The 72,089-nt window shown below is 28.4% G+C and overlaps 3 protein-coding genes and 1 long non-coding RNA gene across 4 annotated transcripts in view; all 4 read right to left on the bottom strand.

The window, feature by feature from the left end:
• Positions 1 to 26,799: 26,799 nt before the first annotated feature.
• LOC132949745 (uncharacterized) lies at positions 26,800 to 28,014 on the bottom strand. Its single transcript, XR_009665128.1, has 3 exons — positions 27,721 to 28,014; positions 27,510 to 27,634; positions 26,800 to 27,447 (listed from the first exon to the last, which is right to left on the bottom strand). It is a non-coding gene; the product is annotated as an uncharacterized LOC132949745 (long non-coding RNA).
• Positions 28,015 to 46,722: 18,708 nt separating this feature from the next.
• Positions 46,723 to 48,736, bottom strand: LOC132949336 (larval cuticle protein LCP-22-like). Its single transcript, XM_061020184.1, has 4 exons — positions 48,580 to 48,736; positions 47,650 to 47,944; positions 47,371 to 47,563; positions 46,723 to 47,220 (listed from the first exon to the last, which is right to left on the bottom strand). The coding sequence occupies exons 1-4, from the start codon at positions 48,589 to 48,591 to the stop codon at positions 46,959 to 46,961; spliced, it is 762 nt and encodes a 253-aa protein (XP_060876167.1). The 5' UTR covers positions 48,592 to 48,736; the 3' UTR covers positions 46,723 to 46,958.
• A 13,582-nt stretch (positions 48,737 to 62,318) lies between these two features.
• On the bottom strand, positions 62,319 to 65,307 carry LOC132948362 (endocuticle structural glycoprotein SgAbd-4-like). The gene is made up of 4 exons (XM_061018792.1): positions 65,226 to 65,307; positions 64,466 to 64,632; positions 64,228 to 64,358; positions 62,319 to 62,880 (listed from the first exon to the last, which is right to left on the bottom strand). The coding sequence occupies exons 1-4, from the start codon at positions 65,305 to 65,307 to the stop codon at positions 62,616 to 62,618; spliced, it is 645 nt and encodes a 214-aa protein (XP_060874775.1). The 3' UTR covers positions 62,319 to 62,615.
• Positions 65,308 to 69,002: 3,695 nt separating this feature from the next.
• The window catches only part of LOC132948832 (mucin-19-like), a 4,091-nt gene continuing 1,004 nt past the window's right edge, over positions 69,003 to 72,089 (bottom strand). The window contains exons 2-3 of the mRNA XM_061019491.1: positions 69,844 to 71,087; positions 69,003 to 69,784 (exon numbers count right to left, since the gene is read on the bottom strand). Of these exons, the coding sequence (XP_060875474.1) occupies positions 69,157 to 69,784; positions 69,844 to 71,087 (1,872 nt within the window). The 3' untranslated portion in view covers positions 69,003 to 69,156. The remainder of the gene's footprint in view (positions 69,785 to 69,843; positions 71,088 to 72,089) is intronic.

Raw genomic sequence — 72,089 nt, 5'->3', positions numbered from 1 at the left:
ATATTGATGTTTTCAATGTATATGTCGTAACCTCTTAATTAAATCGAACTCTTCATGAAAATTTATCTACATATTTCAAGAAATTGCCATTCCAATTTAACATTGTGCCATTTTTTTCATAAATTAGTCATTCACATATTGTGAAACAAAACATTTACGACCCATATAGTCATAATTAATATTTATTTATGTCATATTTATAATACCTTACAAGATTTTTTCTTTATCTAAATTTAAGTTATATTTATATAATGATACTTTAAGTTCTAAACACAGACACAGTATAATATTTATATTTAATTTAATTTAATTTAAAAAAAAAAAATGTTTTTTGAAAAATGCTTATTTTAATATAGGAAAAAATTTTTTATATAAGTAAACGTTGAGTACAGTAGGTAATTTGTTTTTATAGTTTTTATTTATTCAAGCCATTTTAAACATGATATAAAACAAGCATCGAGTTTGGATTGAAATGCACTCTTACACATAGTATATAGTAACCACAAACCTCTCGATAAAACTTTAATCAGTTTAACACAAATCTAAACAACAACTATATTATACATTAGATAAATATACATGAACAAAACCTACACATTTCAGATACCCAGGTTAATGTGGAGATATTATTGAATTATTTAATAACTGATAACTATTTTCGTGAAACTATCCAAGTTGAATCAGGACTCAGGAGATCAGGGGAAATTGTTAATGTAAAATTGCTTTTAAATCTAAAGTATACAATGTAAAAAGTTACATCCGTTGTCATAACTCATGGTCCTACTTAAATAAATAAAAATCTAAGCAAATTCGTGTATACTTATACTAATTAACTTATTTTTTTCCGTTATATTGTAAACAATATTATGTAACTTGACTGATCTTTAAATAAATAGGTACCTATTACTTAATTAGGTTTGTATGAAATCTTGTATAGTATTGAATATTTCATAAACTCATAAATAATTTATTAATAGTCGTGTATACTTTATATCACTAATAATAATAATAATAGTGATTGTGGCGGCAATTCTTTTATTTCACAAAGTGAATGACCATTTTGTGAAAAAATGACATGATGTAAAATTGGATAGATCATTAAACGAAAAATTTATCATTTCGTGAAATATTTTCGTATTTCATACAGTGTGAAAAAGCCGTTTCCACTTCATGCAGAAATGGACAATTTTTCATTGAAAAGATCGATTTTACGAAGTAGTTACGGCCTATGACATAGTATTATATAATCTATGACCAGTTTGACTCGTTTTCTAAGAAATATGAATTCACGTAGGTTCTTCAATGATGGATGAGTTTTGTGCGACGAAGGATTTCTTATTTTTTAACATTAATATTACGGTTTAATTGTATTTCAAAATACAAATATAATTCTGTATGGAAAGACGTATTCTGTTTGGCTCGTTTTTTTATCGTATTAGAAAAATGTTTGCATTGATTAAAAACCAACTCTAACTTTAATTCAGAGGCGTGGCCAGGATCAACATTTGGGACTACTAGAATGCCTAGTGCAATGTTGTGTGTTTCTTAACACGAAAATGTTAAAATCAATTTTAAAACCGTTGGTTTCGAAAACACTCGTGATTTCGTGAATTGCAGCGGTTAAATACATAATAATATTACGTATAATATTATTATATTATCGTACATTAAATATTGACATCCTTCTCGCTAGCACCCACGCCGTGTGACTATCGCACATCGCCGATGTATATAGGTATACGAAGTGTATTCATGGCGCCACATAAACTGCGGTGATTTTAAACCTATCCAAAGACTACTGGTCGCCGTTTATTATACCCAAAACCCATCGCAACGACTATGGCTATCGGGTGGCTGCAATTATTACATTATTATTATTATTACATCGTATAAGGTTATTATAATATGCACTGGGCGGAGCGGTTCCCCATACATAGCCTTGACCTCTCGATTATTATATTATATACACCGGCGGCATCAGAATACACGCATATTTAAGTGTATACACATTTTTTTTTTTTCGTTTCATATATGTAGTATATATACAATTACACTTTCACCCGCGCTTGACTGACGCGCGTCTTCGATGGAATAAGAAGGAACAAAATCGTCTATTGCCTCATTCGTATTATATTGAATTCCGCGCATTTACACACGATTGCAGACGAGACTCGTTTATGTTTTCTGGCGCAGTCACATATAATAATATATGTATAAAACGTAAACAATTTTGAGATTTTTTTTTTTTAATAACAAACGATTAGGGAGCAGAATCGTGTCTTGGCTGTCTGGTTTTAAGGGTTATTAAAGATTTGCTGAAATGCTGAATCGTTTCCGAAACCACTACAGTGCGTAGTCGTGAATAAAAACGATTGATTATATACACACACGTTATATTATGTAGTCATTATAGGGTTTGAACGCCTGAACAAAAAAAGTCATGATTATGCAATGAACATGAGTTTTTAACAGATGAACAATAATAGGTAGGTACATGCTCATGAAACAAAAAAAATGCCGAATACTTCTTTAAATAATATCATTCTCGCATCATATCGTCCATTATAAATCGAAATAAATCTATAAGGTAAACGAGTTTTAACTTGTAGAAAGTATGAAACTATATCAGCTATTTCAAAAGCTCAAAAATGTGTATCTGTTGATTTGACATTAATGTACCTTCTGTAAAATATATTTTCTTAATAATAACGAAACAATAAGAACACCTAAAGCGCAGTTTCTATTTTATTTAATCTTAAGTACCTAATATTATATGTTAGTATTTTGGATTTGAGAATATGTAGATATTATTGTTATATTATGTAGTTTTTAAATTATGTGAAATTAGTTACTATATATATTGTATTTTAATCACTAGTACCAAGTTATTAATACAAATACTATAATTTAATATATATTATATGTTTGATATTATTATGTTTAAACGAATATGACTACTTATATTATAACATAAAGAAATAAGCTTATTATATCATCTTTCATTCCTATTTTAACTCCGAGAACGTTACCTAATAGACCTGACGCATAAACGTAATTTTACTTCATCATGAATATGATTAAAATAATGAATATTTAAAGAAGCTACATGTAGTTGGATATAAGTTACATTACACACGCAATTCCAAACTCATATAATAATAATAATAATAATAATAATAATAATAGATATATTATAGACCGCGACGAAATGCATAAATAACATTATTTCTATACAAGTAGGTATTAAATCTTCTCCAATATATTAATATAATAATATTATAATACAATTGATGAAAAACTATGAAACATTGTTCAGTTACGTCTACCGTTGTAGTCTCTACTGTCGTGTACATAGAATAGAAAATGTATAATGCCGTTTATCCGTTCACGCAGTATAATCTATCACTTTTAATTGAATATAATAACATTATACTTACCTCAGGGGCGCATCGTGTTGTTTGTATTGTATATATTGATGCATTACAATATATCATGTTCTCAACACATGTCGAGCGATTTGCATACAACAGTTTCCAAAGCTATATAGTGTAAACCATTTGTTTAGACAAGTATAATTGCACGCGTTTGATCCATCGACGTTTTGAGGAAATATCGCATCATGACGGTTATAAGTTAGAAGTTATAACCTACGCACGTGGATTGCACTGTCTTAACTCGTTTATTACTCGTAGGTATATTATATCATAACGCAAATAAGCTTATTGCAATTACTTTTGCAGACTGTCTGACTATTTATAATGGAACGCATAAAATGTATCGTGACCATATATAACGTCTTATGGTTTTGAAATATATCCCTTTTAAGTTTAACATCTGAACATCGTAGCTGTCCTTATAACATAATATAATGTCTAACATTAAACTATCTAAGTTACCGAGAATTGTTCATTAATCATTATAGTCACGTTTACAAATTTTTAGTCGTTTCTATCGGCGGGTAGTTAAAAAATATGTAAAACACATAAATTCAACTAAGTTATTTTTATTAAATGCTAAATATTATTGAAATACAACTTTATGGTTTTTAGTTTTATATTAATCTCAGGCGGTTAAAATTGTAAAACAAGATTTATGGAAGAATTATATATACCCTCAGGGCTGTTGTATATTTCTCTCAAAACTTATCTAATAATTCACATATTATGTTAACCGTTTTATATTATTATCGCGTGTACCTACTCATATTATTGTTTTCAAGATTTTCTAAAGTTATTTTAAAAATATGACATACCTATTTGTTTTTTGGTGTTTTATTATTCAAAATCAATAAATATACACGCAATACATATTTAAAGAAAACTACACTTACTATTCTATAATACTGTAATAATTACCCACCTATTATATGCTATAAAAAATACAACTGGGTAACTATGGGTTATTTATGATACTGCAGAGGTTCTCAAAGTTAATGATAATGAAGTGTTTTTGTAGATAATGTTATGCATATTGTTATTTATCAATTATTTGGTTGAATAAACTTATACCTATCTTTCAAGAACTGATATTTTCTACAATAAAATCGTGATATTAATTTTGGAAGAAATCACTATTATATTAAATACCCAATATGAGGCTTGATGATAAAACTCAACAAATATCAATATTGTATTATATTAATCACTATTTTTTTTTAAATATTTAAATATCATCTTAATTGTAGATTGTATTTATTTACGTCTTACATTATTTTCTTTAAAGTTATTATCATAATTTTCTCTATAATATCTACTATATTATTACAAAGAATACTTTTATAGCCAAAATATACCTTTTAGAGGCATAATGTACTAAATCTGTGATCGTAAAATTGTTTTTAACGTTGTTGCAATTATTGTTGTTTACTAAATACAAACAATAAAATATATTATAACATATTCAAGGACATCCAATTGTAAGTGCACTACACAATAACTATACGTTTACGAACATAAACGAGCTTATACCTGGAAAAGATTTTCAAGCATAATAATAGTCATAAAATAATAACGAATTCTAGACCATCAAAACTCCAGAAACGTTGAATCTCCTGATCTATTATCTTGAGGTTAGTGCACCATATTATTTAAATACACTATTGATATATCTTGCTTTTTAAACTATGTTTCATGTGATTGGCCTGTTCTACACTTTTTATGGTACTTGTCCGTATTAAAACGTTAACGATATTTATTATGTTATACACTTATACGGCATAATATATTCCTTTTATCAACAAGCTTTTATACGAACAATGTAACTAATTTTTAATGGATTATTCAAAGATTACAATATTTTGTATTTAACGAAATAAATATTGACATAGATAGGTAGGTCACGAGGGGAACAATAAATTGCAGAGTGTCAATGACTGTTAAAAACACATAGTCTCTGAATGCATATGAATAAATAAAAATCAAGAACAAATACTTAAACAAACCTATACGAATCCATAGGGACCCGACAAATCGAGTGACCTTATCTCCTTCCTCAAAGAGATCGGGACAAGAAATTTAACAATTAATATTCTTTCAATGTATATATTATCTATAAATATATTTAAAAAAAATAATGAAATGTAATGTAATGTTATAGACGTTGTATATGAGGAAAAACTAATAAATTAACTACAATTAAAGTATTAAATGCTTAATTTCTTCGAAATTTCAAAAAAAAAAAAAAAATAACGTATATATGAAATTTTTATATTATGGTTAAGTGTTTTATATTATTTTATATTAGGTATACAAAAAATACGTTGTCATTGAATTTCTAAATAGTTTCTACTGATTGTTTATTGGGTTAAGTATTTATTATTTTTCTTAAAAAAGTCCCTTGTTCGTCATCGAAGTATCGAAGTATTATGTTACATTTAATGAACCTATGCAAGTGATTTGAAAAACGTATAAGAAATATCTTATCAGTTGTTAATACAATTTATTATGTTATTATTCATAAGCATGGCGCCGTAAAGTCAAAGAATATATTCTACTAAATATACATACCAGTAAATATTTTTCATCTCTTAATATTAATATTTTGTTCTTTTCTCAATATTCAAATTAATGGTTTAATGATTTAATCTAAAAATATATATCAAATAATCTAACCTAACCTAACCTAACCTTTAATCACTTCAATAATCATGATTACTTTAGATTTATAAATATTTAATTTCATATAATTTTAGCAACGATAATAAAAAAATATTTAATCGTATCAAAATTGTATAAATTACCTACCCATAAAATATCTTCCATTATCAACTATCTTCTTGGTATTTGATGTATTTTAGGGTTGAGGTCACTTCATAATGTATGCAATATTTTAGAATATACTTTTAGACCTTATCATTACCAACATTTTGTACAGTCACTTTTCGTTGAGTAAATGTTATCGTTTGCCATGAAAGCTATTTATAAAACCAAACCAATTTTCTCCAAAAATATAATTTAAAACATAAAAAAAAAATAATATGCAAATATGATATGACATAATATATTGAAATTTATGATACGTGAGAAATTTCATATTTATCATAAACCATAATATATTGTACATATATGATAATTATAAAATGAACAAATACATAATTTTGTTAACATCATTTAACAATATAGGTATGCTAATCATACTGCCATGGATAAAAATATTAAATTCTATATACGTTATATTCAATAACATAATTAACGCTACTATTGCTACTGTTTTTAAATTATATCTGTAATCATTCGATACGATGAGAACACTAGAACATTAATATGTATCGTCCTCAACTTAATGTAATAACTACTAATAATTTATAACAGTAATAATTAATAAATGATTAATTCTGTGAACGCCAAGCGGATTGATAATAATTCTTTTTACTTTTAATTCAATCTTTTTATCGATAAAATATGTCTGTGTACTAACAGTAATATGTTATTCTATACCACTTTATTATACCTACTTTGCAGTCGTTTTGGATCTTTTGACTTCATCGCCGTACAGCTTATACCCTCCAAGTCCTCGCAACCTATAAATAATGTTGCGAGGACATTATAATGATATGTAAAGTAATACTATTTTACAATATTATAATATTATACGCGAATTGATCGTTTTTTTCGATCTACATAATATCAGAATCAAAGAAGTATCTTATTTTATCTTATATCGCGGACGTGATGCGACGCTCGCGAAAAAATGTCTACCGTCTCGGTGGCACGTCGTCACACGACATGAATTATATATTTTATTTTACCGACGACGGTCACGGTACAACGACAATATTGCAAGTCGTCGTGTGTATTAGGGCTGCATGTTCGTCTCGCCCGCCGTCCGACGGCGAACTGAAGCCGCGAACATTGCGTGGGTGTACGCGTGAGTGTGACACGCCGTGACGAAGTCGTATTGTGCGGTGTCCCGACGCGTCCGTGTGCACGGGCCGACACACAATCGCGGCCGTTTCTGCACACTTGTTCGTCTTTCAACACACGAACGTGTGTTTCTAGTGTGTTTCGACACGGTTATACTTTTAGTCCGCACTACCGGTTACCAGGGTACCATGATGTGAATCGGAGAGTATAACATAAGTGTGGGTATAAGTGTCGTTCCTCGTAGTGTCATATTAATATTATATTCATTGGGTCTATGATATTGCATATAGCGTGTGTATTATGTAGGTACATAATAGGTACCCACCCAGGTAGACATTGTTTGTTTAATAATATTATTATAACATTATACTAATATTGTTCGTGATTATAATATTATCATTACAAAATGCTACTAGGGTGCATGTATTATTATAATTCATGATATATGATAATAATATGATATATTATTTTTTTTTTTTTTTTTAAATTGTCCGGTCTTGAGGCAACGACATATTTTGAACTTACGTATTATCAAGAACTAGTCAGTGGTAAATGGGAATATTTTTATTTACCACAGCAGGTAGGTAGGTATATTGTTTTTATGATTTATTTTTCCGGGCAGAAATAAAGTATAAAATATTCATTGCATATTTCTTAAAGCCGTTGCATTATAGTTTCGGTTATAAACAATAATTTTACGTGGGTAGCGAGGGCGGTAGTATCGGGTTTTACTACAACTGTATATTATAGCAGTTTTCTCAATTACCTAAGTCAATCAAAACAACACGTTTGACGTTATTGTACCATTGGTTTATTTATTTAATTTTAAAAACTTGTTTGTATTTTGTAAGATACACATTTCACATACACGGATAAAGTTAGTACAAAATATGTTAGTGTTATAGACGTAAAATAGATTAGATAACTTATAGATGGTACTTAATAATACGCACAACACTTTACTGTTGAAATAAAGCGATGCTCTGCACGCTGTAGAATATTCTGTAAAACCACTTACACAGCAGTTCTAAACATTTCAAACAGAACGTGTTAACCACAGCACTACTCTTTGCAATCCTGGTATAAATAATTACATTTCTTAATGCTAATTAAATTTATTTGTTACAATGTGTTATTCAAATAATCGGCGAACGTACCTACTTAATTATTGTAGACGATATTTTATTTTACATACAATCAAAGTCCAAATGCGGGTACACAACAGCATTTGCATGTATGATATAAATAGGTACCTAATGTTGAATCAGTGAATCAATACATCAATATCAGATTTATTTTTTATCATAACTTATAATTTATTTTAGTTGTTAATGCGTTTATACTAGGTGATTATCGTTGTAGACTGTACATAGTTTCTATTAGTTACGTACATAAAATAATTCGCTTGTTATCATACAATTATTTATAAAAAAATAATCAGACATAATAAAAATACATATTTTATTTAAATCTTAAATAGGATTGAACTTATTTTAATACAATGCTAAATCGATTAAAAATCTATATATATATATATATATATATAAACTGAAATATTAATTTGCTAATTTAAAAACCTACATAATTGTTAATTGTTCATACGCTGATTGATATTATGATCACTGTCGATAAGTACTGTGTGCACGATGGTCGTATAGAAACTGTACGGAGTTCGTTATACCTATATAATATTATGATTATGCATTTATGCCAATATTGACAAATAAAACAATATATTATGAACATATTTTAATACTTGAGACACTTTTAGTACCTACGGGCTACGTTATATAATTATATGTTACCATATACGTTTCATTATGTAAAAATATTAATAATATTATGTACTTACTATAGGTACTTACTAGGTACTTATAATTTGTAACTTTTATTATGGCCAGTGTACGCTCGAAAACCGATTTCTTGCTGTATGAGTCGGCATAATAATTATATTCTGTTAAGTCTAAACTTATGTATATAGTAACTTCAGTCTTACGCAAGATAAAATCGGTTATGATTCAAAAATGTGACAAAAATAATAATAAGTGGGTAAACTTAAAAATGTACCTATAGTTCCAAAAAACAATCATAATAATTTTTTTCGCACTATTTACCATGGTAAATTGTCAGTGCATTTTTCTTTATTTTAATTTTTAAGTGTCTATAACAAATATGATAACTTTGATAGTAAACTATAAACTATAAAGTACCTAACTATTAATTTTATTGAGTACCTATTAAATATTAATTACATAGGTAAACTACTCAATAGCGCTATTATATTAATTTATTTTAACAACATATTGAGTTGTAATAAATGGTGTGCCTAAAAAACCATGTTCCACGTTACCTATGATTTACGTATTTACGTGTTTAATGTATTTTATTCAATTTAGGCGTAAGTAATAACTAATTAATAACTCTCGGGAAGAACTCGCTATCATGAATATTCGTCGAAATAAAATCACGCAGCTCAACTTATCAAGTGCAAGTATTTAACACAATATACACAATATTGAATATAGGTACCTATCGTATAATTGATACTTTGATGTTATGTTTTATTTGCGCTATTATCTCTAAGCTTCTATCTTTGATAAATCTAATCGTTTGTAAACAAAACAAATTGTGACGAGTATAAACAATAATATTATATAGGTAATATAATTATTAATTCATAACCACTGTATAGTTGGTTGGTTCTTCTAGGTTAGGACTTTTAAGTATGCCACTAACCGGATTATGATGGTGATTTTAAAATATGTTTTTTTTTTTATTTACGTTTGGATAACCGACGACCGACAATTGTATAATATTATATATATGTATTTTTTTTGTAGTCTTTCTCGGTTTATAATTGATGTAAGCATCCGAAAAGGACACCGCGCATGGTCGTCAATCTCGATTTTCGACAATTGCACAAAAATATAGGTGAATTGCAGAATTTTGAACTATTTTTAAACACGATTATAGATAGTTATATAAATATTGGATATACAGAATCTGATGATAGAAGTAGTGGATCGACATTTTGCGTGTTACCCCGCTATGCCTTTTAACTCCACTCGAAACCAAACTATTATAGACATTGAATATATTAATTAAGTTACAACTAATTAAAACAACAACTCGTTTAAAATTCGATAATACATCGAAATCCTTAGAAAACTATTCTGCTTCAGAATATGAAATTAAAAATATTGGCTGTCGTCCGAAAAATTAAAAAAACTTAAAATTGAGTAAAAATATATTTTTTCAAAAATTTTGATTATATACTTAAAATTATTTTACCAAAAAAAAGATTTTAAAAACGTTGGTTATTTTCGAAAAAATGATTGTTTTACCTTAAAAACGATCACCTTTCCTAAAATACATATAGGTACTTACAACCTATTACATTATAATATATTATAGTTATTATACACATAAAACAGTTAACTGGTTTCGAGAACATTCTTTTTTTAGTGTTCGTCTCCCATTTACATGGACTATCCGATATAGTGACTATCGTAATAAACCGTTTGTGATATAATACGTATTACAATAATAATAATATGCTGTATAACATTATTATTATTATTATTAACAAATGTGGCAATGTCGTCATTACGACATATTATTATAAAATATTATATTGTTGCCATCTAAACAACTGTTCGGAGTGGCGAGCAAACGTCTCCGGACGGTCGCGTCGTGCTCGATTGGTGCATGAGGCCCTGGTAGGTAAACTTGTACGGTCCCGTGAAATTGTGGTTCGATGATGTTTGTTCTCACGGTCGCCGCCGCCGAAATTCCTCCCGCGGTGCCGTCACGTACGCTTGGGGGGTCGTGACCTGCCGACCAGCGCCGTCCGACGTCGGGCGCGGCTGCGGGCCTGGTACAGTTGGGGCTACGATTTATCCTGCGTCATCCTCTAGCCGTCGATTAACAGCCGCAACAGCCGTCAGCCGAGAGCCTCCCCCTGCCGGCCCCTGCCGTGCTGTCCCGGTCCACCGCCACCACCCCGCTATAGATCCGTTATACCGCATTGGCATATTTGAGTGACCACCTACGTGGTTGGTTTCTTCTTTATTTATCTAAAATCTAAATAATATCTAAATAATTTCTCGAGACGGATAAAATAGCGCGGACAAACAGACAAGATTCGAAGTTAAAACCTTTAAAAAATGTAAGAATCAATGAGACTAAGACAATGACTATGACACATGAACTATGTCGTATGACGCTTTAGCTAAAAAGCTATTTCACGACGATCATAAACTCTATCATGAACCCCAAACACAAAAAAAATGGTAAAAACGTATATTTGATGTTTATGTTAAGTAGTTTATTCTTAATTATAATTCAATATAATATTATATTATAAGTGTGTCGTTTTATTATACATCGGGTCTCGTGAACTTAGTCTTAATTAAAAATTGAATAACACTTTTTTTAAATTTTAAATTTGAAGATGCTAGAATTTTTTCAAAGCCAAAAAAGCAATAAATTACTTATATTAAATGGACGATATTGATTAAAATATGCAGTTGTTTAAGGTTACGATAAAACAATCGAAATAAATAATATATAAAATCAATTACGCATAATTGAGGGTTGGAAATCCAAAACGTACTATTGCCAAAATTGACAAAATCGATTCTTATGGAAAAAATATCGATACATCGATTGGCGTCGTCAAAATAGACCAAAACGTAATATTTCCAGGTCAAATCTGCGAGTTAGTTAATATTTTTCAACTGTTATTAGAAAGATATATCAGAAGCCTTATATTAAATTTTCACGCTTTTTTACCCAACAAATACAATTTAATTGACATTTCCTCCTCACGACTACGACTACCAACCAGTTAAGCATAAACTCGGTGTTGTCTCTTTAGCCGAGAGTTTAGGCTAACTTACTTGAGGCTAACTTACTCTTATTACACAAATTAATAGATGGATGTATTGATGCTCCTACCCTACTCTCTCAAGTTAGTTTTAAAGTTCCATCCCGTCAAACTGGGTAGTCCGCTCCCTTCGCTATTACTTCTCGCATTACCAATTACGTCAGAAACCAGCCAATTGATAGGATGATGCGCCTTGGCAATAAGCACCCACTGCTAGTTTTTGTATTGCTAATATTATTCTTACGTATGGCGTTTATTATAATAAATAAAATACTGTGATTCTCGGGGCTGATCAACGAAACGGGCTTAAACATTTTACCTAAACGGTAACCTGCACCCATTATTTAATATTATGTTAATTCCGTTGTTTTGTTGTTGACGTATTTACATACAGAGATCTTTTTCAAGTAGGCCAAATGGCGAATTCAGAACTCAACTGTGAAAACGTCCCACGGGCCACGGTGTCGTATTGTAAAGATTATTTGGTTATTAGGTACCATATGCCGCTGCCGATGCGCAGTTATTATTTAATAGCTGACAGTTAATGATAATTCGGTTGCGTTTATAGTATATGCGAGTGCGGGCACGTGTGTGTAGGTATTAGTTGTTTGTATAATATGCAATTATTGCCCCGATTTTCTATCAGGTAGGTATATTATTATGCTGTTTCGAGATTTTTTTGTCGTCGACATAATGCTACAATATGAATGGCGAACTACGCCTCTTCCGTCGGCCTGTTATAGTCTGTTAGAGCAGGACTTGGTCAGTGTCTAAGTCTTTTCGTTGACACACATCGGCCATCGGTGCTACGCGTGACACACCGCGGCTGAGAATCGCAGTGTTATACTTTAGTCGTCTTCAGCTAAATTCGAAGTCTGCTTTTCGACGGTTTTAAATCTACATAATGTACGATTAGGTAATACAAAAATATACACAATAATGACAAGAGGCGCTGACATTTTACTATTTTTACAATTATTTTTAGATTCTGAGTGGAACGATGAATGTATTGATTTTACAATGATGTGTGTTTTAGATTCTGAGCGAAGCGATGAATGTATTGATTTTACGATGATGTGTGTTTTTTTTTTTATTTTTTGTTTTATTTTTTATTTTTGTGTCTGTCATCACCTTTTAGGACAGTAAAAGTGCTTGGATTTTCTTCAACAGTAACTTTTCTGATAGGAAAGTGAATTTAGTTGGTACTTTGGGAGGTCAAAAGTAAAAATTTCCCAGTAATTTTCAAAAGCGACATGAAAAACAAAAGAAAAATTAAGGAAAAACGGGAATTTTTTACGCAAAATCTGTTTTTGAGAAAATCGATTTTGGTTTTTGGTGTAACTTTAAAACAAATGACCGTAGGGACATGAAATTTTGACTGAATGTTTATAATTGCATTTCCTATACACCATAAAATTTTCCAAATATTTTGACACTTTTTGAGCTGTTTACGGACATTGTCTGTTTTCAATTTTTTTAGTTCTTTTTTCTATAAATATCATAAAAATTTTATTTGAAGCGTGAACATTTAATGCAAGGCTCCTGATATATTGTTACAATAGCAGTTGAAAAATATTGAAAATATATATGCACAATTTTTTTTATAAGCATTTAAAGTTCAAATTTTGACAAAATGTATTAAATTTAAAATGTAATAATTATTTAGTAGTTAAAAATGTATAAAATGTTCAACTTTTGTAGCTAAGGATTAAAAATTTAAAACAAGGTTCCACGTAAATAGGTTATATATAAATTACTTTATTCACAATAATATCATCAAATATACTTGGTAATATCATAGGCTGACGGACCGTTTTCGCTCAGAATCGTTTTTCTTATACAATGATATTATATCATTGAATTCAAATTTAACACCATCCATTACAGTGACCCACTTGTAACATACTGTACAGCAGAGCGACATCCACTTACCCACCTTTTTTTTAAATTATTCTATAATATTATGCTACACCCGGATATAATATTATAATATAATATAATATGTTATGTATTTGTCTGCAGCGAACCAATATAGACAATATAGTTGTTATATACTTACAAAATCATAATTATTATTAAATAGCTGTTATATAGAAGCAGGTAGCACACACGTGCAGTCGTCGATTTATCGTCTATTTTTTTTTCCATAGAAAAGTGGATACAAACTTCAGCGGTGGGTCGTCATGATGAACCGTTTACACGTACATTAGCCTTCGCTAAATATATTCCGCCCAAGTGCCTTGCCACCGCCGCGCCGTGGCAATTTACACTGGAATTGGCTACCTTTCAATTTTCGTGTATTTTATACCCAATAGTTGATTTTATTTCACGTACATAATAATGTATATTTGAAATAAAAACCACATTATCATCCGTATTTCATTCGCATAATCCGAGTATTTGACTAAGACATTATGTAATAGGAATAATACATAATTATTATATATTAGTGTAGATATTATAATATTATATTTTTCACGCGAGACGAAAGCGTGCCACGTGTGGTTGTGAGTATAGTGTCATAGGAATATTATAGGGTTGTCATATTATACGTCCCGGTTTTGATATACCGTTCCAGAAAGTGTTTCGGGACGGCTAATTGTCTCGAAATTAAACTTCAATAATTAATTTTAATTGTTTGTCTTTTACTACGTTTACTAAAATTTTATTTAGAAGAAAAAAGAATATTGATTATTGATAAAATAAACAATTGATTAATTGATTGACTGACAAATTCTATTTTAAAATTTGGCAATGACATAAATTATGATTGACGAATACGTTCATTTGGGAGGATGTAAGCTCGGCCCACGGTTATCTTATTTTTGGAAACTCGGCCTGATGATTTTTACCGATAAAATATAATATAGACAACACAACTTAATGCATTTTAATTCTAGTATTAACTCTTACTACCCAAATGAAATAACCAAATTAACAGAAACATAAACTCAAACTTATATTAAAATAAACAGTATATACATTTATCAATGAACCATTTAAATTTCAAAATTACTTAATTAAAAAAAAAAAAATTAACTGTAAGAAATCGCGCTTCAAAAGTATAAAAATAAAGAAATATTAGTATATGAATACCTGCATCAAATAAGTACATAGCTGTTTACTTCAAAAATTAGTTTTGTACGTTTAAATTTATATAGTTTATATACTGTTATAATTAATTTTTTAATTTTTTATTAATATCAAAATTAAAATGAAATAGTTTTTGGAGAATAATAAGAATCGAATCCTCGTGATATCCTCTGGATAATGCTTAATGGTTCTACAAAATGTATAAGGTAAATACTAATTATATATGAAAAGATCAAGGTATGTTTTTTTAGTCGAGCCCCGTGTTTACAATCGCCCGCGAACATTGTTTTCACGTTCCCTCTGCACGACCATTTTTGTTATCACTAACTAATTGTTATTTTTGTCGGTTCCTCATCTGATTTTTAACCACGATTTAAGATATATCTTAAATCGTGTTTGTATCATTGTCGTCATTACTGACCATTGTGTCTGGTACCTATTCCAGTTACTGAAAAATAGGATGTTGAAACTAGTGGTTGAGGTTGATTATAAATATTATATAAAATAAGATTGTCCGAGTTATATGGCAGTATAACAATATTGTAGACAGTCGTCAATATAATTGTATAATATATATTATGTTGTACTCGGGGAATAATATATATTAGCAATTCATAGTGATTAAAATAGGTCAGATCAGTGAAGCAATAATACCTATATGTGCTGAAGTCAAAAATATTATATCATTTAACAACGCCGCACGCACTGGAACGAGCTGTCTCCCGCAGCTGTCGTGAAACTCGGTAAGAGCGTAGGTGTGACGGTCGTACGCGAGCAAGCGACGACTGTAAAGGTACACAGACTTAGTGTATTTTTGTATGTTTGTATTTTTAAACCGATACAATTATTGTTTCCGACCAAAAAACGTGTTAAATAATACATTGTTGCAATCATTTGACGTTCTACCTTTACGACTTTACAGCACAGTATATTATCTTTGAGTATTATAATTATACCTAGGTACCTTATAAATGCCGAGTATGCGTAGGATTCAATAAATTTAAAATGCTATTAATTGCATTATTATTAATACGCCGTATCTACACACGTACTTATATAGATTCGAAATTACCAAATATCACCGTTGTCGTGTTAAGAAGACATTATTTGCAGGACAACGTGCCGGACGTTTCAACCGCCTTGAAATGACGATAGAGACGAGTCAATTGTGTTGGTTATAAAATATACTTGCCGGCGGCATGCACTCGACGACCACTATATTATAAACCTTCTTATGCCAACATTTATTATAGAGCGGTATATAGTTACGTATTATGTACACGTACTTTGCCTACGTAGGTACATTGTTGAAAGTGATCGGAAATCGTATATAACCAGAAAACCTTCTCCTCTCACTTTTAGATTCAGAGAGGAGAAGCAATATGATTTTATTGGTTCTACAATGATGTATTTTTAACTGAAGTCACCATAATGAGCGATAAAAATGCTTCAATCTTAATGTTGAGTATATTTTCTGGTAGGTAGCAAATTGGATCTAGTCGGTGCTTGGTCAAAAGTAAAAATACGCAGTTTCTACTTTTCAAAATAAGCGCGAAAACCAAATCCTGGAAAATCTCACTACTGTCTAATTTTGTCTAAGACAGACACAGAATAGATTTCCAAATAGTTCAATAAATATAATAATGTTGTATAATAAATCATAGATGTATATTTTTAATCACTATCTATTTGATACAGTAAAAAAACACTAATGTACCTAATAAGAAATAAGAATTGATTAATAATATTTAAAACAAATTAAGTAAAAATAAAACTTTAAAAATTATAAAAACTACAATTTTTTTAAATAAAATATAACTATAATAATTGATAACGAAAAATTGCTAGATATTCCGACATACCTACTATTTAAAAAAAAAACAACCATTACAAATAAAACAACATTTTCATTTTCAAATAATTTTTTTAAAAATGTAGAGGGAATATTTCTATTTTAAAATAGATATTAGGTGAAAATGTCCTATTGTACTGAGAATAGTCGTGAGGAAATTTTTCATTTTTACCAAAAACATGAATTTTGAATAGGTAAATCAGTTTATACATGGTTGTTTTTTTTGTAATTCAAAAATGAATAATGGTGCAGGCTTGAATTTTCACTAAATAATTAATTAGCTATGGTTTGTGACTTTGTGAGTAAAAAGCTTGAATATTTCATACAAATATAAAATTACAATATAATAAAATATAACATTGGTTTTTTTTTACCGGAGTTTTAAAAAAAAATGTAAGTACTTAACGTTATGCCACAAATTTTTTTTTAAGAATGATTGAAGTTTAAATTTTTACAATATTTGATATTCATACGTAGGTATTATAACGATTTATGTTATATTGTTATTGATCAAACAATTTAATCGTAGGAACTTGAAACATTCAATATTATTACTCAAATTATAATTTTTCTGATTTTTCAATAACAATTGCTTCACCGATTTAATTAAATAATTTGAGTCTAGCTTCAACACTGTCCCTATTCACGCATACTGTCTATAATTTTTACATGTCGAGATATTATTGATATATTATATTATTTTGTTTAAGTGATTACTTGGTTTTTATAGTTTTCTTTTATAACTTGTATATTATATGCTTAGGCTGTTAAATACTTATATAAATATTAATACTAATAAATTATGTATTCGTTGAAAATATTTAACACTTATAGTTTCGGTGGATTTTACATGATATATTTTTTTTTACATAATTTTTTCTTTGATATTAAAATAATATTAATAGCATGGTTTTATTTTTTAGTCGAGGTTTTAAGAAGATGACAAAACAAGTAAAACCAGTTATGTTGAACATCTTTAATTATTAGTTCTATCACCGAAATCTACTCTCGTTTAGTTCGGATTTTATTTTGTTAATTATTAGGTTTAGGTAGGTAGGTACCTAATTCATTAACTAGGTAATTATTCATATAGACTTATTTTTAATTTAAAAATGTTTGTACGACACTTGTATCAGGAGCATACGTGAACCTTTGATTATTTAAAGTTTTTAATTTCCATTTAAATTGATTTAATTATTTCATAATCATTTTAATGACCATATATTTTAGATATTAAAATAATTGTTCTAAATAGGTAATATGTAGTTTCATAAAAACTCTATCTTAAAAAGTACTGAAGGTCATATTGGAATGTAAACAACTGTCTAAATTGATCGTGAAATAAATGCTCATTTACAGATTCCGATATCAGTTATTCATTCATTTTCGGAACCAAAAATGTTTTATCTCTTCGCTTGAATGGTATATTATAGGTTGCTTTCTTTGTTATTAACAGTGCCAATATAATCGAAACTTTAATTCTATAATATTCTTAAAGGACTTTAAATTCCACCTAATATATATTAAGTTTAACATCAGATTACGATACGTAATCCCAAGGCTGGGCAAGTTAACGATTTGTTTTAACTCAATTAAGTTAAGTTAATATGCACCAATAACAAAAAGTTAAAAGTTAAAAGTTTATTTAGGTTAACTCAGTTAAGTTAAAAGTTAATACACACTTTTTGTTAACTTTTTATTAAGTTAAAGAAAAGTTAATTTGTTTATAAAACGCTAGCGTACTTAATTTTTTTCAACCCAAAACTAAATTATAGGATATAGTGTATAACTTCATACAGTATTTCCATATAAGTTAAATTCGAATGGTTTAAATTTTTAACTGTAAACAATTTACGATACAATTTTTTGGACATGAAAACAAAATAGACTGAAATATTAAAATATAATAAAATTTAAAAAAAAAATAAATTAACTTAACTTACTTCTTAAAATGAAAAATAATTAGGAAAGAAATTTAGTAAGTTAACAGTTAAGTTAATGAAAAGCCAAAAGTAACTAGTTAAGTTAAAAAGTTAAAATAAAAGTAACTTTTTAACTCGTTAATGCCCAGCCTTGCGTAATCCGTTATGAGCGCACTAGTCGAATAAACGGCGGCGACACAGCGCTGATTGAGAATACCTGCAATGCTTGACGCACGGTGTGTTATGTACTTATGTGTGTGGTTGGCGATACTTTATCAAACTGTACACCTATAATACTAATATGATCACAGATATACATGAGGTAATTTCCTAGTTCACCGACAATGAGTATGCACTTCGTTTAAATAAAATTGTTTATTTATGTATACGTAGGTTAGGTTAGGTTTTATACGTAAAAAATATCCGACATCATAAAAATAAATACCTATAATGTGATACTATATGATTATGTGGTTTAGACATAACTGCGTTTACATTTTCAATATTGCACGACCGCCACAGTAAGTTGTCCACGCATTCATACTTTAAAGTATTGACTGTCTCTGCGTTTTTAGTCTAAATTCTGTGAAATATAACTGTCTTAATTATTTTCCTGACATCACAATAAGATAAATTCACAAATTTCTATGCTAAAATCACGAAGCCCATATCATCGTTGTCGGCGAATTTGGCATTTTTATAAAACCATTAAAAACTGTTTTTTTTGGTAGAAAAACCTATAGTGTCAGCGAACTGGGCATCATACACCATACAGAATGTTCCATTAAAAATATTCGGGTTTAAAAAACAATATATTTAACAACGTATTACATTTTAATAATTGAAGCAGCCGGTTCCAATGAAAAAACTGTAGACTATCAAATTTTTCTAAAAAAAATTGTTTTTCATAAATGTTTAATAGTTACAGGTATATTGTCAATAGGTAGCAGGTAAGCATAACTCAGCATAAGTGATAAGTATACATAATTTAAAAGTACAAGTTTATACTATTTAATTAATTATTATTAACAAACTAGCTAAGAGCATAAAAATAAAGCTCATCAAATATACAACTCATATCACATATTTCTTTGGATTACAATATTAAGTGAGTTAACTAGTAATTTCTATTGCCAGCGGGTTATGATTAATTCGCATGTACGCGTATAAAGTATAAATCATATAAGTATAAAAATATCTAGTCGGAATAACTGCAGGTGGGATTGAGGAATGCTTTCAACACAATATATGGCGTCCTATAATAGAAAGATAGAGATTTGAGAAAAGTATGTACAAGTTTCACAGTCATAAATTAAATTATATTTTTCTTTGCTATTTGGTGAAAATAAAAGCTATACACTAACATAATATAGGTACTGCTCAAGGTGGATTTATATATTATATTCATATTTTTATATATTTTATAAATCCACCTTGGTGCTGCTTTTTAAATGTTTTTAAGCGCATATACATTATCGTATTGATTTGAATTACCTAATAAATAATAATATAGCATTAGTTTAATAGGTAAGTATAGTATAGCCAGTATAGGTACCCATAATATAATATTAATATTATAGGTATAATGTTTATTGAATGTCTGTTGGTAACTGTATTCTTTATTAAAAAAAAAAAAAATGTTGTTTAAATTTGTTGCTGAAAAAAATCACCACCAAAACAATCGTAATGTAATCACCGCCGCGGCCACCTCCTAAACAATCGCCGCCACCTGCCATCGTTGTCACTGGTTCCGCCGTGAGTCTAGGTTGTAATAATACAATAAAAATATCTCGCTTACCATCATCGCTACTTTAATGAAATTATGACACTATATAGTGTGTTATAATATTGTAATATTATTACAAAATACGCACATTTTCGTTTTTAGTTAAGAAGGTTATGATAAAAAAAGAAAATCTCAAGAAAAACTTGGCAGTTAGACTAGTTAGACCGCTAAGTAACGGACTGTCACGTCATACCATTATTATACATACCTACAGTATAATATTATCCGTTTGGGTCTTATCTGTATATTATAGCGCTCCACTGTAGTTATAAGTCATAACTCAATAAGACGGGTTCAAGACTAGGCCTGAGTTTATCTATTTTGTGCCTGAGTGTTTGAAACATTTTGACTCACGAGTAACGTGTTACCAACTACCAACATATTATGTTACACACTTACACACGACAAGATATCTTGAGCTGTAGAGTAAACAATTAATATTATTAATCTATTTATAAAGATGTGTAATATGCTATAACACATCATCTATTCATCTGTCGTCATGTCATCGGTGAGCATCTTTACCGCCGCTGACCAGTGACAACGCACCCGACTTTGACATATTAGAAAAACATTTTTTTCAATTCCGATCAGCATAATATATTATACGGGATGATTCAACAAGTACGATACCCCATTCATTCCTATTGTTTCCTTTAATTGTACCTACAATATTCTACATATTTTATCAAATTCTAATTATTGGAGTTTTGAAGTAGGTACTTACCTATAACTATACAAATATGTACCATATTTTCAATTAGGATCTTAGATTTGTTATGTCTTTTGACTATTCAAGGAATGTACTGTGTCGTTACGTATTTCATGTTTTCAAATAATAAACTTCCTATTTAAATTATTAAACCGGTGATTTTGTGAAAGGTTTATGTACCTACCTATCTAAAACAAAATTCAACGAGTAGTTTCTGAGTTATTTTAATGAATATATTATACCAATGATAATAGTCAATGAAAAAAATCTTACAAAAGTAATAAAAATAGATCTACCAGGTACTTAATTATAATTTATTATACATGGACTATTTTTACAAATGTAAAAATGTTGATAGATTTATATTAGTTACTATAAATTTAAAATTATCTTCCAAACCTACTATCATGACCCTGTTAATTATTATCTTTAACACAAAAAGTGAAATAACTCAAAAACTACTCGTTGAAATTTTTATTTAATTACACAATATTAACGTTTTCAAAGAAGTCATGTCTTTAATCATTTATATTTTACGGGAAAAAAAGGTAATTATTATTTGATAACAGATGTTGGTAATACCACAGGACACTGTTATATAAAAAATCTAATTACCTATTTAAAAATATCTTAAGTATATTTAAAAATTCCAAAATGTTAAATATGAACAAATTCATTATTAAAGAAAAAAATGGTGGATCACTCTTCTTAATATGAGAAATAACCATAATTACTTTTATACCTATATTGATACATCAAATATTTTTAATGGATAATGGCAAAATGACAGTGTTTTCGCTATAGGGAAAATATTTAAATGCCACACACACAAATTACATAAATACCACAAAATACCACGAGAACCACAAAAGCGATTTTTTCACACAAACATTCTTATCCAGACTTGAAAGTTGAAAGAGAAATATATTATTTATCACAATGTGAAAAACATTATTTAAAATAAGAAATTTTCATCATCCATAACACAAAGTCATGGACTACTTTTTAAAGACTACCTAGGTATACCTACATTTTTTTTAGTAAAATTCATAAAAAAAACGTAGTGCCTTTTTGGGTGTTAGTACCATTAGGTATAACAGTTAGGGCTCATAGTGAAAATTATGTCATCATAGACCTATTCACCTCTGCTAATTAATTTATGGATAGGTTTTTAATTCCGTCTTTACGAGAAATCCAGATACAACATTTTTTATTTGCGTTTTTAAAGAATGATTCTGTAAGAACATTTTCCCGGAACTGCAGGGTTCAAGAATTGTTCTTGTCATAACGATAACCCACAGAAAAGTGGGTATAAGGTTAACCAAATGTGGATACACCTTTTCTAAATTCAATCAGAATGATCTAGAGTCACGAATATTTGAATATTGCTTGTCCATGGAATAGATTATAAAGAAATATTTATTTTATATGATTACGGACGCATATTATAATTGTATTTAAACATTTTTTTTTTAATTTGATAATCACAATAAATTAATAATAATAATAATATAATTACCATGAACTAAGATATCTTAGTTCTTGTTAACAATATTTTATATTTTGTGTTTTTATCACGTCCATCACACGGTTGGAATGTACAACGCCTAGCTATTTCACGTAATATATAAATAGGTATGCAATCCGGCCTGCAGCGTGGACATTTCTCGTACGCACATTAGCAGTCTTCTATAATAAATGTCCGTGTCAACGATTGTACATTTGCACCGGACTCAGAAAAATCTTCCGGATAGCCTTCTCCTTGACTAAAAAGAGTTAAGCAACGAATAAGAAAATACATCGTATTAACTAATAACTCAAGATATATAATATAGTATAAGAGTAACTTGAGAGAACAAATTAAATAATAGTAATAATGTGCGCTCAGTTATAATTTGCAGTTCTTTTTTTTTAAACTTAACTACCTATGTTTTCTATCCGGTATGTCATTTAAGATTTTTTTTAATTCTATGAAATTATAATATTTTAAAATAATTTATTATAATATATCAAACGGCGCTATCTGTGATAATAATTATTATGTACAGACGTACAGTATACGGAGGATACTTTTGTCTGGCGTTTAGCATAGGCAACTCAATGTACGTACTTGCTATGGCCGATTTCATGCATGGTGAACCTCTTTAGTTGTGTGATAGCCAACATAATATCAGTAAACCGAATAAAAAATTGTTTATTGTCACTATATTGTAAATTCAAGTATGTTTATACGATTCAACAATGGTACTATGAATTTTGTCATTTATTTTTGGACTATTATTCTCATATTATTTTTAAGCAACAGTTGTACAATCTAAGATCATAATATGTTATTTTCAGTGGCGGCGCCAGATATTTTTTAGTGGGAGCTAGGGCGATACCGGGCCAAATTATTTTCTGGTGGGGCATTTTTGTATGGCTGCTTGTTCAACCACTAATTTGTTTATACTATATTTTCAGGAAAATATTGCTAAAAATATTTTGGGTATAATATGCTATATTTCTAAATAAATAATAAAAAAATATACTATATTATTATTTATTATCACAAATGTACTACAGTAAAACATCAAATTTCATCAATTTTATTTTATTTGTAAATAACGATACATAACTTTTTATTTTTTAATGTATAAGATTTAAGAAAGTGTGCAGTTAACGTTAACTTTATTGAGTACTTTTATTTCCAAAAATGTGCAAAAAAAGCATATTTAATTTGAATATAACAATCAAACTTAATATAATACAACTTATATCCAAAAATCTTTGAAGTAATTAATACTATTTTATAATATGTAAATAATGATTTATCTAATCTAATCAGTGATAACATAATAGATTAATAAAATGCTCGATTTAAAATGCATTTTCAGACTAGATTATAATAATTGTCAACATTAAATTATAGGGGGGGGGGGCAATGGAGGGGCAAAATCAAATGTTAGGGGCCCCAGTGTTGCACCGCCCCTGATTATTTTATATCAACGACTAAAGTATCATGAGTTATTATACTATATTTTAATAATATTTAGTTAGAAATGCGTATCTTTGTCATAATTTAATAAATACATATTTTCTTACAGTACTAATATTTATAAAAAAGTATTTTATTTTATCAAATATTCAAATGCTAAATCACTAACATCTACATTTTTAGTACGGCTTCTTTTCCTTTACAATTTTTTGCCATAAATATAATTTTTTATAATGCTCTGCCATTATCTTGTAATACGAATTAGTAGTTTTCAGCCGATCGATCATTTTCAGTTGCTCTGCAATTATAAATTTCTTGTCGACGTCGTCACAATCGGGATCCATTTCTAACATTTTTATAAATTTATTTGTGCGTTCTTCGTCTTTGATAGCAGTGTATAATTTCGCAAGTGCATGTATTATAAAAGTGATGAAAATACCTATGGTGGTCAACAATATATCTATTTATAAATATTTTATTAAAACTAAATTTTTTTTTTTTAAATTTTAAGTCGAATGTACCAGTAATTTAATATGTTTAATATATTTAATATTATTTAATTTACATGTAATTTATATCAGTTGACATAATAAGTATATGTGTATATGTGATATAAGACAGATAACATGAGTATACACAATTTTGAGTAAAGAAGCCATCTTATAATGACACTTTATTAAAAACTAAAAATTAAAATATATTTTTACTCACAAAAAATATACACCGGCGTTAAATCCATATCATCGTAAAATTGTTGTTCATAAATATTGTAGTAGACTCTCAAATAAAATAAAATACTAAATATGGAAAATAATGTTGCTAGTCAACATACTATATTTAATTTCTCATTTTGTAATTTAGTTGTTTTATTTAATTGCAAAATCTAACAGTTCAACAGTTTACTGTGAAATGTGAATATAATATTATTCTGATCAATAAGATAATTGAAAAATTAAAAATAGGTTTTGCACAAATCATATTACTAATTAATTTTATTAAAAGGTCAAAGATGAGTTTATATGCAATCTATATTAATTGATTAAGATCAATTATCTGACCTTAATTTTTATTATGGGAAACGAGCTGTAATTTAGTTGCTGGTTTACATCGTGAAAATAATAATCCACTAATAAAAGAGGGACAGGAAATGGGACTTCCCCCCCCCCCCCTCCTCCAAACTAATGTCTAAATTATAATATTTATTGTTGAAAATATAATAATAACATGGGGCATAGATCATCTTGTCCCATTATATTTTTCCCATCTTACCACAAATAGTAAAATTTTAATTGAACGAGTTTATTATTCTTAAAATAAGGATAAACTCCATCAAAGTCACATTAATCGAAAACTAACAAAACCACCTATTAAAAGTTAGGTATAAGCGAGTAATTAAGAATAAATAATTATTTAATTACTTATTAATTATTTGATGTTCGCAAAATATTACATCACGTACCCAAAGGCGCAATTTGGAGGGTCTAAGGGAACTTAGCCCCTCCTAGTTTTATTGAAGCCCCCCTAAGTTTCTAAATATATTCATTCTTAAATCCACTTAATAAAAAAATTATACGGGTCTGTATTGATTTTATAGATTTAGCCCCACCAAATCAATTGTCTAAATTGCGCCTATGCACGTACCGATTGCCGTAAAACTCATCACACCATTGCACCTAATATCACTTGAATTATTTGTTGATATCAAATATTATTATAATATTGTTATCAACATACAACATTTTTTTTAAGACATTTTTTTCAGAAAACTCAATATAGTTTCCGTTATATGATGATGTCCCAATGTCCTATCTTACTTCTAGTCCTAGTCTTACCCAGGTTTCACTCTGTCGTCTACTTCCAACATATTCAGTTCAAATTTAAAATAATTGCATAATTATATATATTATAATACTAGCTGAATTACCCGGCGTTGCCCGGAAAAACTCCTATGAGGTGTAAAACACTCTGGAAGCGTTGAAAAAGAAGCAAAAACAATTGACTAAGCATAACAAATATATAGCACTCGACAATATTACCCATATAATTACACATGTGGCTACAAATTTAAATATTATTTAATTTACATTTAAAAATACATTCTTCTTTTCGATTGTAAAAAATAATAAAAATATAATATTATAATATTATATAGTCGTAATTTATTTATGTAACGTATAAGTAATCATTAAAATATTACATCCATTTCTTTGAATTGAAAGAAGACGCGCAAATATAATATCTAATTTATAACATAATTGAAACATAAGAAGTTCAAAGTTCATCCATTACACTATCCAGTATCCACTATAGGTTGAACATAATGGTATTTTGTCACATGTCGTACGATTTTAATTCTACATTTTCATTATTTATCTAATCTCAGTTAGCGCATTTCTATTGAAATTTCTCAGTGTAATTTGTCATTTTTGGATCTGATTTATTACAAGATAAAGTCGTCTTTAAAAATAAAAACTACTTACTTCGCACTGTATAAAAAAAGAAGTTTTGATATTAATTATAATAATCAAAATCTATACAAAGTTAATTAGGGACACGTTAATTGTACGCATACGTGACAAATTGGCAATTGTATATCTTAACTAAATTGTTAAAATAATAATTGTTCAGTAATTTCATTTCGTTCAACTACAGCGTATTGTATATGATGAATTAGAATTGAAAAACTGAAAAGAAAAAGGTTGTTGTCCTCTTGATTTGAAAACCACGTTCAAAAAAAAAAATTCTGTGTAAAAGCCTTAACTATCTTTAGGTGATCTGGGCCGTTTTTCTTGTCCGTGTTTCGATTATACAATTCTGTAGACTGCAGTATAGTATTATATTGCATAGTGAGTGTTAAAACTACAATTCGAATACCAATAATAATAATTTATTCATTATTAATAGCGTGATTTTTTTTTTACCTGTGAAGATGGCACAAGGCCGAATCAGCGTGAACAACAAGAATTGTACGCTTACACACATAACTCATCATATGCATTCAGGTCGCCCGCACCTCTCGTTTTGTCATTCGCCTACGAGCCCCGCGCTAAACGATTGATACAATAATAATAATGATAATAACATAATATCATGTGAGATTATTATTACCGTGAACTGCTCATAATTCGATACCTTACGACAACTACGGCGGCTGCCGCAGCGGTGTTATTGTGCCTGTGCCCGCGCGTTGACTTCATTTGGCGATGTTCATAAAAAACCGACACTGAATTACGGAGCGTGTAATAGCAGTAATCCCGACCGGTTCATCTCGCGGCGAGCTACACGTCAAATTAATCAAAATATAGTATAGTTATTACCTGCAATATTGACGAAAGGCGTACTGTTTATAAATATTATTCAATCTGTATTGTATTAGACAGTATATCAATGCCCTTTCATATACGTCTATAACCGTCACATTATAGTTCGTTCCGACCTCAGACTGAAAACCGTTTATGAAGAAGCTATAATATGTAAGCAATTTTACGCTTCTATATATATAGTCGTCTGATTTTCCACACTAATATTTCCCCACTTGTCTGAAAAATTTCGCTGTTTTCCCACAGTTCCCACAGGTAATCCTTCAGGACGTTTCAAACGTCAGTTTTGTCGTGATATATTGGATTCATAAATCATAATACTATAATAAATAATAATTACAAAAATTACGAAATACAAATGTAATATTACTAATATTATACTAAAAAAAAATCTGTCGGCGCGATTGTCACAATTATAATAAATGCGAGCTTCACTCCTCAGAGTCTGTCTACTTGTTCAAATATATTTTTTTAATGCTTGATGTATCATACTCGTATTCCATACAATTATTTTTCCTTTTTAGGTATAAATTAAATATTTCTTGTAGATTTATTAAAACGCTGCTAATATTATTATGACAACCATTTTTGTATTAATGTATAATATTATTATTTTCACAATGGCACTCTTATGATATTATAATATTATATACTCGAGCGCCGCTACTTAGTGTAATATTTTTATTAAAAAATATTTTTCCATTCGTTTTTTTTTCAATACGCCCGACGCGGTCTGAGTGTTAAATTATTGTTGGCCATTGGATCGGTGTTACAGCGTTCGGTAATGGCGTTCGTATTATGGATATAACTATAAACATTTATAATATTATGTGCTATAATAGTGTGTGTTTTTTCCCTAACCACAATTATTACACACGCACACATACAATATAATATTATAGGGACACAGTCTTTTAAAACGCACCCAAGGACGACGTCGTTAGATCCTCCGAGATAAATTACCATAATGTCGATCCAAATTACAATTTTATCATTTTAAGCATTGAATCTTCGTGCATATGAAGATCACAATTTAATAATGTATGTAAAAAAAATTAGTATACTGCATAGTAGTTGGACTATTTAGCTTAGCTTGAAAATCTAAATGTTATGCAAGCAGGTTGTTCGACAAGTATTGGCCAAGTCCGGTTTGGTCACCGAGGATCATCCTCGATTTCGTTATTGGTCAATCGCTGTTGTATTATTATAATCATGCTGATGTATAAACATATTTATTTTTTTTAAGCAAATACTACTTTTTTACTTTTATGTTGTAAAAAAATATCGAATAATCTGAATACCTTAAACACAACGCCTGTATAATAGAGCTACACAATTTTCGCAACAAGGACTTCGTCGGCAGGAACGTGTCCAATAACGTTTAACCTTCATTTACTTATTATTCTTATCACGTGAAGATACATGAATTTACTCTTCACAATAAACCTATTCAATTGAGTACCTACAAAAAACAATATTAATTTTTTTATGATATAATTAACGCATACATTTTAGGAATCATTTCACATATCTAAATAGTTTTATATTTTTGCATAACTAAAATTAATATTTTTAATGATTGATAGCGTGGAAATAATCAAAGAAATACAATTGTTCAATTTACATTTTTTTTTTTTTATAATAAGTAATACTTTATATTATTTAGTTATATTAATTAATTATTAGTTATTACTAGATAACATGTTTTAAAATAGTAATACACATTTTTTATTGTTAAAACGCTTACACTTGAAGCAAAATATTTATTTATTGCCATTCGGTATTTAGTATTTTTAATTAGTAAATGCCTATTATTTTGATAGGTATCTATAATATCACTTTATAAATTATAAATATATAAATATATAATGAGTAATGAGTATATTAATTATAAACCATATTCAACTTTAAATAATAATACCTAATTAATTATCAATAATTTAAATTTGTATTGGGTAAAAATATTAAAATTTAGGTACGAGGTAGGTACTTCTTTGTTTATAATAATCAATATTTTAAGGGTGTCGGTTCCTGTTCCAATCATCCGAAATTCTATACAATTTGAAAATTATATTTTATATTTTAGTTACTACCTTAATTATTATGATAGGTACTTTACCACTAATCTACACTTCGATATCTATATAGGGAGAGTTGATACTGTGTATTATATTTATACGTTTTATATCAATGAAAATGTCAAAAACTCTCACGCCCTGTAGAATAGTCGAATTTGAAAAAGAACAAATATTATGCATTATTCAAATTCATATCTTAGCTTCTATAGATATAATTTTCAAAATTGGACCTTCATCCAACCAAAAAATGTTCTCTTCTTTTAAATAAAAAAAAATTAACGAAATACAACTATTCTTCAGGACGTCAGAGTTTTTCCTGTAAGACATGTTTTTGTTTTAAAAAAACGCACCGGCTCCGATGCCCTTAAAGGACATTTATTTCAATAAAATACGAAAAATTGTTAACACACGATTGATTATTATATGTTTGTGAATATTGCTATTAATTATGTTTCAAATCATAATTAATAGATACATTAAGCTATTTTTGTACAATATTATATTTTATATAATACTACTGGTACGGGAAAACGCCATAGGGGGCGCCCTCGGGTTTCTGTTTTATACTATAAGATTTGATTTTAATAGATACAAATTGATGATTTGGGATGATTAGGAACACATAAGTTGATAATATGCAGTATGCACCAGCATACACCATAAATAAAAAAAAAACATTAATAAAAATGGTTTATCGTTAATCAAATATAATGCCAATTCCTTTTTATGTAACATCAATTACTATTATAAGCTATGTATAATATTTTAATAAGTATCTCCTTTCTCAGCTCAAATATTGAAATATCTTACGAGACTTATACAATAAAATTACTATAATGACCTGCTAACCCGAATTATCATGTTAAGTAATGGCTTGGCCATGTTTGATTACATATAAGTGTAAGTAATAATATTAAGCTAAACTTTTTTATTAGAGAACGACGATCAATGATCATTTTAAAGTTTGACAATTCAAACGATCACAATATTTTAATTTCGGAATTGATTAATTTTTCTTTTTTATTGAAAAACCGTGCCAACTATCTTGCAGGTACATTACATTTCAATAAATCAATAACACATAAATATAATAAACCATTAAATACCTACCTAATGTTATGTACAAGTGCATATGTAGATGCACCTTTCGGTGAAGGATTAGAAAGCAAATATTATACGAGTACATTATATTAGTTTATTAAAAATATATATATATCCAATAGCTATTTAGCCATAAAGGTAGGTAGGTAGGTAGGTATAAGTATCATACCTGGCATATACATAATATTTTAACGGGATGTAGCATACTACTATGTACCTATATATATTAGTATCTATAATTCATTTTAGTAATTTTTAATATAAAGTATTAAGTACCTTTTTATGTCTTGATTTTTTGTACAAATATGAAATAGTTATCGCGCAACTACTATATTGTTTCTCTATAGCTTAATAATGTTATGTTTGTAATGTTTGCATACAGATTTTATTTATTCAAACACTTTTGATGGGATTTTAGCGGATAAATATTTGGTTGACCAAAAGTAAAAGATTTTGATTTTTCGTTCGAAGAAATCGTGTTATTAAATTCCTATAAATATATATATAATATAGGAGGTACATATACTTTCGTAGTTTCATGTTTGTATTCCGTGACCTCACTATATATAGGTAGGTATTAGGTGTACGTACTAAATACATATAACGTTGAAATTATACATTCTTATTCCTTTCGTTTTCATCATTATACACTTATACTAATAAAGTAATATGCTATTATGTATATAATATAAACGCACGTAATAATTAATCCCTATATATCGTATAGGTAGGTAAATCGACTAAAATAAAATTGATGGTTAATTCGTTGTAGTGTTATCCGTCCTCTTTAAAATAATGATCCCTCTCGTTAAACCATATACCTAAGTAGTACATACAATAATAGAATTATACCTACTTCATATTTTGAAAAGAAAAATTAGTGAAAAATATTAAATTAAAAAAAAAATACTCATGGATTCATTGAATTTAAACTTTCTATCGAAATAATATTATACACAATTATATAAAATTTTTTTCATTATGCAGTGATGTAATATATTGATACTTACCTATTTTAAAGAAATCGTAGAGAGTGCAAAGATCAAAAAAAATAATAAATATAAGGATAATTTAAAATAATTATTATCATAATATACCTAAATATAAATACAAATCAATATTTTACAATTTTATTTTATATATTTTTTTTGATTAACTTGTTTTTTTTTTATTCAACAATTAATATTGAATGTAATTGTTATTTATAACGGTTGATATTTTATAATGATGAAACTAATATACATAAATACATTTATCTACTCGTATATTTATGTTCTAAATATTTTCTATACATTATAACTAATATTTTTTTTATGTACCAATTAAAAAGTTGCGTAAATTATGAATTTTGTTTGGACTTACAATTTTAATTTTATAATAATTGGGCGAAGTAAATTTAATCAGATGTTTAGAATTTTGTTTTTAAGTGAGTATCCTCAAGTAAGTTTAATCATTATTTGATATAGGTGTTCAAACTAAGTTAAATGCTAGATTATAAAACTAGATATTAAATACCTACATTTTATTTTTAAATTTTAAAAGACGTATTCTTACATTATTTCACTTATTTTGTATATAGTACCAACTGGCTACTATAATATATTAATATTAATGTTAATATAATAGTATATATTAAATATTAACTAAAATATAGTTTATCAAAATTAATCTTAAATAGTTTAATCATATGTTGTAGGTTAGTAGAAATAATCGGCTTATTAAAAAAGTTAACATTTTACCAGTAAGACATATATTACAATATACACATTATACATACAATAAATTGTTCATAAATCATTTATGTAATAAAGTATTTTATTGGTTTAATTTAATAATGTATACATATTTGAACATCTTATATACTGTAGAGTATATATTGTATAAATTATGAATTTACTTAACATATGCCAACAGTTAATTTCATGCCTTTAAAATTATTTTCATGTTTTATTACAATTTATTGTATTAATTTTTTTTAAATAGGTATTGAAATTTATTATTTTAAAACACGCAATGTAAAATATTTTATGAAAATAAAACAAAAATATCAAATAGTTAAACAGATCGTATAGACTATAGAATAACGTTATGCACTTGTTCTTGCTTTAAAAATATAGGTAGGTATTTATTTTTTCTAACACAAATACGTTTTTGGGCTGAGACAGATGTTTTTATTTTTTAACTGATTTTACGTAACGCTTTGTATATCACCATAGAAATGAATACAATGTAAAAATTACCTAATTCCCACTAGGTATAATATATACAATTAATGGTTATACTTATTTATACATATTTGTGATGCATAAGCATAAAGGTTCTTCAAAGTGGAAAATATCGAATAGCGTGCTACGTTTATGTAAAACGATCACCACCCCTGAACTCTTTTTGTTTTAAGTTTCCTTGACATTGTCTCCTAAATTTGTTGTTAATAATATATAATACACATTTTTGACATTGGGAATAATAGATATCAATAATGTCAATCAAATAATAGATGGAAATATATACAGTAGTCTAGCGGAGTAAAATATTATATTGGTATAATATAATAGTTATAACAAATAATATTAATGAAAAATATAATATATTTACTCTTTACTACATTTTACAATTAGTAGATGATTATTATATTAGAATGTAATTAGGTACATCTATAATATTTTTTCTATATACTATCGAAATGACGTTAGTTTAAAGTTCTCCTGTAATACTACTGATTTTTTCGTTATCAAGTATATATTTGTAATTAATGTCAAAACAACTATCATAATTCTGTAATAAATGGGGGTACTTACACTTTAAAAAAATTATGTTTTTGCATACATATAAATTAAGTACGCTGACCAAAAACAGCTAAATTTTTTTCCATAATTTTAAGTTATAAGTACAACATCAAAATTAATTGTGCTGGATAAATATTAAATTACGAGTTTTAGAATACACACCCATTATGTGTGGGTGACACATTTTAGTGTGACATTGAACGATGTTTTAGTAAAAGTCATCTAATACAACCAAAGATGAAATTAATTTAAACATGTACTATTTGCGTTTGTATAATAGATCCAGATTAATCCAGATAAAAATATTTGAATTGTATTTAGTAGAAAATTACGTATTGCACAGCACATTTTCATAAAACAATTTGCATACCTATTTTACAAAACTTTACTGAGCATAAATCTTTGCCTATTCCAGCTATACGTTACTTTCCTAGCTGAACCATTTGAATACTACTAGATGGTTACAGTATGAGGTATATTATAATAATATGTAGTTATATATACGGCCAAATGTGGTTGGTAACAATACATAATCAGTTTATCGAAAAGTTATTTAATAAATAAATATATAGAAGACATAGGTGATTGGTGCGTAATATATGCATATGTAAGTATACGTATAACTATCTACATAAGGCACGAAACTCGAGTTGCATTATATATTCATATTATCACTATTTGCTATCATATCCACTATCGGTTATTACTTACTGCTATATAATTTAAACAAAAAACCTCGTCATTTACATTTATTATTAATATTATGGTTGGTTCATTGACTCGTTACACAATTTGAATACAGGTACCGGTCCGGAAAGTTTAAACACTTAGGTACACGTCATAATGTTTCGATGCGTGAATAAATCTGTGTAAAAATTATAATATAAAACGATATCATTCAGTTGTAAGTCACGCCAGTCACGGTAGATTTAATATTATGTTAATTTTGTTGATATATCAATTTTAATATTATAAACTTGTAGGGCTATATTAATACGATTTTTTTTCCTGTAAACGAGTTCAGCAAATTCATTCTTAAAGTGAGGTGCTGACCAAGTATACCTTGAGAATGAAAACTGGTATCGGTGAAGATGTTATCTGGTAGAGTAGTTTATTGTCGAAGAGACTATAATGCTCAGACACCCGATACTCTGCCGAGCTGGTGCAATCCTAATTTACTTTGTTATCCATTCTAGATTTTTGCTACTCCTGTGGTATCGTGCCGATACCCGTATTATGTCTTGTGTGGTCTAAAATATATAAGCAATGGCTTCCTACGCGACTTCCAAGCATTTCAGTATACACTACCACGACGTATTATACTGAAAAGAAACGAACAACTTCAGAACACCCGAACGCTATATATTGAGTCTGTACTAGAGTAAGAAAAGAAAAATCCGTGTTTTTTTAAAAAATAAATACATTTTAATGAATCTAAACTTTATCTATTATTTGGACAGTCGTATGATATATTATACTAGGTATTTATAAAATTGCGTTTTTATGATTTTTTTATTTTGTATGTTTTTGACACAGTTGTAGTTTACAATTATTATGAAATAGACGTGAAATGTTAAAAGTGAAAAGTAGATGTTATCCCTTGGAAAAAAATGTATTTTTAATGAAAAGATGTCTATACATTTATTTTAATGAGCACAACCGTAGAATTTCACATGATTATTTGATACATTTATATATTCCATGTTGAGAGTGCTTATTGATTTTATTAAATAAATGTAAACAACTCTTGCCAAGCCTGAATCGGCGTGTACGTACACATTGATTTTTAATTTTTGGAAAAATATTAACTATATGTTTATATTTGATTACAATAGGACGAAGCCAAATTGTACTATAGGCATGGCTCGAAATAGATAGGAACGCATTTTTTTTCAAGCTTATCTACAGACTACAATATTTTAGTGGTCTGTTTCTATAATGTTAACCTTTTTTTAATACTTTATTTGTATTACTAGCTCTAAGTGAAACTCTGGGAAAGTTGGACTCGCTGAGAGTGGGTACCAATTTTGGAATATAAAAGTCGCAAAGGCTGTAAGACGAAAGTTTAGGATTTGTGATAAGGATTAGTGATATGGATTGGAGATAAGGCTTGGCGCTTTGGCGGGAATGTTTAAAAGTTTGAGCGTCTAGCAATCCGTCACGAACGTTGTAAATGGATAGGCTAGATACGATCTCCAGGATCATCTCCCGTTTCTCCGCTGCTTTTGGTTGTTGAAATTGTTAAAAAGTGTAGAGTCGATAGGTTTATTTGATTGTCTAGCTATCAGTCATAAAATCACATAGGTAGGCGATCCGACTGCGTCGGATCGCGGACTATATGCGAAGCGTATATCATCAGGTATGCAATCCACCTGCGGTGGATTGCGGACCCCGTTAGTTGCGTAGATAGGTGAATAATCGAAAAAATAGTTGGACCCCTTGACCGTGTTAGTTGTAAGTGAGTACCGATTTTGGAGACACATTCGAATTATAAATGTCGCACTTATACATTAGAAGGTGATAAGAATTCTGATATGGCCTGGCTCTTTGGCGGTCTCGTTTCGAAGGTGGGAACGTTTGACAGTCAAGATTCAGTGTCTAGAAATCTCCCATGGCCCATGAAAACCGGCAATTCAATGATGATACTATCCCCCAGCGTATGTCCGGTGCTTTTTTCATACGTGTAAGAAAATGTTAATTCGAAAATCTGCATGTTAGAGTGTCCAGCAAATCAGTCATTACCCATCTAAGACAAAACAAAAATAAGCAATCCACCTGCGGCGGATATAGTGGTATGTGCCGTCGCATGTCCGGTGCTCTTTCTTATGTAAAAAGTGTAAAGTCAAAACCCGAGTTGGATTGTCTAGCAAGTCAGTCATCTCAAATCAAAATCGATTAACATCCAATTAGCCACCTAGGTAGGCAATCCGAATTCGTCGGATCGCGGACAATGTGCTACAGCATATCAAGTAGGCAATCCACCTGCGGTGGATTGCAGACCCGACGTTGGGCGTCTATAAGTGAAAACTCTATCACACAACTTACGAAATAATTTGCGAAAAATACAAACTATAACTATACAATATAAATACAAACAAATATAATATTTTGTACCTATTTATTATAATTCATAAAAAAAATAACATATAGATACATAATATTATATTAACCAAAACAATACATATAAACATGTACCTGTAATGTATATATAATTATATCAACAAAAAAAAAAAAATGCAAAAACCTGCATGTTTAAGTGTTAAGGAAGTCAGTCATCACCGTCTAAGACGAAACCAAAATGAGCAATCCGTTTACGGCGGATTGAATGGTAGGTATGTGCCGTCGCATGTCCGGTACTTTTTCTTATGTAAAAAGTGTAAAGTCGAAAACCGTGTTGGAGTGTCTAGAAAGTCAGTCATATCAAGTCAAAATCTATTAACTTTAAAGTTCGTCTGCTAGGTAGCGAACAATGTGCTGCAGAAAATAAGTCTAGTATGTATAGCTTCTATAAGTGAAGAGAAAAAATAGTATTTTCCAAAAACCCAATCACACAACATTCGAAATAACTTACGAAAAATTAAGAGCAATTTAAAGAAAATAATATGAGTTAAATTCCTAATAATTTAAATAACATATAGTTACATAATATATAATATACAGTCATATAATGTAAAATTAACATGTATATTATTATATTATTTATGAAATATAAAGTGAAAAAAAATGCAAAAAAGTCGATTTACGGGCGGCCGTGCCTTAGAATACACGGTACAGTCGTTGCCGCCCGAAGAGAGCTACGACGGTTTCGAACCCGGACCTACCTATCATACTACGTTTGGGGACCCTACGCCTAACCTATCGAGCCACAGTTTGTGATGCAAACCACGGTCAAAACTTCAACAATTAAGCTGTGTGTCTACGGAGCGACGTAAACCAATATATTCGATATACATCGATGTAATCGTATATAATTCTATGTATCGTAATTCTACACACTGTTTAAACTTTAATTGTATTTTATTCACTTATCTGACCGTTATTATGTATGCTTGAATAATACATTTATTTGTGTTTAATAATACATTTAAATATTTAATTGTGTTTACGTTAAGCAATATACCAGCTACGTTATTAAGGACCAAATAATACGTCTACAATCACGCATAATGCAATATTTATTGAATCAAAAACAAAACAAAAAAAAACAATATATATTTATTGTGCACTTGTGCGCTGGAACGAAGACCGACTGACATTTCGTGAACGCGAATTTTTAAGTGTACTAACCAAAAGAAATAAACTTAACAAATAGAGCACAAACGGCAATTGAAAAGACGACACGAAAAGCGATAATAACGACCTACGCTGGCGTCGATTGCGATGGCTATGGACCGATATCGCGTACAAACCACGCGGCTTTTAAAAGAAACGAACTATATGTGAAAATGTCTAAAAGTCGAAAAACAGCGTAAAAAGCGTAACATTTTTCGAAAACGTTTAAAAACCGACCGCCGCCGCCGCTGCGAAGGTACGCGATTGGTCGCGCTATAGGGAATCGACGGGATCGGTCCGGCGGACTGGAGAAACGGAGCGGTGTTTAATTTATTCCACCATGAGATCCTCCATGAATTCCCTATAGATCAGCTGTTTTTCTTGCGATTTTATAGAATAAGATTATTTTGAAACTCACCTTGTAATTTCTAGCTCTTTTAAAATTTTAAACAAATTAGAGGTAAAGTGAAATTCTTCACCGCACTTCTCCTAGCCCATGCGATTCTAACAGGACTCTAAACAACAAAATCCGTTCTCCAGTTTCGGAGTTCTGTGTTGCTAAATAAATATCTAGCTAAAATTGACTATTTTTTTGACGGTTAAAAATGTAACTATTATTTTTTTTAACTTTTAAATTTCACATTTTTTATCTACTTGACGAGTCGTTTTTAATGAGCTATCAACCAACTTTCTGCTCTTATAGTCTAAGTAAAAAGTTAAAAATAGAGTTTTCAAGGCCGATCATATTATAAACGTTTTTCTGAATTCAAATCATTATTCTGCTTGGGCATTATATCGAATCTAAGTCGTTAATATCTTATATTAAAGCTAACTTAATTACCCATCTAACCTTTATTACTTTCCTATTTATCATAAACTCTTGAAGTAGGTATTCAAAATTCATTCAAATTACTATACATACTTCATCAAAAATCAAGAAAGTGAAAGTCAAACTAAATGAAATCATGAATGAAAGGGTAGTGTACTTACACCTATGCTATACAATATACCTACTTATTAGTTTTTAAATTATAATAAAGTTAGTGAAATATGGACCACATACAGTTTATCGAAAAATAACTTGGGCTTATATTATATTTATTTTTCCAGTAAATATCAATGTAAATTTTAAATTGTCGGTATAATACGTAATGTGTAAATCGTATTATACTGCACGTTTATAATATATTTATTCATCATGTACCTAAATAATAAATCAAATATAAGATTGTATATCACTGGTATAAAAAAAAAATTTAGCATAATACTCGATATTTTTCCTCTGCAAGGAAAATTGAGGAATCGTAGATATGTTTTTGGGTATTGTTATTTGTTATAACTGTGGAACAATTTTTCTTGTAGAAAAAAATATCGAGGAGCCCACTAATAATTCTAAAGAAATATCTATTGTGAAATAGTATGGTAGACATTACAATCAAAATATAATAGTATTATTATATATATATATATATATATATATATTATTTCTGGTGAGATCGGCTAGAAAAAAGTAATTAATAATTATAGAGTTATGACATAAGTTATGATAGTTGCATCTGCCTAAATATAATAACAAAAAAAAAGTTTTAAATTATTAAAAACCTTACAGAATGAAAACAAAATACTTATTGCAACAGTTTTTACTACTGAGGTAGTGAATATAAAATTATAAAATTATAATAATATTATCATTATGTTAACTACTAAAAGATTTTTGTAAAATAGCCAATAAGTACCGTATTATATACACGTATTTACCTATATGATATGCGTTTATACAATTGTGGATTATACACGTTCATACAAATGCAATTATGTGTATAAAATACAGTACTCTTAAATCACTATGGGTACTAAAAATTACTTATTTAAATAATATTAAACTCATAAACGATAATGGACTTGTTGCGTGGTTTATTTTTATTTTTATTATAGTTGGAACCTGATTCAAAATTTAAATACCTAATTCATTTTGTACGTGGACATTATAATTTATAATTAGCTATTATGATTCATGGTAACAGTACAAGTAAAATCATATATTTATTTTTCTAATTTATAATAATACTATATGGACATAAATGTATTATAAAACAGTTTTTCCATCTAATGTATTGTTGCAATATGAACTTTTATGAAAATATACAATCTATAGGATTAACTCTAACACGCATGATATAATTACGAATTATTTGATATTAAATCATATATTTTACATAACTCATAAAATATTAGAGTGATCTATGAAATAAATTTACTAAACACGTAAACTGTTTTACATTTGATGGTACCAAAATCACGCGTATTTAACAAACAGGTTTTACATTTTTTTTTGTTAGAATGCCAGCTTAAATTTATTACAAATATACAATATTATTACGACCATATCGTAAAAAAAGTTATTTATTTTAATTTTTAAAATACCATAATACAATCATTCATGTTTTAAAAAAAATATTAGTCCTTCTATTGCTTAGTTTTATAAAAACTTTTATAAGAATCTAATAAAATCAGCGTTGACTACAATAGTGTATGTAGAATTTTTTTCTTGGGAGTATTCACTATATTGGATATAATTTCAAATATCATAGAACATATATTATTGTATTTGTACATGATGTTGGCACATGAGTATATTATTTCCATACATACCAGCCACCCGGTACTTATGTGTACAATTTACAACAAGACTGACTGGTTCAAAATACATCGATTTTAAATTTATAATCGGAAAGTTTTATGAATACAATAATGTTCATATTTCGATTATATAAATACAATTATAACTAGCTAGTAACACGTCTATTTTTTAATATGTTTTAGTGAAATTTTTTTATATTTTTCGAACTTTTTACGAGTGTAATATTAAAAGTAGGTATTTCAAACACTTAATACAGGGTCATTCCTATATCCTGTTATTTTTTGTATTTTGATCTACCTATACACAATTGAACAATTGTAATAAAAACCATGCTTAAATGACTTGCTTTATCTAGTTAATTAATTTTTTAAAGATTTGGTTTTACATTACACTAAACCAAGGCTGGGCAAGTTAATGATTTTTTTTAACTCAGTTAAGTTAAGTTAATATGCACCAATAACAAAAAGTTAAAAGTTAAAAGTTAATACACATTTTTTGTTAACTTTTTATTAAGTTAAAAAAAAGTTAATTTGTTTATACAACGCTAACGTACTTAATTTTTTTCCAACCCAAAACTAAATTATAGGATATAGTGTTAATACTTCATACAGATTTCCATATAAGTAGGATTCGAATGATATAAATTTTTAACTTTAAACAATTTACAATACATATTTTGCATGGACATGAAAACGAAATAGATTGAAATAGTGAAATATTATAAAGTTAAAAACAAAATAAATTAACTTAACTTACTTCTTAAAATGAAAAATTAACTCGTTAATTTCACGTTAATTAAGAAAGAAATTTAATAAGTTAACAGTTAAGTTAAAAAGTTAAAATAAAATTAACTTTTTAAATAACTTTAACTTTATAACTCGTTAATGCCCAGCCTTGCTCTAAACCATATACCTAATATATTTTTGTGGCATCTAATAGTTACTAACCTTAACAACTATTTTAAAAATCTTGAGTAAGCCTTTCCCCAATCATGCACCCATATATGGTTATTGGTTACGTATAGTATATACCATATATGAATGTATTCGAAGTGTATAATATAATATTAGTATACTATAAATCATATTAGGTAGCTAATCGTTTAGAGCCACGGATGATCTCCAATGATCTATTGATGTGTGGGTTTATACCACAGATAGATAATTATCTAGACATAGCTAACTCATAATAGGCTTCTGCGTTATAAATTTGGACGTTAATACTAATCCTCATTTAGTAATTTGTATGATCGTCAGTGTTATTCTTTACTTTCAGTTAAAATCGGCTATAAAATATGATGTTGATTTACTAGATACTGGTTTAAGTGGTTTAACCTACGTAAGAACTTAGGAATATCGGCTGCATCCGAATTGCATGCCATGAACGGTGAACTACATGTTTATTTATTATGCACTTAAACAACTTAAACTTTTTTTGGACTTTCCTAATTTAAAAAAAAATTCATGTATAGAAACGCTCTCTTATGTATGGTTGTTACAACTGATTAGTTTCTAGATTGAAATATTTTTATATTTGAGTAGATATTTTCCCAAACTGTATCTATATTGAAGTAATGCAGTGTGTTGTAGTCTGTTTCACAGACATAGACATACGCGTATCGGTCACTTAAGTGCTTGTAGCTGTCACATTTATAAGTTTTATAATTTATTATAATATTATTAACTACTATTATTATTATTATTATTATTATATTGTAACGTAAGTTTTCATTGTAATTAGGCCCCTGAATAATTTAAAACTATTTCCCTTTTAATATTTACCGTTTTATAAAATGTTATTACTATTTTATTATTCAAAAAATGAACTATTATTATATATATTGTATATTTAAATTGTAATATTGTATGCCAGAAATGTCAAAAAAACCACCAAATTTTAAAATAATATTATTTATTTGAAATACTATGTAAACATGTAAAATACACTCACTTGATTACCTTAAACTACAATAGTTTTATTTAACTAATGGCCTTTGTTGTTGATGAAGAAAAAAAATAGTTTTATTTAATATTTATTATTCACAGTGTCACCTTCTACAATATTTATATATTTTATTGTAATGTAACAAAATCCCGTTCCTCCAGTGGAAAAGTAAGTTATTTAGTCATTTGATTCGGACATACCCCTCTAAGAGATGGCATGCATTTCGGACAGACCCCTCCAAGAGACGGCATGCAATTCGGACAGACCCCTCCAAAATACGGAATGCAATTTGGACATTCCAATTTATATTTATTTTTTTGGTATGCAATTCGGATGCACCGGGAATATCGATTTTCAGTTTCAGTTTCAGAATGTTTTGACTATTACATAGGTGTAAGTACATATTTAAATTACCTATATAAATAGCGAATATTGGATTTAGTAATACAACATACGGAACACATTTTATAATTTATTGTACCTATATATTGATTACATTAATAAGATAATACAAACAAATAGTAGGTAGGTAGATATACCGTATACCTTACTTAATAGTTGTACTTTAAATAGTTTCCGTACTTTTAAATAAATGGTTTATGATGCACAGATCAAATATAGAACTCTTAAATTGGACTTTTTCTATTTTTGTTCCTTAATTGTTGCTCTGATTTGGTTTATAGGTTTTTCAATTTTTAAAAATAATATTGAAATTTGAATGAAATCATTATCAGAAAGATTTTATTAGTTAGACTTCAACAACAAATTGTTTAGTAAACGAGAAATGGGTCAATAAATTAGTACTGTAAAATTATAAAAAATAGAAGTAGGTACGTAATTACATATTGAAAAATATCTATATACCTAAGACTGACATAGGTATATCATTATTCATTTTATATCACATATAAATAACCAATAAACATAAGCTTTAAAATTATAATAGATATGTCGATAAGACTGTAAACATTGACTACCATGAAAATTACAAATGTCATCAACCGATATTAACTGGGTTAGCCCCCTGGGATAGCTCCCCCCCAAATATTTAACGAGCCTTTACATACAGAAACAAATTAAAAAGTAACTTTTTAGTTTGTATCTGTACCTATTATGTTTAATATCATCAATATCAAGATTTTCTTTAATTATAACCAGGCAATTTTTGCAACAAGCTATATTTCTTATCACCAAAAAGCATAATTTATAACGAATTAATAAAATAATTTTAAAAAAAAACTCAAATTCATTCACATTTTTAAAAAAAAATATATATTTTATTAACTTGTTATGAATTATGCTTTTTGGTGATAAAAAATATAGCTTGTTGCCAAAAATTGCATGGTTAAAATTAAAGAAAATCTTGATATTCATGATATTAAACAAGTAGTTACTGAAGATGTGTACCCAAATTTAAATAAATTGCTACAAATAGCTTTCACTATACCTGTTAGTTGTGCAACATGCAAACGTTCATTTTCTTCAATGCGGCTATTAAAAGCTTGTCAGAGAATAAAAATGAGACAAGAACGATGATTTCAAATTTATTAATATTGAATATCGAAAAAGATGTGACTATACTAGTCTTGACACAAAAACAATTATTGATACATTTTCAGCAACTGATAGAAAATTAGTGTTGATTTTATATTATTTTATATGATTAATATTACTTTATATGTACATTTTGTATTTGAGTAAAAGTTGAATTAAAAATGTGTCGTGGTATATTATAATTATTTATAATTAAACTATCATTTTTTAAGTTGCTACCTAGCTTTATATGAATTTATTTGTGTATTATTAGTATCCAGGCCGTATATTAGTTGGGGGGGGGGGGGGTGATCCTTAACCCCCTAAAAAAATTTACCCTAGTCGCGCCTATGAACTGTAGAAGGACTTTGTGTTGTCAAAAACGGGAGTCGTTTGGAGGTTGATCTTTTTGTAAAACAAGAACTATTTGGGAAAAACGGAAGCGCCAAATGAGCTATGTAGCTGGTTAACCAACTAGAAGTTTTTACTTTTATGTGGTTTACGCAGGGGCTTATAGTTATCTTAATACCACCCAATCCACATAGTATACACCCTTATGCATCTGCCCCTATACAAATACAACAAATACAATAATTTGTATCATATTTAATAATATCTTATAATATATATTATAATTTGTAATCATATTATCCCTAAATACTTTTCATTACTTTTTCAAACCATATATATAGATAGGTACATACAGTTACACATTTCAAAAAATATTACTCCAGCTAAAATAATATATATATCATGAATATAATATTAAGATATTATATGGATACCTTCTAAATTCTGCTAATAATATTTTAAAACCTACCAATAGTGATGAAGATATAATAATTTAGTTATTTTGAATTTATTTTTCTATGAAGAAGTCAATAAGAATAATTATAATGGTCGTAATAGCGGTTTAATAGAAAATATTATTGAAATTAATAGTTATTTTTAATTAATTTGTATACATTATGTTCGTTGTATATTTGAACTTAAATATAGTAATGATGGAAGTCTTAAAAAATGTCTAAAATACAAAAAATGAGAGTATCGAAATGGAATAAAATAAGAAAATAAATTAGTTTATTAATTAATTAAATTGGGTCAAAGAAAAAATTGACCTAAAGGAAAACATCCAGCAAAAAAAAAAGGTATGTTAATTTGTAGAAAAAATAAAAAACGATATGTGCACTGCAGTGCAGTATAAAAATAATGAAAGAAGTATGGACATATTTTTAAAATGTTTTTCATTGACCTTTATACATTAATATGTGCTATATGTGTTAATATGTGTAATAAGTGTTTATGGTTTAAATATCTGATTTTTTTTAAACCATTAAACCAACATTTTATTTTCAATGTAATAATAAAGTAGTAGGAAACAACAATTTTTAATTAATTAATCATCTAACTTTTTATAAAAACATAAACAAATGTTAAATGTTTATTTTTTTAAATATATCTTTATAAATGTTATAAAACAATTTTAGTTACCTAGGTCCTAGGTATTATTATTATGTATTATGTGTCTAATAATCTATGCCATCTGTAGATTTATCTTATTTTTATTCTAAACAACTTGCCATGAAAAGTTAATTTCGGAAAATTTGATCACGGATATTTTCCTTTAGACATTCTTACCGTAGAAATGTTTACCTAGATTCAATAATAATATAATATGAATACAGCACAATCCTAAAAATCCACAATTTGAAACCAAAATACTATGAAAATATAAACGTTTAGCTTATTAAAAAAAAAAAAAATAATCATTAACTACGTATTATGATTATTTATATAAATTATAAATATATTTACACATTACATATTATATGCATCAGTATTTATGTGCCCCACTCCCTCTAAATTTATGAAAATTACAAAATTATTTCTATGGTCTCTGAAAATTAATGCAAATACAGATTTATACAGCCGTACAAATACTAAACATAAAATAAAACCTTGGCATCAGTAAGCTAAACTTATGGGAGACCCTGGTTAAATCAACTCTGTGTGACAATTTTATCAGTCTCGTCCTCCATAAAGAAAAATCCTAGTTACCACACTGATATGCATAAAAGATTAAAATAAAAATGATCGAATATTAATAAATGTATATATAAAGTATTATTTAGCTAAATAGTATTGTATTCTATAATTTCAACACAGTTTTGTATCATTGAATGATTCTTGATTTATCTCAAATTAGGTAAAACACAAAAATAAGCCATTGCTTACTTACTTTCAAGTAATATGACGTTTCGGACAATCGCACATTCGCACGACCAGATGGTCCCGAAATCGTACTTTTTGTATATAGGTACAATACAATGTATAATATGTTATCTAAGTACATATAGTTTGTAGTTTATAGGATATATTTTCACGTGAGGATAACATAGCGGCATTAACTTAAAGTTTTTACTCGACAAACGAGTGGAATAAGAAAACATAACACGATATTTAACTTTAAGTTTTTATATTTTCATCTTTTTTTGTTACATCCAACATAACTGAATAATTGTATACATAGTAAGTTTGTCGATATTCGTCGTTTAGACACAAATAACGAAAATTACTGCGGACAAAATATTTGCAATGGTAAAAAATGTGCATGATTTCACATGCATTGTCTAATAGCTAATGGTATACGTGTGTTTGGGCCGTTTCAGCGTACATGGTTACATGCGGGCTGGGTTTACTTCTTTTTGGAGTCTTCTGGTTTCTGTGGTTGGGAGGCGATCAATTCCAAAGACTTGGCGATCTCTGGGGGGGTGGTCGGGACGACGTTTCCGACTGCGTGGTAACCGGTCTCGTCGGCGTAGTACTTGACTTCGACTGGAGCACCGTCGTCACCGATGTAGGCGTACGATCCTTCGATCACTTGGACGGCGTTTTCGGTTCCGGCGTTCTTCACGTATCCGGCAGCCTGGGCGACGATACCGTTCTCGGTTTCGAATCTGAAATACACGCAAATGCACCCATGGTTTACAAACAATATAATTTTGATGTGCATGCCGTGTGGCGCGTCTCTATCTCTCTATTTAATCCGCCATTTGCGCTGTTTCAGAAAACCGATCAAATAATTGTGTACCTATTATGATACTAACCCGTATTTGAATCCGTTTAAGTCAGCTTCTTGCGATTGTCTAACGATAGCTGGCAATTTGTTGTCTACGTTTTTGTACACTGGAGCAACGACCTTGGGCACGACTGGCACGGGTGCGACGATCGAAGCCGGGGTGACGGCACTGGCGGTGGGAAAGACTGCTTGGGCACCTGGGTAGTAACCGCGGTTGTAACCTGTGTGAAAATAGTAAGTTATAAGAAATTGTTAACGTATCGTGTGATTCTGCAGTGTCTTAGACGAATAATAAACGAAATCAAACCTTGGTATCCTGGGTAGTAACCAGATTGGTAACCAGTTTGGTATCCTGGGTAGTATCCCTGGTAACCTTGGTATCCTGGGTAGTATCCTTGTTGTCCCGGGTAGTATCCGTTACGGAATCCAGCGTTGTAACCTTGGTAACCTTGGTAACCCTGGTAACCTTGGTAGCCTGGGTAGTACCCTTGTTGGCCTGGGTAGTAGGCTTGGTTGGATGGGAATCCACTGAAAGTGAATGCTTTGGCAGCTTCCTTAGGAGGGGTCGCAGCCACTGATGCGATGACAGCTACTAACACTACCTAAAAACGAAGACATAAAAATGTTATTAAATTGCTGAAGACAGAAATAATTGTATGTATAATTATTGCAGTGTAGTAGACATTGTAGTAATTATTTCAGTGTAAATGTTGTAGACTGTAGTTACACTGAGAAAACTATTATAGGTGTAACGTTAATTTTAAATTGAAACTAAAAATATGCAATTGGTTAAAATGTTAAATACTCGTATTTAGCGTAAATATTACTTTTACACTTTTGTAGAATATAAATATTGAAATAATAATTTGAACTTAAAAATTTTAAAATTCCCAGCTAAAGTAAAAATGTTCTTGTGGTTTTATTAATTTAAAAATATGTTTATACATATAAATATATTTTTTATAAAATATTTGTAAAATAATAATATATATATAAAACACTAAAAATGTGCAAGTGTATTATCTTAGTGTAATAGGTACATAGTATTGTACGTAAGAGGGTTTTACAAAAATCACAAAAAATTTTAGTCATTATACTTTTCTATAAAATTAAACTGTTTTTAAATTTAAACTATAATAAAGAACGTTGTATACTTAAATAAAATAATAAATCGAAAATGTTGTTAAGTCAGATTGGTTTAAAGTATAAAGATTTAAAGAAATATTATTTTACTCACCAAAGTGTTCATGATGATATTTTTACGGACGTATACCGTGATCAGAAAATTGTCGTATGTTGGGATGTGGACAGATGACACAACTGATGCACAATGAGCATCCCGATGAGGTATATATACCAATATTTTTGGCGCAGGTTCACGCAAAATACCTTGAACTTGACATTTAAAATAAAATAAAGTATCTCCCCTTTTTTTTGCGAATAAATTATTTGATTTTTTATACACGTCTTGTCCAATGTATATGTAGATTTGTAGATTATTGGATGAAGAAGACCGGTTTGCGATTTTTTTTATGTAACTGCGCTCCAGACAGAAAAGTGGAACTGGTATTTACAATTTTTTTTTCATTATTTGTATTATTCGAATTGAAAATCGATGGCTATTTTCGATGTTACACCACAAACAATTTAAACCATCAATTGATATAATGAAATATATGAAAAATGTTTTATTTTCAAATAGCGGCATTATGAAAAATTAGTCTATTTATTCTGCACACATAATATTATATTATGGTTGGTTCCACGATGACAAATATTATGAATTATGTGACGAGTCTTAACGAATAACGATGGTGAAATATCGTTATAATAGGTACCATGAATGAATCTGGACGGGTTCCAAGTCAATTTTTTTGTGTGATTTCAGAGTAATTTGATATGCAGGATGTCCATTGTCCGTACTCAATTTAACATTGTGTTTTACTCAAAAATACACATTTCATACGTGTTCAAGTACAATTATAACGTATTACCGTTAACAATTATGTACGATGTATACCCTATATAAAGTATTACATTAAATCATATAGACTATAACAGTAACATAAAGGTAAAAATGTTTTTTATGTTTTTTTTTATTTTTTTACATGCTATCAAAAATTAAACGTGCATGTTTCAACTCTGCACTGTATACCTACGTATTGCAAAAGTAATGTATTATTGAAATCAATTTACTAAGTTATTTTAAATGTGTATAAAAAAATATTTGTTTTCCATAACTTACAACTTGATTTGTCATAACTGATAAGTAATAATTTGAAATACTTAACATTCTGCATAAAGATTAACGTACCTAATTATTCTAGTATGAACATTGAACATAGGACGAACGTGTATACTGTATAGGTATATTATTGGTGTATTATTATTTGGAATTTCAAACCTATATTGCTTCATTATATATACTTTGCTATACCTGAAAGCTTCAGATACCAATGTAAATCTGTACCTAACCCAAAAGCCATTTCTTTCAGTACATGTGATTAAATATATAACAAAAACCATAATATTTTTATAAAAAGAAGTATAAGAGGTCATGTTTGGATGTTCGACCGATGATTTTTGAAATTATAAAACATTGAAAATATTTATACAATGTTGTAAAAAAAATATATTTTTTTAATGGATCATTAAAATCTAATGGACTAATCGTGGGCCTCTAAATCATGTTTACGAGACTATTATATGACCATTGATTTATTAAACGTTTAGTGATTGTTTAAATATTTATGCAACCCAGCCAGGCACGCGGACTAGCTGGGATGCTACAGCATCCCTTGCCCTAAAATATATTTGTTTAATATTATTTATTATATATTTAAAAATTAAAGACTTTAAACATCTAATGAACAGCAGATTATTGTTACCGACTTACGATTATTAAAAATCTATAATATTGTACAATTTTGATTGAAAGTTTGTTGTAACTTGGTACTTTTTGACGTTTTTAACGTATATTCAATATTTAATATTTTTTTAAAACAAAATAAAAATATATTAATATTTTATAAATAATCTCCATGTTTTAAATTTGCCCTAAAATGTTTGTTATTTTCCCTTTAAATTGTGTAGCATCCCGTGCTCTTTTTTACCAGACCGCGCCTGAACCCAGCAATAGTAAATTGCTGAATATAGAATAGATATAAATTATAAATATTAATTTAAAAAAAAATTAGAATCTAAAAATGGTAAAATATCCTTGCGATTCTTACACTTTATTTTATAAGTGTTTAATTTATACTACAGCGCTGAAAACCAGTTGATAAAAAACATAAATATGCCACAGCAGTAGGACGTCTGTCGAGGGTTGTATAGTAAGTTGTAGACTACTGGTGAGTGGGTGTAAGTTTAATTCGTAACTTTGTAAGGATGTGTTTTCAAGATACTGCATGTCAGAATGTATTATACATTTATACTTATAAGTACTTTGTATTTTTACTCGACTAAGTAATGAGTACTTTTACTAAACAACTTTATTCACGCAACATCATATACAATGTATATATGTATACATCATATATATGATCTCATGAGTAGGTATGATCTTCAAATTTTAAAACCATAACGTAAAAAAATATCCTTTATTGGCTTACAATAAAATTATCATATATTATAATAAGGTCATAAAAAGTTGTTATCAGATATAATACTAATAAACATTAAATATTCGTATGAATAATAACATTTATTAAACTTTTATTGTTATTGCGAGAAAACCATAAGAACATTTTAATTGTTTAAATTTTTAGTTTTTAGTAGTTTGTGCCATACAATTTTGAAGTATTTTACTTTATTTTTAACATTCAAGACTTAAAATAAGGTTTTTAATTTAAACATTTTAAAACTAACATTAAAATACTAATACATATCCTAATAGGGACTTAGAATTACATAACTAATATTGATTTTACATAAACATAATGTATTTAAATTTTAAACAAAAATACTTGTTTTATGCAATTAAAACTGAAAACAACAAATGAGAAAAAAAATTCATAAACGTGTAACTGGTTATCAATCGCTGTTCAAGTAATTTGTTCCGTAACTTATAAAACATAATATAACCACAATATAACTGATAGATTTAAGATACTAATTTACCTATATAATAACATTTTACACAAACCTAATTTTTTTTTTTTTTTTTAATAAATATATTTATTTTAAAATACTAAGCTTTGAACCATACGATGCCAATAGTAATAAGTCTAGGACTAAGAACTTATCAATCCCTAAATATGTATGCAAATATGTATTTAAAAATAAAAAATATGGACAAAAAAATTCACAAAAAAAATTTATCCGATGTTCAGGTTCATTAGGTTCATTGAAATAAAAACTTTATGAATTATATTTTGAAAAGTTAACCAAATAAAAACAGGAAAAACGAATTTATTCCTTCGTTATTTATGTAATAAACGTAATTAATCTACTTAGCAGGTGTAATTTCCTAACAAAATATTATGGCGGCAACTAAAGATTATTTACTCGCATTCGCGTTTTCTTATTATACGCGTTGCGGTAAAGTCATATCAACCCTATTAAATACGATTTAAAATTGTGAAATTATTATTTGTATCTAGACCGAAAATATTCCAAGTGTGTTTATATATGGTCAAGCTTATTCGACGATTAATTTTCTATACTATCCAAAAAATTGGAAAATCTGTTTTAATTTTCCTAATGTACCTACTCAAATATGCAAAATTATACAAAATTAAATTCGAAACATAGCTTTCCATCTATTTGTAGATCACTCACATTGTTGTGCGGCCGTTCTAGACAAATATGAAAAAACAAGAAGTCCTCAACCCTAATAGTAACTTCAGTTCGGTACCTATATAAAAAATTATACTACCTAGGTACATTTAATGAAGATAAAATACTTAATGCTGTAGCTAGGTAATTGCTTTTCATTAAGTACGCTTATTATTTTCTATAAAATTCTTTGGTCATATTTTGTTTGGATTCAATATTCTTTGAACCAAGTGTCCGGGTGTAAAGTTTTTTTTTTTATTTTAACACTTCAATAAAACCAGTCCAGACAATGATAAAAATACCCTTAATCAAGGTCATGTGACATAGTGGAATCCTGTTTAGATACAAAAGCAACATGATGTGATTACTGGTTGAGACTGTAAATACTTAAGAGCGACATGGAAATCGAATTATAACCCTGAAGGTAGGCGCGTAAATACATGTCACATGTCACATACATAGTATGCACATACTAGGTGTATCAGTGTGTATATTACATTAAAATACATTTTAGACTATGAATAAGATTCACACGGTTCGTTAAAAATATTCATACCATGTAGTACGGAGGAAAAGATATATTTTTATGACATTTTTTTTTTATAATTTTTATTCTTTAGGTACCTACACTAATAATTCAATTTGACATACTAAAAATTATAGACTAATACAGAATAATAAATAAGATAAGTTGTAAAACTAATCGCATTTAGACGAGTAACGACGAGTACATACACCTACTGGCTACTACTACTACTATAAATAATTATTCTTACATAGATATGTAGGTACTAAAAAAAAGGTACATAGGTGTTAAAAAGGTATAGATAACCTATACGTTCAAATAATCCTTTCAGACATAGTATTAACTATTGTTACCAAACTTGAGTACTTTATTTCAAAGATTAATTTAAGCAATTTAATATTATCTAAAAAATTGCATGCATCAAATTATAAATATAGTCTATAATGTAGGAAATTGTATTATTTTATTGAGTAATAGATTACAATTTACAAATATTGGTAAATTTAGTGTATTTAAAACTTTCTGTTTAAAACATATATAACTTAGATTTATGGGTCATAAATGGCATACATCATAATAGCATAAATATATCACATTAAACGATAAACATCAATGATACAATTAGAAAATGCATGAAGTGCGTATTAATATTATAATTGAGTATCACGGGATCGAGCTTAACTCAGGTCCATTTTATTAAAAATTATATAACTGTTTCTTAATTTTAAGACTTAAAATTATAATTTGGTTATTAAACTCAAATTAGCTGTACACTGCAATACTGCATTATGGGTTTACATTGCGTAAAGTGCTTTATAAAAATTAAATGTTGTTTGTTCAACCACATATCCTGTTTTTGCTCGGTAATTAATTAACAAACTAATTCCATTGATTCTATTTCTTATTTTTATTTGTACATTTTTTCAAAAACGAACCCGTATTTCATGAAACGGTTTTACGTTTTTTTACCGTATTCGAGAATAAATGAAAATAATAGTGCTCGCCAAGGTGACCAAGTTATGCTCCTAATTTTGAGATGAATTCCTTGCATCGAAAACCCCTTGGTACGATATCTGATGAAATCCTTGGAGCTATATTTGTGAGAAAAAAATTATAGGAAAACACGTAATACTATTCGTCTGTTAATACTATAGGATATAATACTCATCAATATAGTACCTACTACCTACATATTTTAATATTTTATTATAAATCCATTTTAAAGACAGGTTTTTATAATTTCGACGTCTATGGAAACAACACAAAGTAATCGGAAAATATTGTTTTAAATTAAATGTGAAGGTTTAATAATTCATTTTTAATCATGCAACATTTCTGATATTTCTTTCAACGCATTTATAATAGTTAATAGGTACTATACTTTTTATGGTAATATAGTATTAGGAACGCTTGTACCTAGTGAGTACATCATCTTAGTAAATTCATAATATACTAAAAACTCGTTTCCATGAAATATAGCGATACTCAATTATGGATTTTATATAAGTATTATATTATACAATATATAGGTAATAATTTCTGCAATTTTTTATTCAGTTGTACAAAACAGTAAATATAATATACATTATAAACTGATATATCTTTTTTTTTTTAAGTTGAACTTGCAATTAAGTCGACCACAGAATTTATAACGTTAACCATTATTGTAATTATAAGAATACTCATAAAGTACTGTGTATAAATATGGATCAAAATTGCACTTTGTATTTTGGAAAGCTTCTAAAAAAATTTCTAAAATGTGGATACTCTAAAAATTATTTACTATTATAGGTATTTCAATTTCCAATCTATTAATATAAGCATCTATCTTTTGGAGTACTTACTACAGTAAACATGTTTCCATCTGAAATGGTAGAAATACAAAATTAAAACAAGAACAGCAGTAGGTACAGCAATAGTGGTAAAACTTTTAGACATTAGTAGGTATTTTTATTATTTTATTAATTCACACAGAACCTTAACTAATTAATACTATTTCGTTAAATAAATCAATTGCAAAGCAGCTAGTGCTTTATTATTTTTTCACTAAATAGTAAGTACCTATGTAATCTTAACTTTAAATACCCATAGTTGTAATAATAGTAAGTAGCTATTACAATAATAATAATTTTGATAATCCATACCTTCTACATTATATAGTTTTAAATTTGTAGTTATAAGTTGGAATATAAAAATACATAATTGTGTTTACCAATATTTGACTTATTAAAATCATAATATAAAATATAAATCATCGTACTATAATGATCATACGAATTAAACTTCACTTGTGAGTTGTGTTTAAAATTTGCTAAATAATAATATCATATTTTTAATGAATGGTATGTAGTTGATAAACTAGTTTAATCTACTAGTTTATCTACTAATTTTTTTTTTTTTTAACTGTTAAGCCACTTTACAATACATTTTTTAAATTCAAAAACAATTGTATATAATTTGGTGAGGTAAGTACATTTATTTTATATTTTATATTGTGTAATGTGGTTAGAGTTATGCATTTTCCAAGAGTCTGTTTATAGATCTTTTATTTTTGCAAACTATTATTCTGTTTAGGATTGAAATGCCACTTTTGTTTATAATCAGCACATTGTAAAAAAGCATCTATTTGTTTTATTTTACAACAGTTGAATTTTTACAACTTCTTACCTAATATATAAGTATATAATGATATAGTTTTTAGTTGTATACCTAATAACTTCTATTGTACATCAAAGTACCATAAATTAAAGTCGCCCGATTAAACATAGTGATTTATAGAACAAATGCTTTTTTATAATATACATTAAGTTATACTATTAGCAGTCGATATATTAATACGTCTACACGTGAAAATTGATACTAGGTATTATATATTGACATTCCAAAGATGAATGATAGTATAAAATAATTTGTTAAATATAAAATATGTGTATGAAACATGTATATTCCAAGGACTTGATGATTTGTAACCATGTACGATACACTTCAAACACTTAAGTTAGAGTGCTTACTAGTTTTAATAGCTACAGAAAATTCGTAATTAGAGTTGTAAAATCAGGAAGTGGATAATGAAATTATCAAAATTTATTAAATAAATGTAATAATTTTTAAAATGTACCTATAAGCACTTACAATAAGTGTATTCCATATTTGATATACCAATACGTCTTATATAGTTATACGATTGTACTATCTTGTATCATACTTATATACAAAAATGCAAAAATGAAATCGTTGTATCATAGTACACGTTGCATTAGCTAAAATTCAGCGGTTCCCAAATATTTAAATGTGATGTTAAAAGAGATAATTGGTTTATAATTTAAATTTTATTTATAAGATTTTGGTTTTCATTATTATAACAAAATACGAATATATTTTATTGCAATAAGTAATAACCGGTCTGGAAATGATAAACCCGGTTTAATAAAATGTACCTATTCATTTTTTTACAAGCAGTAGGTATGATATTCAATCTTCTTCGTCTTTAAATTTTAATACTTAAAATAATATTATGATATAAATTTAATGATTTGATATTATAGGCCAATAAATTAATATTGTCATGTGTTAAAGTTAAATTTGATATGTCTATATAAAATGTCACGGACTTCGTCCTACCTCATATTTTTTAAATATTTAGTAAGTTACTGTTTAGGTATAACATTATAAAATTGTATACTTTTTAATTTATAATGATGATTTATAATTTATAAAAATTTAGAATTCTGTTTACCCGTATCAATTTATATTGTTATAAACTCATCATTCATACTCGATATAAATTAAACATAACTCAATTTAGAATGTGGTGTTTTAACAATGACATTTTTATATTCTGAATGGAGTGATGAATCATGAGTGTATATATTTTACAACGATGAGGGTTTTTTTATTTATTTTTTTTGTGTGTCTTTTATCACCTTCTAGAAAAGTAAAAATGCTTGGATTTTTTTCAACAGTATCTTTTCTGAAAGGAAAGTAAATTAAGTTGGTACTTTGAAGGGGTCAAAAGTAAAAATTTCCCAGTAATTTTCAAAAGCACCGTAAAAAACAAAAGAAAAATTAAGAAAAAACTGAATTTTTACACAAAATCAGGTTTCGACAAAATCGATTTTGGTTTAACATTTTATTTGTTGGGTAGAAATCTTGAAAATTTAATAGAAGGCTCCTAATATATTGTTTCAAAGACGGATGAAAAATATTAACAATGTAATACAATATTCCTTATAAGTTTATCTACCTTTATCATAAAAAAAAATAATTATATAATTATATAACTCTAAATACAGAAATGTATTTTATTTTTATTTTTACATTATCAACAACATATATTTATAAAATATTATAATTATTTGTGAAAATAATTATCAAAAAATATTTATTATGTGTTACAATTTACAGTATGATTTTACGTATCTTAGAAAACATTAAAATTGGTAGTCTTTATAATTTTTCAGACGCCATCATCGTTACCAAAATTACAAAAATTAGTTTTTGTTACAATAATACAAAAAAGAAATAATATTTAAGAAATATTTACCTAGGTATACCATATTCTGTATTGAATTATAATGCTATGATAGTTAATGTATAGTCGCTTCTTAATTGTTACAAATGTCGTGATAATTATTTCATTTTCTGTTTTATCAATTATCATAAATAAACAAATAGTTATAAAGTGACTTATTATAGATAGATAATCTTTAATTATATCTACATTAATACAAACTAATAATTATAAGACTCGTGTCGGTTAATTAAATTAAAAATTAAATGCAATAAATCATGTTACCTATGTGAAAGTTTTATAATAACACAGTTAATTATAGATAGGTATAAAAAACCGAAGAAGTCACTCTGCTCTCAGTTGAATAGTATGTTTCATCAATGAGTAAGGTAGCTGCAGTGAATCTGTTCAATTTTAATTAAATAATAAATCATAGCATACAAAAAACGATTCTGAATTGGATAATGGATACTGAGGGTCAGCCTCTATTATAAGGATATTTTAATTTATATTAATTATAATTTATTTATAAAATAAATATTATTTTTATATTAGTAAACTTATATTATGCGTAATACACGACTAATTTTAACAGAAAACATCGCCTATATAGGATTATAATATAGTTAAATATACTACTAATAATTACTCATTAATAATGATCATAATATTACATTAAATATGATGATAATTAATAACTGATAAGTCAATACCGACGGACCTTAGCATGGTGTGAATCCCTATAAGGGCTGTAGCGTAAATAGTTTAAATTAGTCGAAACATTTTGACAACTGGATGGTATGTAGTAAATAATAATATAAATAATGACGATAGTTTCAAGTTCCAATTTCGTCAAATTTTTACCTTAAAATGTCTATAAAAAAATGTGTATAATATACGTTTTCAAAATTTTTTAAATTTTGTAGGAAAAAGTAAAAAGCGATGAGAAACCTTGGATTAAATTTTCAAGCATTAGCTATTACAATTTTAAATTGTATATATTTGGCCTACTAAATAATTTCCAAATGTATGAAATTTTGATAAAATTCTATTTCAAACATTTATAAAATGAAATGCATATTAATACCTTTACCAAAATATTTTGAAATTTTGTTGTATACATATAGAGAATGATATTTTAAGTAATAATAAAATGTTTTAAGTTTCTATGTTTAATGTTATTTTTACTATAGTAAAATAACAAAAACAATTTGCATAATTTTTTACTACAAAATTTGAATTTGAAACACTGAAAAAATACAAAATTTAGGATTATTGAAATTTTTAATTTCTGTAATAACTGCTTACGAGAAACTCTTAATTTAACTTTCAAGATTTTGGACTTTAAAAAAAGGTTATTTATATAAATTGGAAAAAAACTTTAAAAATACATTTATTTAAAATGTATACGTCATATAAGGGCCAAAATATTTTGAAAATCATATCATGTCTAGAAAATTGTACTATCAGTTTTTGATAAAAATTTGGTTTTTAATTACCTATGTATATTATAATACATATCAATGTCAAATACTAGCAACTTTACTCTGTTAATTGATAAAATCTCTTAACTACTGGCGCTTAAGTCTTCTTGCGGGATTTCTAGATTAATCATACTTGCATGAACCTAACCTAACCTAACCTAACCAACCTTCTCTATGCCATTAATATATATTATTTATATAAGCTTTTGGGTCAGACAGAACTATATCATATATCTATCATATTGCAACAAATACATACTATTTTGTGTTCAGATATTAGGTAGGTACTAAACATAATAATGTATCATACATATATTATGTTAGACATCTTTTATAGCTATTTTTAATCATGTAAGTAATGTACTTAATCAAAATTATTAGTAGCTGTTAAATATTTTTTAGTACAGTTGTTAATAAAACTATTATATGAAGTGTATATTAGCATAATTTAATAAAACACAAATTGTTTTCCAAAATAATTATACTAAACCAGAAAATCCAGTTTCTTAACTCTTTTATAAGCACTTACTGAAACACGCGAATTAATTAATTAAATCTGATTTCAAATTTTATGTACAGTATGATTAGTCGTTTTTACGCTGTGTAGATACTACACTACGTACAGTATAGTAATTTTAAATTTGCACGATGTGCAAAGACATGTCATGTCAATTTAAGGGAAAAAGTCATTCCATAAACTATACATCATTAAAAATGGAAAATGTTTTATATTTTATTTTATTATTTTAAAAGCGTACGGACTTGAAATATTTTTGTCATGACATACCTACGTATGTCAGTAAAATATATTATGCAATATATTTTGCAAGAAAATTTATGAGACACGAATTTTTGACAAAATCGATTTTTTTTGAAAAGTATTTTTATATAATGCGTACGCATTTTTAACCAACTCTAACTTGTAATAGTTAATTATAGACTATATATGCGTCTGTACGAATATATTAAATTCAAAGAATTGAACAAAGTTATCAATTTCAGAATGTTAATTTTTTTATGTTAAAGAGCAACACACTCGTAACTTTAATTATTAGCTTTGATGTATAAATACCTATAAGATTAATTACTATTATTTATTATCTAAATACATATTTTATCCTGTACCCTATGTCGCTAACATCACCTTCATTGTCTTAACATTGGTAAAAAAAGTGTGAAAATATTTTCAAATTAAATATTCAACCTTGGCAATCATTACATTGTAACAATTGACAACAAATTGATATATTGATATCATATTATAATATTATGACGTATTGTTATTTTATCTATATATACTGGATTTACATAATAATCCATTTGACGTCCAGCAGTCGACAAATACAGTGACTATTGACAGCAGTGGTGACGCCTATATGTCAATGTAATGTATTTAATTATAATTCGGGTTCTATCCCCCATATTTCCCAACTAAATACGCCCCTTGGTAGGTATTACAAACAAAAGAGTTATAAAGTTACCACACAATTATAATACCGGTCGCGTCTTAATTGACTTTAAACCATAGATATATATATATATATACTGGCACTCTTCGTTCTACATTAATGACTTGTCGATTAAGAAGTTGTAGAACACTTTTCACAGTGACTTTTCATTTGGAACCAAAACGCCTAGAATAGGTACTGCTGGAAAATATATTAATATGATCTAATAAAAATGTGATAATAAATTAAGAATGATAATTCTGAAGTACCTACATAATATTTGGCATTGTGGCCATGTATATTTTAGAGGTATAATAACAATAACTCGTATTTGCTCAAGTGAAAGTAAAAGTAATTTATTTTAGATTAATACCTAGCAAAAATTACAGTTTTAATTTTAACAATCAAATACTCATAGTATTATCGGTTCTAATCGTATATAGTATATTTGACATAATTTGTAAAAAAAAAAAAATTAAAACTTATACTAAGAGCGCCATCTTACCATAATAACAGAGACTAAATACTATTAAAAAAATTATTGCAATATGTAATTTTATGCTATAGAATTCTGCTTTATGAACCCTGTAACACTTTTATATATTTTTTTTTTTCACTTTTATTACTTCACATTAATTATAAGCAGATTATAGATATACTACGTTGGTAAATGATAACTATTTATACAACAAATTAGAACATTTACCATTTTTTTTTTATATATCATTTTACCATCCAGTTTGCATTGTGTTACATTTTAGTCAACAATTGATGTTGAACAACAATGTATGATTAAGGATTAAAGTATAATATGATTAGAATATGTTTTTGACTATAGTTGACCCGTGCCGGCTTTGCACGCGCATAGTTATGTTACTGCTTTAAGTAAGTTATAGTCTTAAATTTTAGATATTTTTAAGTACGTAATCACAATTAAAATATAACTCGTTAACCAATACACTTCAGCATAATATGTACAGCATGAGCACCAGTTAATTACCCCTCTGCCTTAATACCCAGAGATAAACGCATACTATCTAGTATATAGGCAGATATATTATTGTTTAAAATAATATAATTCATTTGGACATCCAATATAAATATATATATTTTTTATATAAAGCAAATGAATCTCACAATGTTAGCGGAAAACCTGATGCACATTGCACGTGTCAATTTTGACTTTGTTTTTCATTCGTAAGATTGTTGATTTAAATGTCAAATGTCAATTCAAAAACGTATAACAGCGGCTACAGTATGTTACAACTTACTAAGTGTACATATAAAATATAGATGGCAGTAGTTTATGGCTTATATGATATGTAATGGACAAAAATATTTTTTAAAGTTTGTTCAGCGCCACCTATCGGATGTGGTTCAAACTATTCTTAAAATATTTCTGTTATCTCTAAAAGTAATCTCTGAAGTTTGTGTAAAAATCGGCCAAATAATTTTTGAGTCTATAAACCACAACCATACACATACTTGCCTTTTATATTATATTCATTTCACATTTATATAGTTAGATTATGACGTATAAAGATAAGAAAACAGTTTTATATTCTTTTAGCCTTTATGCCTATACATCTATTCTATTATAATATTTTTAGCTCCTTCATGCCACTAAAATTTTACAAATTTCTGGGATATTCGCTGTTTAAATCTTAAGCATTAATATTCTCAGAAGGATTCTAAGTTTAAACTTGATATTTAAAACGGCCACACAAGTCGGAATAATTCGGCAACCGTTGTCTTTCGCTTACTTCGGCTGCAGGAGTTACAAAGGTGTAATATAATTTATAACCATGAATTCCATTCCGTTCAATCCTTTTTTTTATATCTTTTATGTTATAATAATATACTTAATAAATATAAATATGTTTTAATAGTTAATACTATATTCGTTCTGCTGTTATTGGTGGGGTTATACATTTACAAAAATATAAATCAACTTATTGGTACTTTAATTATTGGTTTTTTTAGAACTTAGTAGGTTACAAGGTTTTGATAGTAATACATTTTACTCATGATTTACTATTTCACTTGTTTAATGACAATCTTAAAGTATACAGAACAAAGCAATTTTTCGCCATCAACCCCTTTAAGAAGATCGTCAACTATAGCCACTGCAGTGTGTGTAATTACTATAATATAGTAATAGTTGGGTTTTCTCGGTAATCTCGTAAGATTATCTTTTGAACAGAAATGATAAAAAAAAAACGCAATTGATTTGTTTTTTAAAAACACATTATATTATATTTATTATATACGTACGTTCGCGTCTTCAAGTAGACGATGGTAAATGGGCAGTTATATAATATAATTATACACAACAATATGATACATAATAATAATAATAAATTTACAAAGAATGGTGTGGGTGCAGTGCACAATATACGATGACGATCCGATGCAGAACGTCTTGCAAAATGGAAAGGGTGAGACGAAGAATGATAGTATAATTGAAAAAGTTTATATAACATTATTGTAGAACGAAAGGAGCGGAACTGTATCTATAGGAGGCGTTCACTGGTACTGTGGTTCGGGTGTGCTGGGCAGAGAGGCCAATAATTTGAGAGACTCTTGGATCTCTGCTGGAATTGGTGGTGAAGTGGGCAGATGGGCGCCGTATGGATGGTAACCGAACTCGTCAGCGGTGTAACCGATTGAGATGACCGAACCGTCTGGGGCTACGTAGGAACCTGTGCCCTGGACGACTGAGACTGGGCCTTCGGCGCCGGCCTTTGCGTAACCGACTGCGTCTTGTTTGATGCCGTTGTCGGTTTCGAATCTGAAACGATTCGATTTTTACCACCATGCATTATTATACGGTGAATAATATAATAATATTATGAATATTGTAATTCTAATTATTGTGCACCTTACACATGCACACGTGTCGTTACGTAACCACCGCACGAACGCACAGAGTTTCAGATCGGAATCGTCGGAACATTACAGATAGTAATAATAATTGTACGTTTTCGGTGAAAGGCGAGGGGCATTCCGTGACTTAAGACCTGAGATACACATAAATCACATACGAATCGAATGTTGCGAAACGAGAAAAATAAACGACCGCTTTGGAAATTTATATTGATATTAAACAAGCGCGAAAGGCTGACCGCGAAACGAGCAGCCGTTTTGCCTACTTCGAACGCCCTCTTTGCATTAATACCGCCGCAGTTTATACAATCATACCTACATAATATTGTCATTAATTCATAAATAAATGTAGTTATAATGATATATGACACCCGGGAGCATAACTTGCCCTTAATTACTAGTATTACTACGGTCGTCCGAGGAAATTATTACGAAATTCGTTCTTTAAGCCAACTACATCATGACATAACTTCTATATACTTGTAACTATTGACTATTAACTACACAAATCTTTGATCATTTTCAAGTACGTGGTCTTCTCGTGTAATATTATAGGTACACACTCCGCGCGAACACATTATGTAAACGAATTTTCGTTTTAACGAATTCGTGCTGCAATATAGTCCGAAGGCGGTTTGCCGAGTCGCTACCGCAAAGATACTACTGCAGAGATACTTGTAACGTCGTTACATAAACGGCGTGTACCAAACGAAAAACATTTAGAACATCATAGGTAATATTTGAAGTCGTATATATAGGTACGCGGGATTGCTATAGATGTAACCACGAAGTGTCTTATACGAAACGTGATATAGACTACGTTTACGTGGTGACGTTAAAACGGTTTTAAATCCATAGATACTCGCTTTCTTACTGATAGTCTGGGTTATTTTCTTTAGGAGTAACAAATTATCCGTGGACTTAAACTCGTTTTAACTTCGCCATGTAAACGTAGTTGAGATAATACAGAATATAATAATAACGTAATACAGACGTTATGTTGATATCCAAACGCGCCAACGAAATACGTTGCACATGAAAACATAAATAAATTGTTTTGCTAGTCGCGAACGATTATTACAAAATATAATATAATAACCTATGAGTGGGTTTTTTCGCGTTTTAACTTTCAAAGTGTCGGCTGCAATCTCGAGACGAGTGAACAATTCTAACACTTGGATCAATTAATATTATCAAGAGACCGACAACGAAAAACGTAATATATCAAGACAGTATTATTGTTATTTCATACTTGTTCTTGAAGTTGCCGTCGAAGTTGACTTCTTGTTCTTGGGTCAGGATGACCGCCTTAGATTCGGGGCCTTGAGCGGGGTAGGCGCTGACTGCAACGGCCAACAGCAACGATGAGAGGACTAACGTGACCTGTTAATACGACATACGCCAAACGCGATATCCAAAACATTAGGTATCGCGGTGAGAAGTTTAGTCGCGGAGACTCGAAAGCAAAAAAAAAACGTTTAAATTCTCACCTGCATTTTGGTAGTTCGTGGTCTGTTCGTCCGTTTGTATATTGTACAGTGATCGACTGAGTACCGTGGTGCTGTACGTAATGATTGAGGATAATATGATGGAGCTGTCTTATATATTATAGCATGTACCCATGTGGATCTACACACGGTAATAATGACGGGGGTACCTGTTTAATGTTTACCATATAATAATGGAGGCGGTACCTGCCGTCGAGATGGAAAGGTCGTTATGTCAGTGGGTTATGAAAGCGGTCCGACGACATTTATTTTAGCACGGGCGCGCTATGGGAGATTGTGATAAACACGTTTCGAAGAAACACCAATATACACACTTACACGTACACACACACACACACATACACACCCGCGCACATATATTTAAAATAATAAAAGTGTTGGATAGAATAATTAATAAGGGATTTGCCTAAAGTTAAATGTGGCTATGCTCCTCGGTATAGCAACATAATAATATGTCCATGAAAAATAATTGCGTCTCTGTATTTAAAAAAAACTTACGTTTCGCGTACAAGCGATAATCCTGACAACTATTGGGTATAATCGAACACCATAATAATAATCATTGATGTGTTATTGTATAATAAAAATAATTTAAAAAAAAGCCAAGTTCTTATTCTACAGAAAATGTATTTAATGATTTTAATGTTTTTAATTTAAAATATCTTTTTTATAAACATGTAATTGTATGTATATCAACAGTCAATCTATCAACTTATAAACTACAGCAGCACGTCATAGGTACAATACTCGTCCAAAAACTCTAAGTAATCCGAATTATTGCATACAAGTAAATTAGCAATTTGAAAAACTAATTCCAACTTCATAATAAGTATTGTTATGAATTATGATTTTATAATAAGTTTTATTAAGATAAAGATAAGACACCGAAGGTAGGAAAATTGATTAATTTTACTGCAGTACTTCAGTTAGAAGTAGGAAGAGGAAGGAACATGAAGAGGAACATGCAGTAGAACAATCCAAACTCACAGAAGAAGACATATTGAACGCTTTATCAGTGGTAAGAAATGGTTTTAGACAAGAAGCAAATTTTCCCGATGAATTTTTTTTTAAACTTGACGATATAGAAACTTTTTACAAGAAAAGGACAATTTTCAAAAATAATAAGCAAACAAAACTTACAGATTATTTCTTTTAAATTGCATTTAAGGTTAAAAATTAAATTAAACTGTAATATTATGATGTTTGATGTTGTTTTTTAAATACATACCTACATAATTAAATTTAAAAAAAAAGTTGAAAAAAATACGTAATTCTATTTAACAAATTCCTCCATATAACGAATTTTTTTTGCTGCTTATTCGACTTCGTTATATGAAAGTTTCACTGTATATTGTTACTAGATATCTTACAACTTGAATTATAATTTCACGAACTGGTCATTTGCAAATAAATACGTATGTACGCCAAAAGAAATTATTTAAATACGTACATTATTTAAAGTTGAAAGTTCATTAAAAAGACCTAATGTTATAAAAAAGTAACTTAATTTAAAATAATATTTATGATTTGAATAAGCAATTATTCAATGAAATCATTATTTTTAATATGTAGAGCAGATATAGCTACTCGTTTTAGTTTTAGTTTTAGTTGAATATCAATCACCAATGACGACATCGGGTATATTTTATTATTGGTAACTTATTCCTTAGGTACTAAATGTTTACCTTTATGTCTGTGTACCTTACTATATTATTAACTTATAAACTTACCTATTTTGCGTCTCTTTGTATAGATTGTTTATTTAAAATATATAAATACCATCTAGTTGCTATACACAGTATCGGTGATATTGAATTGAGTCCCCCAAATACTTTTGGGTTATCGGAGTTGAGTCCAAACAATATTTATTAGGTTGTTTGGGTTGAGTCTCTTTAGCCTATAAGAATTATTCAGGTGACACTATGTGGAGGTTGGCCGAGTATAGTCTCCTAAAAAATATGTGTGATTGTTACATGATTTTTTTTTTATCGTAATAATAATAATTAAATAAAAAATAGAAAAAATCATTAGGAAATAATAATTATCTGTAATTTCATAATGTCAAATTGTTAACATTTAAATAGTCAAATCTGCAAATTTGTTTATCTACTCCTATAGAAATTGTTCCTTTTCCAATATTTTAGATTCTGAGCGGAACGATGAATGTATTGATTTTACAATGTTGTGTGTTTTTATTAATTTTTAATTTTTTTTTTTTTGTGTTTGTCATCACCGTTTGGGGCGGTAAAACTACTTTGATTTTCTTCAACGGTATCTTGTTCGATGGGAAAGTAGGTATAAATCTAGTTGGTCAAAATCGATTTTGTCTTTTGGTGTAACTCTAAAACAAATAACCGTTACATGACATTTTCACTGAATGTTAATATTATCATTTTCTATACACGATAAAATTTTGAAAATATTTTGACTGGTTTTTTTAGTTTTTTTTTGTATACATTTCAATTAAATTGTATTCGTAGGATCGAACAAACTTGAAAATGTAATACAAGGCTCCTAATATATTGTTACAATGACAGTTGAAAAATATAAAAATACATGGTCACAATTTTTTATTATAAGCAATTAAAGTTTGAATTATAAAAAAAATGTTATCCCACAGTATTATATTAGAATATTAAATTACTTATTCAATATTAATTCATTGTCGTACATCTTACGATGAAATATGAAATTTCTATTTTTAACATTTATAATGTAATATTTTTCTGGTTATAGTAGACATTTATCATACGCGTCAGATACACTGTGGTTAAAAAAATTATCTTATGTAACTATTATTTGTTACATAAAACGCTTTAAATGATAATATAATCGTTGTTAAAATAGTAAAACAATTAAAATTCTTAGAAATTCTGTTCCTACCAAGATTTCACCTAAATTATCATTGATAACTATCCATAGCCCATCTTTTTTTTTAAATCTGATAAAAATTACTGCAGATTAAATATGGTATCAACTATTTTATTAATCGATGGACATCAACATATTAATAAAAGTACCTATTATATTTATTTTATTCTATTTTTGCACATCGGATGTATATTTTAACTGAAAACTCATAATTTACTATTAACTTTTTAAATATATATTGTTTAATTTATTTTAATTTATTGCAAAACAATATTTTTCTTTAGAATATAAAATCAAAAATATAATATTTTGTGAATTAAAAAAGTAAGAAGCTTATATCAAAAAATAGTAATAAATATAATATCATTTTATTTTCAAATGTTGTTTTGGAAAAACTATGTAAATCATTTTGTAAAAAAAATACTTTAAAAATAACTTTTTACTTTTTGATATAGTGAGTACCTATTTACTAACCTAAAGGGGTAAAAGAATCGCCCTTTTTATAATTGCGCTAATTAATAAAGTTCTTAGGTAATATAAATGATTGTGTTAATTTTAAATAACTGAATGTAAGTGTAATTTAAAATATTAACTATACTGGTTTTTTTAAAATAGGTTAGGCTAGTATTATAATATTTTGTATAGATATTATAACAATAAAAATGTTATTAACATACTTCATTATTCATGTTAAACTTTCTGTGCAAATATAAGAACATAAGTTTAATGGATTATAAATATACCTATGAATCTTATAAGATATCGAATATAATTATAATAAATGTAAATTTATATTTATTTTACTTACTAAAAAAATGTTATTGATATTTAAAAATTATATAATTTCGTTTAAAAAACTTCTTTAATAAATGTTTATTTATATTATAACAATTATGTATTTAACAAATACATATTATAAACCATTATTGTATTTTGTATATTCAAATTAATTTTTTTAATGTTTACTATCTATTAATTAAATCGTATACTCATACTTCATAAGTTGTAACTCGTACATAACAATATTATGATGACTGATGACTATAAAAGCAATATCTAAAATATATTAAACATTATTACTAACGTATTATTTTCGTCAGCAAACATTTACACTAATAACTATTGATTATTTATACTTTTATTCTGCTAATAAACTATATTTTATTAGGCAGCATTTTCAAACAAAAAATATAGATGCCTATCATTCTATAGATGTGTCATTGTTTATTCAGTACGGATAAATAAAATGTATATCTAGTCTATGCCTAAACTATAATATATATTTGTCGTATTATGTTATATTATACATAAACACATACATACGACATACAAGTACAAGTTTCATTTTGTCTGTCAACAACAAAACCTTCATTAATATTATTATGTATTTACATATTATTATAATATGTGTTACGAAAGTATAATATTATATTGGGCGATATGAACGAGCGACTGAAATGGTAACAATTATCATCACATTATGTCTTGGGCTTGTCACGGATGACACTTCTCTTATAGGTGTGCCCACGACCGTGGACGATTTGACACTCGAGTTAATTTATACAAGATTACATAAGTCAAACTACAACTTACTACTAGATCAATATTAGCAAACAATGCTGATTGGTTGATTTGAAGACACACATGATGCATGTAAAAAGAAAGGTGGATGTGTATATTGTGTGTCATATGTACAAGGCGTTATTTATACAAAAATAAATTTTTATTTAATTATGAAAATAAAAATCGTATGAAAATACTATAAATTATTTGAATTTAAATTATTGGAATCATAACTGCACTTAATAAGCCGATGCACTGGGAGACTTTTTGTAAGCTGATGCACTTTGGCTTTGGTAACCTTGTGGTGACTTATACAGTTGACTGGCGGAGGGAGATTGTCCATAAGATTGTTCACTAGTTTCCGCACCATATCCAGATGGGCCCTGTGGTTTCTGATAGCTCGATTGTTTTGGTGCAGAAGTAGATGATTGTCCGTAAGAGTTAGGGGCAGAAGTCTGTCCATAAGATCCAGGAGCGGATGTTTGTCCATAAGATCCAGGAGCAGATGTTTGTCCATAAGATCCAGGGGCAGATGTCTGGCCATAGGCTCCTGATTCTTTTCCATATGAAGACGAAGCAGCATTTTGTCCATAAGCCGACTGTTGTTGTTGGTATGCTTGTTGTGCAGCTTCCTCAGCGGCGTTCTGTTCCAACGATTGAAGAATTTCAGCTGGTATTGGTGGTGGTGTAGGTAAATGAGAGCCCTTAGGAACGAATCCATTTTCATCAGCGGTGTAAGTTACTGTAATAAGCTGTCCATCTTCTCCGGGATAGCTGAAAGATCCATAGACAGATTGAATTCCTTCTGGGCCACCTGGTTTAAGTTGACCATACTCAGATACTGAAATGCCATTGCCAGTTTCGTAACTAAAAAAATATTTATGTTATAAAATGTTTATTATTGATTATTGTCTTTAAAATATTACCTGTATGAGTAAGATCCATCACCAAGATTTGGTTGGTTCGACTGGGATAGAATAGGGATTACTTCAGGTGGTCCAGCGACATTGCCTGGTGCAAAAGCGTTGTATCCATTACTACCGGGTTTGTAAGGATCGAATGGTGCATTAACAGGTGTAATTGGTCCTTTAACCTCAGGTGGTCCAGCGATATTGCCTGGTGCAAAAGCGTTGTATCCGTTATTACCTGGCTTGTAAGAATCGACAGAAGCACTTGATCCTTTAACACTTTCATATTCAGATCCAGATTTTTGGTATAATGTAGACGATACAGGCTTTGGGCGGGAACGTTGGCCATATGATGATTGAGAGGCTTGTGATTGGTATTGTGATGACGGTGCAGAAGATTGGTATTGTGATGACGGTGCAGAAGATTGGTATTGCGATGACGGTCCAGATGATTGATATTGTGATGACGGTCCAGACGACTGGTATGATGGTGCAGCAGTCGATTTTGAACCGTACGATGCAGATGAAGGTTGATAACTGGATTTTGCGCTTTGGGAATATGTTTGTGCAGCTGGTGTAGATTGGTAAGAAGACGGAGCAGCGCTAGATTGGTAAGATGCAACGCCAGACTGGTAGTTAGATTGTCCAGCTTGAGAGTATAGCTGAGAGTTCAAAGCAGAAGATTGGTAAGACCCAGAACCAGATGGGTAACTAGACTGTGCACCTTGAGAGAATGCTGGTGATGCTGAAGCCGATTGGTATGAACCAGCACCGGATTGGTATGAACCAGCACCAGATTGGTAACCAGACTGGGTGTTTTGCGAATATGATGGTATAGCTGGAGCAGATTGGTAAGATCCAGCGCCAGACTGGTAACCAGACTGTCCAGCTTTTGAGTATTGTAAACTTGCTGGAGTAGACTGATAAGAAGAGACACCAGACTGGTAGCTAGACTGTGCACCAGATCCTGCGCCAGATTGGTAACCAGAGAATGCATTAGTTTTGTATGCGGGTGCTGAGGTTGATTGCTGATACGATCCAGAAGTAGATTGATATCCAGCAGCTCCACTACCTGGATATCCAGTCGGAGAGCCAGATGAGTATGCTGAAACTTCAGGGGATTTTTGGTAACTGCCAAAATTTCCTTGATAAGATGAAGAAGGAGAAGATGGCGTGGTCGGAGATCCATAACCAGAAGATGCTTCAGATTCATAGCCTTGTGGATGAGCCGCCGCAAGAGCGACAAATGCAATAAATAAAAACTGAAAAACAATTATTGATACGCATTAAAATATTTGTTAGTACCTACAATATAGTCAGTATAATAGCAAAGTAATACATGGGTACATTAAATATAAAATTATTTTTAAAAATCCTACTATCTAAATGTCTGATACTCTTATCAAAACTAATATTTTCCATAAATTATGTTAGAATAAAATTTTGATTTACTATAAAACATAAATAAATTTAACATATTTATCAATAAAAACTTTTCTAGCCCAAAATAGGTATTGATGTATTCTTGCTTTTTTAGTGTATTAAATTTATTTTTGATAATCAGAAAGTTACAAACAAAGTTAGTTGGTATTTTAAAATATTATACATTTTATATGCATTCAATATCATTTGAACAGTCAAACTATTTACGAGCTAAAATTAATTTTTTTCCTAAATTTAATGACAAATTCTTAAATAATATTTTCAGGTTACTAATTACTTCTTTGTAAAAATGGTTTAATTTCTTAACTTTCTTTGCCTGAAATATTTTACAAGTTGGTATAAATGAATAATGGATGAGTCTAGAAACTGTCATTAAAAATAATAATCAATGAATAAAACTATTAAAAAGTTTAAATAAAAAACAAATTAAAATTGTTGTTGTATACATACATTTAATATCCTTTTTGGCTATGTACACCTACCTACATAATTATAATTTCATATTATAGGTACCTATATGTGTAAATATATGTATAATATATTATGATTATACCAATGTGTAGCTACAGAAATTAATGCAAACGTGAAATATATATAGGTAGATCAAAACCGAGTATAATATTACGAGTAAAATAAAAAATGTACATAATAAAAAAAAATTATCAAAAAACTTTATTTTTTTTCTTATGCCAGTATAGTAAATAAATTATTATTGTAGAAATATGAAAAAGTTTTTTTTATAAAGAATTAGTCGTGGCATTATGTTTATTAGGATAATATTATAAAAGTTTTAATACGTATGTTTTTTTAAATGTTTATTT

Source organism: Metopolophium dirhodum, chromosome 7, assembly GCF_019925205.1.
Source record: "Metopolophium dirhodum isolate CAU chromosome 7, ASM1992520v1, whole genome shotgun sequence".
In the NCBI taxonomy this organism is placed as follows: Eukaryota; Metazoa; Arthropoda; class Insecta; order Hemiptera; family Aphididae; genus Metopolophium; species Metopolophium dirhodum.
This window is presented reverse-complemented; position numbering and strand designations above follow the sequence as displayed.

Excerpts from the sequence above, each read along its gene's own strand:
- LOC132948362 (XM_061018792.1), bottom strand. The coding sequence starts at position 65,307 with ATGAAGTTGGAATTAGTTTTTCAAATTGCTAATTTACTTGTATGCAAT. Across the intron at positions 64,633-65,225 it reads AGAGTTTTTGGACGAGTATT|GTACCCCCGTCATTATTACC; the intron begins GTACCTATGACG and ends AACATTAAACAG. Across the intron at positions 62,881-64,227 it reads GACGGCAACTTCAAGAACAA|ATTCGAAACCGACAACGGCA; the intron begins GTATGAAATAAC and ends GAATCGTTTCAG.
- LOC132949336 (XM_061020184.1), bottom strand. Across the intron at positions 47,564-47,649 it reads TTACTACCCAGGATACCAAG|GTTACAACCGCGGTTACTAC; the intron begins GTTTGATTTCGT and ends ATTTTCACACAG. Across the intron at positions 47,221-47,370 it reads TTAAACGGATTCAAATACGG|ATTCGAAACCGAGAACGGTA; the intron begins GTTAGTATCATA and ends CGTGTATTTCAG.